This window comes from Silene latifolia, chromosome 10, assembly GCF_048544455.1.
Source record: "Silene latifolia isolate original U9 population chromosome 10, ASM4854445v1, whole genome shotgun sequence".
NCBI classification, from domain to species: Eukaryota; Viridiplantae; Streptophyta; class Magnoliopsida; order Caryophyllales; family Caryophyllaceae; genus Silene; species Silene latifolia.
The window spans coordinates 138,759,564-138,831,652 of record NC_133535.1 but is presented as its reverse complement, the minus strand read 5'-3'; the positions used below and the strand labels follow the sequence as shown (position 1 = coordinate 138,831,652).

Below are 72,089 nucleotides of genomic sequence, written 5' to 3'. Positions count from 1 at the left end.
TCCCAGCCGGCCAGCCGGCAGCCGGCCAGCCGGCTGGGAGTGCAAATATATACAACTAAGGCTGAAACCAAGCAAAGAGGTATTCCCAGCCGGTGGCCCGGCAGCCGGCCAGACGGCTGGGAGTTCCCCCAAATGCCAAAAGTCAAGATTCAAGTCAAGAGTGCCCCAGCCGATCAGTGACTGGCAGCCGGTTGCCCGGCCGTGCATACCTGATGACTTTTCAAAATTAATTCAACTTCCAGGAACCTCTCAGCCGGTCATAGGACCGGCGGCCGGTTGACCGGCCGGGAGTGCAAAGTCGTGTTTTAAAGCCCATTTCGAATCCTACCCTAATCTTGGTGGAAACTATATATACCCCCTCCCTTAACCATTTGTACACACTCTCCGAGATAAATTTGCATCTTTGTTGTTTGATTGTTGTTGTTTTCACCATTGTTCATCTTTTCATTGTTCATCTTTTCTTTGATTCTCTTTCCTTTGTTCATCTTTTGGTATTTACACCCAAAGATTCAATCTTTGAGTGGATAGTGTTAAAGATTGTGTCTTTTAGTTTGTTCATCCTTGTTATTAGACTAAACCATCTTTCTTCATAATTATTGTTGGATTGTTGCATGTTTAGAAGTAGAATTCATCCTCTCACCATGTTTATGCTTAAAGACTCCATCTTTATTTTTTATTTTGCCTTTAGAAACATGATTAGTGAGTAGTCTCCTTCTAGGACTCGGTTTGACCCGATATGGGTAATTTCACTAATTAATTATCATTAAGGCTAATTTGTGGGGAAAATTGGTGAGGGTAGTTTAGAGGAATTAGCATGCTTAAGGTTTGGTTTTCGGGTAGTGTCGACTTTTGACCCTTGTCCACCAACGAGAGTTAGTTAGGTTGTTAGTTGGATATTTGGGAACCGACCCTTATCACCGACTAAGGTTGAGACCGAAAGGGAGAACCGAGGGAGGGTGCCTCTAGATTAGTGTTTGAAATCGACCCTCGAGAGAGGGAGTGGGATGACCCGGATTACGATGAGGGTTTAATGACCTTGACCATTTACTTGACCTCCTTGGGAAAATGCATGTTTTTGAGGTTGTCGGGTTTTGAGTTAGGGATACCGGCTTTCGGACCGGAGAGGGGGGTTAGTCGGGATAACTAGTGTCCTATTGCGAACCCGAGAGGGAGGTTCTAGGCGAATTAGAGCCATCTCCCCGTTACCTTTCTACCCCTTTTAGTTAGCCGAGACGATTAGTATGTGGAATTACTTATATTCGTGGGAGAACCGAGTTCTAGTCCTTCTCTTTATTTGATCTATCCTTTATCTTTTAGCTTGTTCTTATCTTGTCTAGTTTATAGCCTTTAAATTTGTTAGTTTAGTGCTAGTTCGTTACCACCCTCTTTGTTTTTTATCGACTTAGCTAAGCTCGTGAATTAGAACGATTAGTACTCCACCTACTCCTTGTGGGATCGACCCTCTAAAGTGTACAACGATAAAATCGTGCACTTGCGAGGTATTACTTGATACCATCAATGGTGAACAATAAGGTTAGGCGCAGCTCTGAGAATCAATTGGTCTATTCTTTGCAATCTTTGGAGGCCAAATTGAAGCATGTTCAGGAAGACATGATCAACATTCAAGCAACTTTGGGGGAAATTGCCCAGAAACAACAGCAAGATCAAATTGATTGGCAATCGGCATTGAAGGTGCAAGGGCAAGGGTTGGATCAATAAAATGTTCAAATGGAGGACATGCTGTGTCAATTGCATCAATTTGTGGCGAATAATCAGGGTAATAGTAATCACAGAGGAATTCTTAATGGAGGTATTCAAATAAACCCTAACCCTAATTCCAATTTTGCTCGTTTTTCAAAAATTGAATTTCCTATGTTTTAAGGGGATGATATTCAGGGGTGGTTGTATAAAGTAGAACAATTCTTTGAAGTTGATGCAACCTCTGAAAACATTAGAGTTAAATTGGTATCCATTCATTTAGAGGGTAAAGCTTTGTTGTGGCATCAGTCTTTAATAAAAACAAGACCCAGTGGTGACTGGCCTACTTGGTCAGATTATAAGGTTGCAATGTTATTTAGGTTTTGGCACATCCCCTTATGATGATCCCATTGCTGAAATCATGAACTTAAGGCAAAAAGGTTCAGTAGAAAATTATCAGGATCAATTTGACAGCATCCTAAATAGAACTGTCTTAACTGAAAAACAGGCAATCAGTTGTTTTCTTAAGGATCTTGATGCTGACATATAGAGCACTGTGAGAATGTTCAAACCCCAATCTCTAGCAGAAGCATATTCTTTGGCCAGATTACAAGAAAACACATTGGCTTCAATTCATAAGAGAAATCATTCCAACTCACATAATAGACCAATTCTTGAAAAACCTAATTTTAAACCTTTTGTTTCCTTTCAGCCAAAACAGAATTCTCCATCTTTTACACCAAAGAAATTTTCAAATACACAACATTCCAATAATTCCACAAAAAATGCTTTTCAAAAAATTAAGTCAGTAGCGTTGAGTGAAAAAGAGGTGCAGGAAAGGAGAGCAAAAAACTTGTGTTTTACTTGTAATGAAACTTGGGCACCCAATCATAAATCATTGCACAATTACATAGTATCCAGGTTCTAACCTTGGAAGCGGATGAGGGGGATAGTCCTGACTCTGGAGAGGGGTCAGTTGAAGGACTTGAGCAGTCTGTACAGTCTGTTCAGTATTGGCAAGAAGACACTATTCCACCCTTAATTTCACTTAATGCTATCCATGGGAATGCCAGTTATCAGACAATGAGAGTAACTGGTAAGGTGAAGGGAAACCCTATTCACATTCTGATAGATTCTGGAAGCACTCATAACTTCCTAGACACAGGGTCAAATTAAAAGCACTTGTCCTTTTATGGTGACTGTAGCAAATGGGGAGACTATAATTTCTAAATCTGTGTGTCAAGGGTTTAAATGGCATCTTCAGGGGCATGAATTTGCTACTGATGTTAAGTTAGTACCATTGGGAGGCTGTGAAATGGTGCTAGGTATTCAGTGGCTGGAGTCCTTGGGACCAGTTCTTTGGGACTTCAAACAACTCAGAATGGAGTTTACTGTTCAGAGAAAGAAACATGTGTTGAGGGGCTGTCAGAGTGGAACATTGCATTGGGTGTCTGCCAAGCAAATGCAGGCCTCTTTAGCAAAACAGCCACCTGGAGCTCAGTTATTTGCCATGAGAGCTTATCCCTTACTTGAGTGCACCAACATGGAAGGGTCATATGTTAACCCCAGCATTCAGGGTCTTCTTCAGGAGTTTGAGGATATCTTTAAGGAACCAACCACCTTACCCCCACATAGGGTATAGATGATGGAATCTATAGATTCCATAATCTATACCCTTCCACAATTACCGTTCTTTTTCTAATGATGTATTGTAATTCAACTGGGAAACCAATTATACGTTATATTCATTAAAGATTAATGATCAATTATTGCTTCATCAATGATTTTTTGTTACTTGTACCTTGTTAGTTTAGGGTTAAGATTACTTTTTTCCAGATTTGGGGGTTTCTTATTGTGTATGGTGCTTTTATGGACATCAATGGAGGAGTGGTGCGGCTGATGGTGGTACGACAGAAAGGGCCGGCGGGACTATTGGTGGTAGAGAAGGAAACAGACGGCGTAAACGGCATAGTGGTGGGCCGATGATGGTGGTATTAGATGGGTGAAAGGTTTGAGGGTGGTCGCCGGTGCGAGGAGAAGCTGGTGGGGGTGTGGTCGCTGGTGATAATCGTTGGTGGGGAGGGCTGGTAGGAGGTGGATGTGGTTGAAGCTCCGATGCTCTTCTTCTATGCAAATTTTCTAGGTAGTACATGATTTTTGGAAATGGGAGGGGTAAAATGGTCAAATATGTACTGCGATGAGTAAAATGTGTACTGCGAAAATCAACACCCTTAATGTATTATTTTATTTTTTAAATGTATTTGATATCAATAATTAAATAAATAAAGGTAAAATTTGAATTTGAGTATATCTTATTTTCATTTAGCACTCAAATAATCTTTCTAATCAATTTTTTTGGGTATTGCTTTTTCACATACACAATTTACTCTTTCACATACGCATTTTACAATTATATCCCTCTCATTTTTTCAATCCATTTTCTCTCGTGTTTCTTTTGTTCCTATTTGTGCAGAATTCATTAATGAAGAATAGACTACACTACCTCCCACACCAACCTTTGAATGCTTAATTTCCATAATTCCTTTCGTTAATTCAATTGTTGAGACTAGTATATTTGTGGGTTGCGGTATGTGCAGATGAACTTTAATCGAAATAATTTATGTTGTTCATGATTCTATACATAATGATTTTGTTTTATTTTGAAAATTTGGTGTGCCAATTACTTGATTATTCTCCTGAATAATTGATTAATTATTGAATAAAACTTGTGCAGGTGAGCATTGAGACCTATTGTTCAATCCATTCATGGAGCAGTGATGATTTCGCAGCAACTACACCCTTTCTTAAATCAATATCCCAATTGAAAATTAACCCTAATAAAGAAAAATGATTAGATCAATTTAATCCACTAAAAATTATGGCCATTTGTTGATAGAACGATTTAACTAGTTGTTCTATATAAGAGTTAAGATTCATAATTGAAGAAAATGGGAGGAATTTGATTAGGTTTTAGGAGAAATTGAAAAGAGGAAATTTAGGTTATTTAATTTAGGGGAGGGTAATATTTGGAAATCTTATGAAAAAATGTATGTGAAAAAGTAAAATGCGTATGTGAAAAAGCAATACCGATTTTTTTTAGTCTTTCGACATCTCATTCCTCGTTCATAGATATCCCACACATTTAGACGTGTCCGCCTGTGTCGATATCCGACACATTGTCGGATATGGAACAACTAATTAAAAGGAGCGTCCATGCTACCTAATGTCACACCATCGCATAATGAAATTTAGATACACGTGTTTCACAATCGTAAGTCCTCTTACAAGTGGTCAACATTGCGGGTCATATTAATCCGTCTCTTTTTATAACCCACCAAATGTAAACGAACGGGTCATAATAATCCGCCTACGTTATTCTAATAGAAAAATTTCCGCCAAAATTAATTACTTTAGGATAACAATTAAATTCGGGGATGTAGCAAATTACCCCCATAACTTATGTATGTTGTGCAATTCAACCCTCTAAGTTTCACTTGTAGCAAATTACCCCCATAAGTTTTCAAAAATGTGCAATTAAGCCCAAATCAATTTTTCTACCGTTTTTTTTAACTAAAACATATTATTTTCTATTATAAAAATCATTTTAAATATATCTACTAAAAACTAAATACAAAATTTACATATTCAACAAAAAATATGAACCAAATTTAAGATAAAAAAAAATTGGACATTGTAACTTGACTAAAAAATAAAAATTCTCATATTATGAATATTTTTTCACCAAAATACAAAAAAAAAAAAAAAGAAAAAAAAATTGAACATGCTTTCTAATAATTAGAAATTTTAGGATTAATATTTGATCAATAATTTTGACTTTTAGTAATAGTAAATATATTTAATTTAGTAAATTTCATTAATTTCATTATTAAAAATAAAATATGTAGTGAATTGCACATTAAGAAAAACTTATGGGACCTATTTGCTACATTTATAAATTAAGGGGTTTATTTGCACATACTCCATAGTATCAAACTTATGGGGATGATTTGCTATATTTCCCCAATTATATTATCTCTCAACCCCAAAATGAAAGCTAACAATTATATTACCATCTCCGCCACTACGAGTAGCCCAATATAACTTTTCATTAACAATCATAGCTGCTCTGCAAAAAATGCCAGCATCATGATCAAAATCAAATTTCCGCCACTTATTATTTTTCCTAAGAGAGAAGATACAAACAGTATAAGTTTTAAAATTTCCCTGAAACACTGTTGACAAAACTTGAACATATTTGTAGTCATCAACAGAGGATGTATTTCCAAATCCCGGAGTCGCAGAAACTTTACCGCGGTTCCATATAATGAAGTATTCAGCAGAAGCAGAGGTTGAACAAATCAACCCATTGAAGCAACCTGTAAGTACAAGTAAATCTTTTCCGACCCCAAACTCAACGTCGAGCTTAACTAAATTATCCTCAAAACTGCCAGCAATTGTATCATCATCATCATCGTCATAAGAGAAAAGGTAACAATTCTTATAGCCCATGATAAACAAGGTGATAACTGATAACAACGGAAGGGTGAGAAAAGAGGAATTTGATAAGGTGGGCATTGACAAAAGCGGAAGAAAGAAAAAAGAGTAAAATACCATTGTTTAGAAACTGACTTAAATCGAAGAATGGATTCGACATGCAATCTTGTAAGTATTTCCTGAATGATAAAATCTTCAGACAGGCAGGTTTGTTGCAGAATCACATGTTTCTTTTTAGCATTATGTGGTTCTTTCTCCCCCATTTTCTCCAATCTTCACTGTAAATTGTGAGAGTAGGGAGTGATTGAGGTTGAAACAGGATTTGTTCATCTAAACTTAAGATTTGTGTGGGTAAGTAGGCTAACTAATTTGGATCCTCTTCTTTCCCTCTTCTTTTGGCTCGAATTTTAAGCACCTTTTATTGTTACGTTATGATGTAAGGGAAATAAAAAGAGAAATATACTACGGAGTACTTCGTATAAGATTGTCGTGTTATGTTAGGTTAGTTTGGACACTACTTGACCCGTCTTAAATTTAAGACGGATATACCCTCTTTTTATTTCCCTCATTTGAAGCATTTTGTCAAGGACCTTGTGTGCAAATGGTAATCTAACCTTCCCCAATCAAACTGTGCTAAGCTTGATATAGAATTTCATTAGCCAAACCCAAATTTTGTTGTGAACTATTGTTTAGAATGACATGACAGAGATATCGACTACTGAAGAAAGTTTAGTAATAGTAATTACCCTCCCCATTTATATTTGGTGTTATAAAACAAATCACTTTCAAGGGTCTACGAGATCATATTAGAGACAAATAAGCAAGCCAGCAAAGAGACAAGCATAGCACATACTGAGCAAAGGGGGCCAGCCATTCGTTGAATTCCTCCATCGTCTTTTTGATGATCTTTGCTGACTGCTATAGATTCCATCATTGATGTGCTTATCCAAATTCCGAGCCTCCTAATCAACGAAAGACATACACCCGCAAAGGCCAAAATCTTACTGATCTGGGTGCACCCATATGAAGACAGATTAATGAAGTCTAACAAGCCAAATAAACACCAATTCGTGTGCACTACCATCTGATAAAAAGCTTATTTTGCACGATAATTGAAGGATTAAACAGGTTTAATTACTAGAAACATGGTGCATGTAAATGAAGAAAATTGAACCAAATGCAAGGAACTACTTTGAACAAGTACAACACATTCACATAGAATACTATAAGCGACTTAGTTTTTATACATCATCATACAATGCCTTCCAACATGCCAAGGAGCAAGGGAATGTTGTATTGCATCTATGCTTCCGAAGGTTCCTCAATAGGAATCGGTGAAACTAGGCTTGGAACATATCTTGCCATCTTGAAAAAATGATCGAACCGCAAAAGCATTGTGTATTGCATAGGTTTCGTGCGTGTATCAACTATCCCCAACGTTCTAATTTTGAAATCCCATGGCTCATCATTGAATGGCCCCGTCACAAAAAACTTGCCAGTTCTCGTAAAACCGATCATTTCAGATTTCGTGTCTAATCTCAACCCTTTTGGCACACCAATAGATTTTACTATGGAAGGAGGTTTTAATATATGCATTGACTTGTCACCTGTAAATGTCTTATCGCAGTTGCACTTGCTCAAACACCCTCCCATGACTCCTAAGTCATCAAACCGGTCCAAGTTGAAGTTTACGATGTCAAACCTTTCAACCGCTAGATCAAAGCTAACAACTAACTTACCATCTCCGCCACTACGAGCACTCCAATACAATTTTTCATTAATCAGCACTGCTCGTCCGTAAGGAGCGATATGATCAAAATCAAAATCAAAATCAATTTTTCTCCACTTATTTTCCTTGAGAGAGAAGATATGAACAATATTACACGTACCATCATAGTCACCTCCCCCAATATCCCAAAGCACCGTCAAAATTCGAACATATTTGTAGTCGTCAATAGAGGACACATATCCAAATCCAGGAGCTACAAAAAAGCAGTGTTCATTATTAAAATGCTCTAAATACCCATATGATGCATATTTGCACAGCTTACGAGTAGCCGGGTTCCATATAATGAAGTATTCGTTAGAAGCTGGGTTTAAATTGAACATACTGCCTAAAGAAATCAACCCATTGCAAGACCCTGTAAGTTCGAGATCATCTTCCTGGATGTCAAAGTCGAAATCAAGCTTAACCAAATTATCTTTAAAATTACCAGAATTCTGATCATCATCATCATCATCATCATCATAAGAAAATAGGTAACAATTCTTAAGATCCATTATAAACAAAGTGTTAACAGGAGCAGAAGGGTGAGACCAGGGAGATTTCAAAAGGTGGGCATTAGCGAAATCGGAAGAAGAAAGACTAGAATACCATTTTTTGGAAACTGACTTAAATCGAATAACGGATTTGATGGACAATCTTGTAAGTATTTCTTGAAATATCAGATCATCAAAGAGATAACTTTGTTGCTCAACAACTTGTTTCTTGTTAACAATATTTGGGTGATTGTCTCCCATTTTCTGAAACATTCAATTGATAACAACTGTAAGATTACTATAATTGTTAACTAAAATGATGAAGATTTAAGAAACACAAAATTAAAGATCTGAATTAAACTTTTAACTAAAAACAAAATGTATAAGAAGGGGTAAAAACCTGGTGTTTGGTTTTGGAGTGAAGAAGTAAGAACAATGGTGTAGGACTGTAGGGGTGTAGCTGCATGTTGCTTATGTGAGTTATGTGGGTGTGTTTTGATACACGTGTTGAGATGTGCAAGTGGCCATGCTATTTTTCTGGGGTATTGCTCTTTCAAATACGGGTTTTACTCTTTCATATACGCATTTTTTGATTTTACCCTTTTATTTTTTAATCTATCTTGCCTTCTCTTCCTTTTGTCCCCGAATTGATAATTCACCAATTCATGGCGGATCTTGAACATTTTTTCAAGGTGGGCCAATTTAAATATGAAAAAGTTATAGAGTGCCATTTTGAAAAATAGAAAAAACTACCGTATATTTGTAACTTTATCTAATACTTGCTCACTTTATTTCACTTTTAGATGTTTGTTCCAAATTATGCTTACATATTATAAAAAAAAGGTAAGAAGAAGATGTTAATAAACGGGGTCCAAGGAGGGAAATAATATGATTAAAAGAACTTTTATAGTTATATGATTAAAAGAACTTTTATAATTATAGAAAAACGGTAATTATGATCTGCTTTTTTAAAATTATTAACTAAAAAGATATTTTAATTTTAGTTTCATAAGCAAAGAACATTAAAACCGAAACTTAAAGTCGATTTATTTACCGTTGTTTAAAATGCTTCTAAAAAAAGGTAGATAATGGAATGGAACAAACAACATATCTACATGTTAATAATAACATACTCACATTTTCACAAATTTTAAAAGGGATCAAATAAATATGAGTATTTGATTATAAAAAAGGAAAAATAATAAAATGAACTAAGAAAAAAAATGACTTAAAACAAATAATTCACCCAAAGAATATATAAAAGCTACTCCTACTAAATAAAGAAGTTGATAATGAGGTGGGCCAAGAAACTAAAAGTGTTATGGCCCAAGAAACTAAAAGTGTTAGTATTACAAACTTGTAATACTCCGTAGAACTTAGATCTTTCTCCGTAGCCCATACTTAAACTACTCGCAATTTGGTCCGTATGAAGCAAAGGGCTAATTAGCACACTTGGGCATCTTCTTCAGCCAGGGTGGGCCGGGCCCAGGGCCAGCCAAGGGAAGATCCGCCCCTGTTTACCATCATCATTTCATGAAGATCATCAACTGTTTCAATGAGGTTAGGAATTCATTGACAATGATTCCATCGTCCAACTATACATAAAAGTTCAAACCCGTTAAAAGGGCTATGACATTACCAAGATTCACCATTGACGGAACATGTTAATTCAATGGGGTTAATGATTACGATGATGATATTTTGTTAAATATGAAATGGGAAAAAAACGTCATATCTCAAATATAAGACTAGCAATTCTTGTATTATCATTCGAATGAATGCATGATTATACTCTCCACAAGAGAGTCTTGCATAATTATGTTCTTTTATATGTAGTTTGTTGATAAATCAAAGTAAATTACTCATTTTGTATGAAAATTAAGAGTGATAATTGAATAATTTCGGGGAAAATTTGATTAGGTTTCAAGAGATAGAGAGGAGAGAAAATTTGATTAATTGGTTAAGGAAAAAGGGTAATGTTTGGAAACTGAGTAAAAGTGGTACATGAAAGAGCAATTACGTTTTTCTGGTGTCACACTTAAGTAGCATCAAAACGGACACGGATACATAACACGGCATGCCATAAATTTAGAATGCGGATATGTTATTTAAATTTAATAAAATATATATTTTATTGTTATAATTAATGTACCATCTTATTTTTGTGAATGTATTTGATACTCCCTAACCCGGTCATTTGTTGTTCTTTTCATATTGAGGTGTCTCAGTGAGTTGTTATCCTTTCTATTTTAAGAATGAACTTGATGAATAATTTGATCACTCACATTCAATATGTTCCACTTGCCATTAAGTAATTGGACCATTTCTTTTTCCTTGGTTTTTGTGTCAAAACCAAAGGACAACAATTGACCAAGGACAGAGGGAGTATTAATTTAAATAATTAAAGGTAAAAATTGACTTTAACTATATCTTGTTCTCATTTACACTCAAATAATCCGTCTAATCAATGTTTTTCAGTCCTTCGACATCTCATTCTTCATTTATAGATATCCAACACATTTAGGCGTATCCACGTATATCCATGAGTGTCGATTTCCGACACATTATCGGATACAGAACGACTACTTAAAAGGAGTGTCCATGCTACCCAATGTCACACTATCACATAATGAAATTTATATACACGTGTTCCACAAGCGTAAGTTCTCTTACAAGTGGTCAACATTGCGGGTAGACCTCGGAAAACGGGTCAACGGGTCAGGTTCGGGTTGGGGCAATTTGGGCCGGGTCAGTTCGGGTTTCTCATTGATTTCGGGTTAATTCGGATTGGGACGGGTCGTTTCGGGTCTATTTCGGGTTTGTTGGTCAGGTTGTTTTGGATCAGGTTATTTTCGGGTCAATGAATAATAAAGAAATAGTCATAAGTATTTTCGGTTCAATTAGAGTTATATTTTGTCGGGTCATTTTCGGGCTTGGTGATTTCGGATCGGGTCATTTTCGGGTCGGGTCAAGAAGCTCGGGTCATGTTCGGATCGGGTCAGGTCAATTCGGGTCACTTCGGGTCTCGGGTCATTCTTTTCGGCTCGGGTCAATCGGGTCGGGTTGATTTTGCCAGGTCTAATTGCGTTTTATAACCCACCAAATGTACACGAACTAGTCATAATAATCCGCCTACGTTTTTCTAATAGAACAATTTACGCCAAAATTAATTACTTTAGGATAAAAAGATTGACGCCAAACTGTACCGTAAATTCGTAAATAATTATGTAAGCATATACTCTGTATTTTCCGAACTTACATTATATTATATGGAACTCACTCATCCGTGCTGGCTTGGGATTCGTGGTCGGATTAAGGTCAGGTCTGGCTCCCCTACTGGTGCGTGCTTCACAGGCAACGAACTCAATACTGGACATATTGAAGAGTTTAATAACCTCATAGGATGCAGAAGACATTTGAGAGCATTGAGCTTGAATGTCGTTTTTGTGTTTGTTTTTCATTAATTGTGTGTAAAGATACAACAGAGAAGTTTTGCATAAGTATATGCAATGTTGGTTATTGACCAACAGACAAAGAAAAAGTTCCTGCCAAGTACTTACTAGCCTTACTCTATATTTGACTCTAGTTTGTACTATGTAAGAACAAAATCTGACCCTACTCAGATTTTGCTTAGGATCCTTTTCTCCTTTGTTTTAAATGGACATAAGCTCTATTATTAGATGTTATTTTAGTATGTAAGTTGTTTGTGCTTGGACTCGCTTGTGAATTGGACTTGGACTGTTTATCCTCCTCTTTACACTCCCCCTCAAGATGAGAGTGAAGTTTTGATGTAACTCCCATCTTGGACAGTAAGTGATTTTGCTGGGAGATGGAGCATGACTTGGTGAAGACGTCAGCAACTTGGTCCTTGGTATTGACATAGGAGGTGGTGAGTAGGCCTTGTTGTATCTTTTCTCTGATAAAGTGATAGTCCACTTTAATGTGTTTAGTGCGTTCATGGTACACTGGATTAGTAGCAATTGCCAGAGCTGCTTGATTGTCACATTTGAGATGTGCTGGACCTATATGTTTAAGTCCCAGGTCTTGAAGCAGCTGGAATAACCAAGTCACCTCACAGGTAGTCATTGCCATAGCTCTGTATTCAGCTTCTGCTGATGACCTTGAGACCACAGATTGTTTATTTGACTTCCATGAAATATGAGAGTTACCAAGAAGGATGCAGTAGCCTGTGGTTGACCTTCTGCTGTAGGGACAGGATGCCCAATCGGAGTCATAGTAGGCAGTCAATTGAGCTGTTGAGTGGCTGGCAAACAAGATCCCCTGACCAGGTGCAGATTTAAGGTATCTGAGGACCCTCCTAGCTGCCTACATATGGTCAGATGTGGGAGCTTGAAGAAATTTACTCAACAGTTGGACTGAGAAGGCGATGTCTGGTCTGGATATGGTCAAGTAAATCAGCTTTCCCACCAGTTGTCGATAAATATAAGGTTGAGGAAGGGGAGTCCCTTTTCTTGGTTCAAGTTTGATAATGGGATTGACTGGTATTTGTAGAGTCCTTGATTTATCCATGCTAAATGTTTTGAGGAGATCAAGGGTATATTTTTGTTGAGAGATGAAAATCCCTGCATGGCTTCGTGTCACCTCCAATCCCAGAAAGTAGGTCAATTCTCCAAGGTCCTTCATGTGAAATGAAGAGTTAAGGTGTGCTTTAAGGTCCTGTATTTCAGATGAACTGTCACCAGCATTAACCATATCATCCACGTAGATCAACACAACCGTAGTGCTGCCATTTTGTTGTTTAACAAACAGAGAGTGATCTGCATTGGACTGCCTGAACCCACAGAGAAGTAAGGCTTGAGACAATTTTGAAAACCATTATCTAGGTGCCTGTTTCAACCCATAGAGAGATTTGAGTAACTTGCACACCTTGCCATCAACATTCTTATCCTCCTCCTTTGGACCAGGAAGTAAAATTCCATCAGAGTAACCCTGTGGGAGCTTCATGTACACATCTTCCAGAAGGTCACCATGAAGGAATGCATTGGCTACATCCATTTGACATGTTTCCCAATTGTTAATGGATATAATAGCAAGGAGAGCTCTTACTGTTGACATTTTGGCAACTGGTGCAAATGTCTCATCATAGTCTATTCCATGCTTTTGCCTAAATCCTTGCACAACTAATCTGGCTTTATGTCTCTCAACTGACCCATCTGGATTGAACTTGGTTTTATATATCCACTTACAGCCTATGGCCTTCCTTCCCTTGGGGAGAGTAGTTAGTTTCCAAGTATTGTTGTCATGTAAGGCTTTCAGCTCAAGGTTCATGGCTTGGATCCATTTTGAGTCTTTAATGGCTTCTTGAAAAGATATTGGGTCAGTAGTCTCAGTGATAAGACTTATGTGGCCAGCAAATGGTCTGTCTAAATGTAGCTGGACAACATTGGCTACAGTTGAAGGAGCCATGGTTGGGTTTATGACTATATATGAAGTCCTTAACCCATCTTTGGTGCACTCCGTTCTCTTCTTGGCATATCCGAAGTGACAGTGACCTCAGTGTCAAGACTATTGTCCTGATGTTGTTCTTCACGGGTGGTGAGTTGTGTTTGCGCTGCAGTGATGGATGTATCAGGTTCCTTAGGAAGGTCTTCTGCATGAGCATTTGCTTCAATAAAGGCAGTGGTATCTCCCATTAGAGGGGAAGGTTCCTGATATCTCCCTGAATGAAGGGAAGGAATATGTTGAGCAAAAATTTTAATCTTGCAAGGGAACACCCTTTCAAAGAATTTTACATCTCTAGATACAAAGACAGTCTTCTTCACTATAGCATACACCGTATATCCCTTTTGAGACAGAGGATATCCAATGAAAATGCATGGAATGCCCCTAGGTTAAAACTTGTCTTTATCTCTACTAGGGTTGTAGACTATGGCCAAGCAGCCAAACACCTTTATCTTCTCATAGCTGGGAGGTTTGTTGAACAGTGCTTCATAGCATATCAGGTACGTATAATAAAACCATACCGAATAATTTTGCTCAGCCCTAGTTCATTGTTTATCCTTCATCACGACGGAACATATCTTGCAATAATAACCGACTCTTCAAATCACAGAAGTACAAATACAGCATCAATTATGTACCTGTGTGGCTGTGTCAACCCAACATACGACTCTTGTAATCCCTAAGCTGATTAAAGGACCACGCCAATGAATAATAATTCTCCAAGTATATTTGACAATGACGTTATATGTTCCTCACCCCTAAAATCACTCTTGTCCTCAATAGTGTAGACGGAAGACAAAATTGAAACATTATCTACCAGAATTCAGATCATATGACAGACAAATATAAAAGAGAAATTAATAAACAACACATAGAAATAACAAATGGATTTTTAATTAGGTTGAAAAACCTACTCCACCTTGTGGTGCTGTAAATATTGAAAAAAAAAAAACAGTACTCTGCTTCATTGGCTAACCATAAGAACGAAAACAATGGGGAACAAAATAACCAACAACGAAATATATTCTGCCGCCCAGTAAATAAGAGCATTATTTTCTCTAAGGTATGTTTTGAATTTTGATGGCAAAGTGTATTTCGGTATGGAACGCAAAAACTTATATGCCATGATCGTAGTTGCACAACGAAAAGTAAAAGGCATATAAACACGATGTGTCTATGTTTATGTCGTAAAATCACGATGTTTCTATGCCTTAAAGAACTCTGTCGTACAAATATGACTATCACTCAAAAGACGTACTGAGCAAGGAATAAAAACTACGCATAACATTATCTCAAAGGACATCATGAATCATGAGTTACACAATTCTGATGGTCTGAGAATACCGAGACTCTTATTATCAGCTCCAACATTGCATAATCACAACAGAACTGAATGTTAACGTCTTAACGATGTACTGCAACTATTTCTAATTCAAGCAAATTAGAACTGAAACTAACACATACGAGTATAAGACAAAAATGCTCATGGAATGCACTTTATTAAAAACATAAAAAGCTCATAGCTCACCTGAGAATATAGATATTAAAGGCCCAAATTTCCACCACAGAGTTCGTCGTTATCATTGAAAAATTTGAACAATCAATCAGTCTTAAGAAGTACGGGCAAATAAGCAATCAAGCAACGAGTTAATCATAGTACATACTGCACTTTCAGACTGTCTTGAATCTCTATGCATCTAACAGAAATAAAGACGAAACTGTAGAAGATGGTGCATGGGAAAAAAAAGACACAAACTAGAGCAAAACATTCCAAACAAACAGACATTCATGATTCATGTGCAAAATCATCTGGCAATTAGCATATTTTGTTGGTCTGATAAATTAACTGTTAATCTGCCTTACTACAGACTTGGTGAAAGTAACTATAGAAGATGAACGACTACTCTAACAAGTACAAGACAGATGGTTAAGATACTACACATAATTTAGATTTTCACTTTTTCAGAAAACATACAAAATCTTCACACAGGTTAATGAACAATGTAGTGCATCTATGGCGTTGACAGCTCCTCAATGGGTAATGGTGAAACTAGGCTTGGACAATATCTTGCAATATCAATCAAACTGACTTATTTTAACTAACTGTGTTGACAGTTAATCGGGCCTGCTAGAGACTTGGTGAAGGTAACTGTAGAAGATGGAATCAAACCTAAACTACTACTCTAAGCAGTTAACACAGTTAGTTAAAATACTCCACGCAATTTAGTTTTTCAGAACACCATACAATGTCTTCAGACAGGCCAACGAGCAAAGGAAGAACGTAGTGCATCTATGACCACGACAGCTTCTCAAAGGGAAAAGGTGAAACTAGGCTTGGAACATATCTTGTAATATCAATCATCTCATTGAACCTCAAAAGCGTTGTGTATTGCATAGGTTTAGTACCTGTATCAACTACCCCCAGCATTCTAGTATCGAAATCAGTCACCCTATTAGTGATTGCCCCTGTCACAAAAAACTTGCCAGTCCTCGTAAACCTGGTCATTTGAGAGGTCATGCCTAAGCTCAACCCCTTTGGAAAACCAATCGATTTCACCATCACCCCGGAAGATTAATATATGTGCATTAACTTGTTATCTTTATTTGCGAAATCAGAGTCGCACCTGCTCAAACACCCTCCCATGACTCCTAACCAGTCCATGCGCTCCAACTTAATTACGTCAAACCTCTCAACCCCTAAATCAAAGCTAATAATAATATTTATATGACCAGGAGAAAGAACAAAAGCAGGCCAATATAACCTTTCATTTGTAAGCATTACGTGTCCGGTAATAAGGAAATCATGACCATAATCAAAATCAGATCTTGTCCACTTATCTATAAAATACTATTAAAAGCCTAAACTAAAATGGCTCATAAAGTCCACGTCAACAAAGCCACGTGTTATTGTAAAAAGCCACGTCAGATAATTACTATGCCACATTTGATTTGCTAATGACACGTTTGCAATCAAAATGCCAACACATAAACTTTTATCAATTTTATAACTTTGTCTTTAATCAAATACCAAATGTTCCCGTGCTCCTATTTCCTTCCTCCCCAAAACCGATATAAAATTGATAAACAAGGATGACACACGCATATTCCGGTCACCGCCGATCGTCGGTCTCGCCTACCAACGGGTTACTCCAGCTTCCCACCACCATGTTGAATTCGTATTATGCCGTTCAATGTTACCGTATAACGCCGGCCGACCGTCAGTTCGTCATACGGCTGCCGGAAACCTCAAATGGTCCGTTATCTGTGTTTGTAATCGCTCCTCAAAGGGTCGCCCATCATATATACCTACTTTAACAAGGGTTTAGGAGATAGTTGTTTAACCGCGGGAAAAAAAGAATAAAAAAAATAATATTCCGTATTAACTAACCCTTCGTATTACTATAGTCATAATGTCAGATGTTGTGGAACAACAGAAACTCAAGAGTCCGCTCTCTTCATCTCCCTATTGACATTAGATACTCAATTAATATTTTGTCAGTTACATAAAATAAGTGAGTATTTATGCAGATTTTGACCACTCTTCGTTTTGATCTCCAATCTCCATTTAGTTTCTAAAACAAGCCCTCATTCAGGTAAAACTCTTTGTACAACAATTTCATTTCTACTGTAATTTTACGAAGTAGTTTGAAGGTGACTTTGCTCGACAAAAGTACACAATGTCAGAAATTTGGTATTTATAAGTTAAAGTAATACCGTATATTTCTTTATTAAGAGGCTTCTCTTTATTTTTATATTGTTTGAATTGCTGTTTAGAAGTTGATGTATGGAAGGTGCTCAATGAAATTTCCCAAAGGAAACTAAAGTACAAGGTGATTTCTAATTTTCTAATATCTATATGAAATTATGCTTCTTATATTTTTGTGACTTGGTTGTAGTTTCTTTTTATTGATATTGTATAGCTTATGATGAGTATATGATGAGTTATCCTTAAACCTATAATGACTTAATGAGTATTTGGAGTGTTCAGTGGAACAAATATTGCGGATTTGATCGTTTGGTTGATTTTATTTTTTCAGTGACGGGGTCCTCTACAATTGAAGTGAGCAAGAGAATAGTTCGAAATAAAGGAACTTCCTTCAATAACGTTGATAGAGGTGACGTCAACAGTCACGTATAGGCATCTCTCCTACTAGAGTCTAGAGGTGTTGTACTTACTGTCCTTTAACCTATTTTATGCTTCATATGATTTCACTTATTTTGTAGATTTTTAAAATGCAAATTTATATCCATGGCCAAGAATAAGACTTAGATCCCACTGATTTATTTATGTAGTGTCGTGAAATTTTCTTCATTTTCTTTTCTGTTTCAACTCCACCATTATAGTTAAGGTAGTGTGTAATAATAATAAAAAAAAAATATAACTATCTCTAGTGAAGTGTCATGAATTTTTGTTTGAGTGTGTTTTAGTAAAATTCTTAACTTGAATGTCGTACTTTAATGTTCATCATTCGTGCAGAAGGATTCACAAATGGAGATCGACATCAACAACAATGTAGTTGGCTTCGTGCAGAAGGGCTCATAATTGGAGATTTACATTAACGACCATGGAGCTTCCTTCGTTATTCGATAGTTTAGTAGCTGAATGCATTTTGCCAATTGGCTTGGTCATTATATTAATAGGTTTTAGGATCTCAAAAAAAAATACATATTAATAGGTTTTGACTTTTGAGTGCCAACCAGTAAAAAGACCTCTTTGGTTAGGCCACACTTACTCCGTATTATTAATTATGTTAAGGAGTATGTAATACAAAATTATTCCAGTAAGTGGATTATACATCTGATGTAGTACATCTGATGGTATAGTTTTTGAGCATTAACATAAAGTTTTTGAGTTTTAATATTAAGATTTTGAGTTTTATCATAAAGTTTTTGAGTTCATTTAAACATTAATCTCAAAAAGTTATAACTCAAAAGAATTACATATGAGCTCAGAAAATTTTGATTTTTGAAGTCATAAAACTAAAATGTAATTTATAAACTCTATAAAACTCAAAAAAAGACACAAAAACTCATAAATTCATTAAGTGTGAGGTAGTACATCCGGTGTACAATTCTTTTTCTAAAATTATTAAGTGCTCTTGTAGATTTCTCATATTTTTTGTTTCATGGTGGCTTATTCTCTTATTCAATGTCAATAGAACGTGCAAACTAAAGTATATGAAATTCCATAATAAATTGTGGTCAAAGCCCAAACAAATGTTTACTTATGAATTAATATAAATTGGACATCATAAACGATCCCGTGAATTTCACGGGCTCCAAAACTAATTTTACCTCAAAGAGAAGATATGAACAATACAATTAGTATCCCCATTTCCCATACTCCGTTTCAAAATTCGGATAAATTTATAGTCATCAACAAAGGATGCATACCAAAATCCACAAATTACGTGACGGACTTTAGTTTCATCATTAATACGCTTAATGTAGACATCTGTTTCATATTTGTGCATTTTACGTGTAGCCGGGTTCCATAAAATGAAGTACTTATCCGAAACTGGGGTTAAACAAATCAACCCACTGCAAGATCCTGTAAGTTCAAGATCATCTTTCTCGAATCCCAACTCGAGGTCAATTTTAACCAAATTATCTTCAAAATTACCATAGTTTAGAAACCGACTTAAATCGAAGAATTGATTTAATGGGTAATCTTGTAAGAATTTCTTGAATAATTAGATCATCATAGAGGTAGCTTTGTTGCTCAACAACTTGTTTTTTTTTTTTTTTTTTTTTTTTTTTTTTCAGAATTTAAGCCTTCGTCTCCCATTTTGAAGATCTTCAATCGTAATGTAATAAAGGGGAATTTCGAAGAAATAAAAGCTGGAGACAGTTGGCAACCAGCTGGAAAACCCGAATTCTAACAGATTCAGTTAGAGAAATTTGGCGGGAAAAACAGTGAAGCAAAGTCTTTAAATAGGTTGTTAGAGGTTGTTAGATTTATTCCTCATCAATTGTAAACATTTCTCCATTGTTGTCAGAATCGCGATTCGATCCAACGGTTCTATGACTTTACGATCCAAAAATACTTGACCGATCCTGGATCCTACGATTTTATCATGGTTGTAGAATCTTACGATCCTATTAATTTGAAAATTTTTAGAGATGGGATCATAACACGATCCTACGATTTTACGATCCGATTCCTAACAAAAATATTAATATATATTTTTATATAATGACACCGTAAAACCTAAATTTCGTATAAGTTGTAGAAATATGTTTTTACAATGATACCAAAATCATTAATTACCAATATTTTATGAATAAATATTATTAAATAAGTGTTTTGATCTTCAATTATATGTTTTTATCAAATAAAAAATTATATTTAGTAAGTTCCTAGAATCTTGCGATTCTACGATCCGATTCTACCGATTCGATCCTACCATCCCCATCGATTCAAAGTAAAATCCCGATCCTAACAACATTGCATTTCTCTCTAGTTTTCTCTTTCTAAACCTTACTCAAATTCTCTGTAATTTCTGTAATCGTGTAATCATTCGATTATCAGGAATAATAACAACAATTCGATTCTCTTCCATTTCAAGAATCTTATAGTTGTTTCCAGTTTTCCTCGAATTAATTCGGAATTCATATCAATTTGCACTACAAGAAAAACTAAAACAGGCGACCGAAATTTGGCGACTGATATTGGTAGTTGCCAAATTGGCGACTGATTCACAAATTAGCGACTGAAATCAGTCGCTAATTTGGCGACTGATTTTTTTAAAAGGGGAATCTAATTTGGCGACCGATAATCAGATTTGGCGACTGATTTCAAAGTAGTCGCCAAATTGGCGACTGAATTTCAGTCGCCAAATGGCTTTTCGGTCGCCAAAATTTTTTATAGAAAAACGGACACTCCTCTCTCCTGCTTTACTCTTTCGAAACAAAAAAAAAAAGAGAGGAAGCAGCAACGGGCGATTAAGGCGACGACAACAACCACACAACCACACAACCACACCACCACATCCACCACCGTGGCCACCGTTCTCATTGCCTCCATCACTCTCTTTAATTAGGTTAGTTTTTTTTGTTTAATTTCAGTTTAATTAGTTTAATTTATTAGATTAATTTGTAGTTAGTTTGATTAATTTGTGGTTAGTTTGTTAGATTTATTTGTAGTTAGTATGTTAGATTAATTTGTAGTTAGATTTAGTTTAATTTGTGTTTGAATTAAAAGGGAATGATTAAGGGGGTTTGTGTTTAGGTTTAGGGTTATGGGTGGGGGTTTGGTCGGCGGTGGGTGGCGGTGGTCGTGGGTGGCGGTGGTCCGTGGGTGGCGGTGGTCTGTGGGTGCGGTGGGCCTTGGTGAAACCGTCTCATTATTATTATTATTAGTATTAGTATTAGTATTATTATTAGTATTAGTATTATTATTATTATTGTTATTATTATTATTATTATTATTATTATTATTATTATTATTATTATTATTATTATTATTATTATTATTATTATTATTATTATTATTATTATTATTATTATTATTATTATTATTATTATTATTATTATTATTATTATTATTATTATTATTATTATTATTATTATTATTACTAATTAAACCGTCTTATTATTATTAATAATATTAAGCTAAGTGAAACCGTCTTTTGCATTAATGGAATTAGCTAAGTGGAACCGTCTTTTGGATTAAGAGAAATTATCTATTAGCTAAGTAGAACCTTCTTTAGGACTTGATTTTGATAAATTTAGTTTGATAATTCATGTTATTGATGAATTGAGGTAGAATAATTCAAGGTAGTCGCCAAAATGGCGACTGAATTGCAGTCGCCAAATCCCAATTCAGTCGCCAAATTACATCAGCCAAACTGGCTACGTCACCCAAAAAAGGCGACTGAATTGGCATTTGGCGACTGCTATTCAGTCGCCAATTTGGCGACTACCTTTAATCAGTCGCCAATTTGGCGACTACCCTATCAGTCGCCATTTTTGGCATTTGGCGACTGATTTGGCAGTCGCCAAATTTGGCGACCGACTTTAGTCGCCAAAGCTAGAAAAGGCGACTAAGGTCCGCGACTGACGTTTGGCGACTGATTTCAGTCGCCAAATTGATTTTGGCGACTGATTTCAGTCGCCAAAATCAGTCGCCTGTTTTAATTCTTTTTGTAGTGTTGCGTCATAATTCTAGTACATTGCAAGTGGTATCAAACTTCCTTCATGGGTAAAGCTTTCATACTGCAACAATGGTCAACAACAAGGTTAGGCGCAGCTCTGAGAATCAATTGGTCGATTCTTTGCAATCTTTGGAGGCCAAATTGAAGCATGTTCAGGAAGACATGATCAACATTCAAGCAACTTTGGGGGAAATTGCCCAGAAACAACAGCAAGATCGAATTGATTGGCAATCGGCATTGAAGGTGCAAGGGCAGGGGTTGGATCAATCAAATGCTCGAATGGAGGACATGTTGCGTCAATTGCATCAATTGGTGGCGAATAATCAGGGTAATAGTAATCACAGAGGAATTCTTAATGGAGGTATTCAAATAAACCCTAACCCTAATTCCAATTTTGCTCGTTTTTCCAAAATTGAATTTCCTATGTTTTAAGGGGATGATATTCAGGGGTAGTTGTATAAAGTAGAACAATTCTTTGAAGTTGATGCAACCTCTAAAAACATTAGAGTTAAATTGGTATCCATTCATTTAGAGGGTAAAGCTTTGTTGTGGCATCAGTCTTTAATGAAAACAAGACCCATTGGTGACTGGCCTACTTGGTCAGATTATAAGGTTGCAATGTTATTTAGGTTTTGGCACATCCCCTTATGATGATCCCACTGCTGAAATCATGAACTTAAGGCAAAAAGGTTTAGTAGAAAATTATCAGGATCAATTTGACAGCATCCTAAATAGAACTGTCTTAACTGAAAAACAGGCAATCAGTTGTTTTCTTAAGGATCTTGATGCTGACATATAGAGCACTGTGAGAATGTTCAAACCCCAATCTCTAGCAGAAGCATATTCTTTGGCCAGATTACAGGAAAACACATTGGCTTCAATTCATAAGAGAAATCATTCCAACTCACATAATTCACATAATAGACCAATTCTTGAAAAACCTAATTTTAAACCTTTTGTTTCCTTTCAGCTAAAACAGAATTCTCCATCTTTTACACCAAAGAATTTTTCAAATACACAACATTCCAATAATTCCACAAAAAATGCTTTTCAAAAAATTAAGTCAGTAGCGTTGAGTGAAAAAGAGGTGCAGGAAAGGAGAGCAAAAAACTTGTGTTTTACTTGTAATGAAACTTGGGCACCCAATCATAAATCATTGCACAATTACATAGTATCCAGGTTCTGACCTTGGAAGCGGATGAGGGGGATAGTCCTGACTCTGGAGAGGGGTCAGTTGAAGGACTTGAGCAGTCTGTACAGTCTGTTCAGTATTGGCAAGAAGACACTATTCCACCCTTAATTTCACTTAATGCTATCCATGGGAATGCCAGTTATCAGACTATGAGAGTAACTGGTAAGGTGAAAGGAAACCCTATTCACATTCTGATAGATTCTGGAAGCACTCATAACTTCCTAAACACAGGGTCAAATTAAAAGCACTTGTCTTTTTATGGTGACTGTAGCAAATGGGGAGACTATAATTTCTAAATCTATGTGTCAAGGGTTTAAATGGCATCTTCAGGGGCATGAATTTGCTACTGATGTTAAGTTAGTACCATTGGGAGGCTGTGAAATGGTGCTAGGTATTCAGTGGCTGGAGTCCTTGGGACCAGTTCTTTGGGACTTCAAACAACTCAGAATGGAGTTTACTGTTCAGAGAAAGAAACATGTGTTGAGGGGCTGTCAGAGTGGAACATTGCATTGGGTGTCTGCCAAGCAAATGCAGGCCTCTTTAGCAAAACAACCACCTGGAGCTCAGTTATTTGCCATGAGAGCTTATCCCTTACTTGAGTGCACCAACATGGAAGGGTCATATGTTGACCCCAGCATTCAGGGTCTTCTTCAGGAGTTTGAGGATATCTTTAAGGAACCAACCACCTTACCCCCACATAGGGTATAGATGATGGAATCTATAGATTCCATAATCTATACCCTTCCACAATTACCGTTCTTTTTCTAATGATTTATTGTAATTCAACTTGGAAACCAATTATACGTTATATTCATTAAAGATTAATGATCAATTATTGCTTCATCAATGATTTTTTGTTACTTGTGCCTTGTTAGTTTAGAGTTAAGATTACTTTTTTCCAGATTTGGGAGTTTCTTATTGTGTATGGTGCTTTTATGGACATCAATGGAGGAGTGGCGCGGCTAATGGTGGTACGACAGAAAGGGGCGGCGGGACTAGTGGTGATAGAGAAGGAAACAGACGGCGTAAACGGCGTAGTGGTGGGCCGATGATGGTGGTATTAGATGGGTGAAAGGTTTGAGGGTGGTCGCCGGTGCGAGGAGAAGCTGGTGGGGGTGTGGTCGCTGGTGATAATCGTTGGTGGGGAGGGCTGGTAGGAGGTGGATTTGGTTGAAGCTCCGATGCTCTTTTTCTAAGCAAATTTTCTATGTAGTACATGATTTTTGGAAATGGGAGGGGTAAAATGGTCAAATATGTACTGCGATGAGTAAAATGTGTACTGCGAAAATCAACACCCTTAATGTATTATTTTATTTTTTAAATGTATTTGATATCAATAATTAAATAAATAAAGGTAAAATTTGACTTTGACTATATCTTATTTTCATTTAGCACTCAAATAATCTTTCTAATCAATTTTTTTTAGTCTTTCGACATCTCATTCCTCGTTCATAGATATCCCACACATTTAGACGTGTCCGCCTGTGTCGATATCCGACACATTGTCGGATATGGAACAACTAATTAAAAGGAGCGTCCATGCTACCTAATGTCACACCATTGCATAATGAAATTTAGATACACGTGTTTCATAATCGTAAGTCCTCTTACAAGTGGTCAACATTGCGGGTCATATTAATCCGTCTCTTTTTATAACCTAACAAATGTAAACGAACGGGTCATAATAATCCGCCTACGTTATTCTAATAGAAAAATTTCCGCCAAAATTAATTACTTTAGGATAACAATTAAATTCGGGGATGTAGCAAATTACCCCTATAACTTATGTATGTTGTGCAATTCAACCCCCTAAGTTTCACTTGTAGCAAATTACCCCCATAAGTTTTCAAAAATGTGCAATTAAGCCCAAATCAATTTTTCTACCATTTTTTTTAACTAAAACATATTATTTTCTATTATAAAAATCATTTTAAATATATCTACTAAAAATTAAATACAAAATTTACATATTCAACAAAAAATATGAACCAAATTTAAGATAAAAAAAAATTGGACATTGTAACTTGACTAAAAAATAAAAATTCTCATATTATGAATATTTTTTCACCAAAATACAAAAAAAAAAAAAAAAAAAAAAAAATTGAACATGCTATCTAATAATTAGAAATTTTAGGATTAATATTTGATCAATAATTTTGACTTTTAGTAATAGTAAATATATTTAATTTAGTAAATTTCATTAATTTCATTATTAAAAATAAAATATGTAGTGAATTGCACATTAAGAAAAACTTATGGAACCTATTTGCTACATTTATAAATTAAGGGGTTTATTTGCACATACTCCGTAGTATCAAACTTATGAGGATGATTTGCTATATTTCCCCAATTATATTATCTCTCAACCCCAAAATGAAAGCTAACAATTATATTACCATCTCCGCCACTACGAGTAGCCCAATATAACTTTTCATTAACAATCATAGTTGCTTCGCAAAAAATGTAACACCCCATACTCCAAGTGCCTTACCAGGACCACTCAGGTATAAGGATACTACCATCTCGGTTGTCCGAGGCAATGAATATCATAAGACAATAAAGAAACATATTTTAAAAGTAATTATAGTTTAAGTGATTACATGTTCAAAACCAAAACTGACAAAAGGAAATACAAGTTCTCAAAACTATCTACTATCAAATACTATCAAGCGTCGACACGGCGGAAGACTTCTAAATTGCAACGTGGTGACTCATCCCGGCCTATCCCATACGCGTCATATCATACCGCTCAATAACTGTTCACCACCCCCGAATGGATCACCACAGTTTTCAAAACATTTAAACGGAGTCAGTACTAATCACACAACTCAATATATCAACAATAAGATAAACAGACAGCTTAACCGTCACACACACACACACACAATCACGCCGATCCCAACAATCTCAATCACCGATCGTCCACCTTGGACCACCGCCGATGGGGGACCGCACTGCCGTACCCACCAAATCCCCGCTCCTCATAATGAGCGATAACCTTGTCCATTAATGTGCACATCCCTTCTGTGGCGGGTTCCATAGAGAGCGAAACTAGGGCGTGAAGCCACTCCCGCAAGTGACCCCACTCGGCCCGAGGCCACGCCTCGCGAACCATAGACAACGATCACAACCACAATCACAATACAATTACTATATCAACCAACCAAACACAACACATCAACCAATATCCCATTATGGGACTAATGCGAGTAGGAAATCCTACCCGGAACAAAGAACACAATCGACGGTCTCAACAAACAGTATCACAAATCCTTTTCTACGAATCCTCCTCCTAACATATAATCACATAATTACTAACAATCACAAAACTAACACAAAACCCCCAATCCCAAAATTAGGGTTTAACGAAACTTGACGAAATACTATAAAATTGGTATGTAGATCTTACCCTCGACGCAAGGATCACAAAGGTATAAAGAACGATGGAATCCGACCTCTCAAGCTCCGGGATTTGTCAACAACACGGATGAATGCGAAGAACGTAACTTGAATCTCCTTTTTAATGTTATTAGGTTTGTAAAAGTGTATTATGAAAGTGACGGAAAGATTTATATATTAATCCGTGTTATTAACAAAACCCGTCGAATTATCACCCGCTAACCGAGCTACTCGATCGAGTAGCTAAAGTACTCGATCGAGTGCCCCCTTACTCGATCGAGTATCCTAGTTACTCGATCGAGTACCCAACAGGTCAGAAACTATTTTAAAACGCAACTCACCCTTACTCGACAGAGTAAGGCCTACTCGATAGAGTAACCAAAGACTCATAAATACGGAGTATTACAGTCTTCCCTCCTTAAAAAGAACTTCGTCCCCGAAGTTCAACCCATACATAAAAAACAAACATACTAACTCGGTCAAGACGCAACAAAGCTACTAAGAACTCAAAACAAAACCCCAACTTACCGAACATGAAACCATGAACTCTTAGTACCAACTCTACCAACTATTCCTACCTCCACACCTCGCTCACGATGTCGTATCAACTACATCATAAACTCTCCCGACACTAACTCCATACATAACCAACTACATAAACATCAAACGGAATGTTACATTCTACCACCCTTAAAAGGAACTTCGTCCTCGAAGTTTACTCACACTCATAACCTCATCATCCAACTGTCAACACTATCGAAGTATTCTCGCATTCCTAACCTTGAACTACTACAAGCACGTCCATGACCTTTTAACACTATCAACCACAACATATACAAATCCATACCTTATGCTACACCAACACTCTACTTCCAAATATACTACCATATGTACAACCATCAAAATCTCTTTTATCGCGTCCTACTCCTCTTAAGATAAATGTTACGTCCTCGTAACTCACTAATACTAAATCCTAGATATATCTTTTCATTATCCTTATCACCACCGCATGTCAAAGATAACCACCTATAACCTAAACACTCGCCATGCACATATCCAAGGCTCTCTTACTTAAACATTTTTCATACCTCAACTCATGCGGCACACCACCTAACTTATACCATAAAACTCGTAGCAAAATCACCATACTAACTCTCCATTCTTACTGCAAAACAACATACCTCTCTATGTAAGGCACCTATCTCCCAAAAGCATAACTCACGATCTACACTCGTTACGTACACTCACACTAGATCCTCAAGTTCTTTTCTTTATTACCGCAAAACTCAAACAAAACTTAACATGACACTAATTCCCAACACCCTACACCCACTGTTCCAAAATCTGATTATGAACCACCTGCAGCGTCCAGATCAATACAACACATGTTCCACCAATCACTTACCATGACTATGTCTAAAGCCTCATCTTAAAACAAGATCAAAAGTACTGTAACAACTTCTGACAACTGTGTCCCATCAACATAATGTCACTATACCATGACAACAACGAAAACATATACAACTCTCTTTCATATCATACTCTACCCTCATACCAAAACTTAACTGGTAAGAAACATCAATAAACAAAACAACTGTCTATCTGTACAAACTGAAACTCACAGGAAGCAACATCAAACAAAACAACAATTTATGTGTAACTGGTATGTACTTTCGAAACTCGAATCATAATCATCCCGCCTACTCCACCACAACCGGTGACGACATCGCAACACCACCACCAACAGCCACACCGCAGTGCGAAAATACCCGCATCACAACACTAGGTACCGTGCCCGGATCATCACCCGAGGCACCACAACTACACCGATAGACATCACAACAGACACAATCCCATAAACACTGACCCAACATAACTTCTCGAACAAGAAAAACTTACTCAAATCCACTTTACTAAATCACAATGCAACATGTTATATGAATTAAACAGATAATAATCTCATGAACATCATCCTTACCATTTCACGGAATAAACAAGTATCATCCATACACATACAATTTTAACTATCCATGCCAGATCAATCACATTATTACCTTTTTGAACCTCATTCCATTAGTATACCGTACCCAACATAAATTACAAAACAATCATATAACAACTTTATAATTATCACACCATACCGCTTCTTGTGAGGTCAGAACCTCACACAAACATTTACACGTATCATAGACCCGTAATCACATCCACCTAGTCAATCCTGATCACGTAAGTTACCACTCAACAAAGGTTACCTGTCGCCCGAGCTTAACTCATATGCCCCTCATAACATATTCTCCCATTCGCATATCCATCACCCCCTGCCAAATGTAATCATACTATTAATACTCAACTACTAACAACCGCCTCATATAACCACATCTTACACTCTCTCACAACCATACATATCAACCTGGTCTCTAAAAAAAATCAACCGCTTCAGAATTGTTACCTTTCTAATATATCCTCACCCTTAACCATTAGTCACAAACCATAACACTACCACTGTCCGGACATCAAATCCTTACACTCATCTCTAAATATCACGATTTCTTTCCTATCTTTGGTTAACATCCCAAATAACGAACATCAAATCCATCAACAAAATTACTTCAACATTCTTCCCAATACCATTCTTAACTGTATCATCATCTAAATCTCCACCAAAATCTCATATCATGCAGATATTCTACCAACTTCTTACTTTCCTGAATTCCTCAAAACTCAAGACTAATCATGTTGTCCCGAAACTCCTCTATAACCATTAACTAACATCCTCATGATTGGTAGCACACATCTCGACAACTCCTTACCTCTATATCACACAACTCCGGTCAACATTTTCTTAGTTTTATTCCCCTCATTCTTTTTCTTTTACACTCTACAAAATCAATTAACCATTCAACTCCTTATCACTTCTACCTAACTCTTTAGTGTTCCGGTTACTTTCTCACTGCTCCAAAACTCACATCTAATTATTTCATATCGATATCATCTCACTCTTTCTTACCACAAATATTCTCTTATTATGTCATCAATCACCCTTGCCACTAATCCATCCATAGAATCAACGTTTACTGTTCAACAATTATATCTCTAGAAATCAAAATTCCTTTCATACCGCTAATTGCCCAAGGAAATCACACAGTAGTTTCATCTCTTAATAAACCAAATCTCCCAAACTCATTCACTGTCTACAAATCCACCTCGCGACATGTCTCCACAAAGTTCACTATATACTACTCTTCTCAACCTTTTTAAAACGAACTTTCACTATGTATATTCTTAACCCACACGACTCCTAACCATCCTCCTCCATGATTCTTTACACATCTCAAGATGCCACCATTTGCGTCCCTCATTTCAATCCTTTCATTCTCACGTTCCATAAACTCACATCATCCCTTGCCCCCATTTAATTACTTTTGCATTACTCAACGTACAAACATATCGCTCATCTCATCTCACAAAACATGCTCTATGTCTCAATAAACCATAACGATCATCCTTTTCTTTTTCCACTATCTATCACAACCACGTATAACTCATGTCCTCCCACCGAACTCATACTCACCACAGGTGCCACTCACTACACCACAAGATTGGGTAACTTACGCGTCAAGACCAACGTACATGTAAAACAATGCATAAAGAAGCAAAATAACAACTTTGAATTAAACATAATATGCAATGAATTCAAAAGATAAGCATATGACCCAAAATAGGGGTCACTAGATCGAGTACTGGACACTCGATCGAGTAAGTGACTTACTCGACCGAGTAGGTGAAGATCAGAAGCATGTAAAACAAATCACCAGGGCTACTCGATCGAGTAACTAACGTACTCGATCGAGTCCCCCCCTACTCGATCGAGTACCAAGGCTACTCGATCGAGTACCTACGCATTTCTCAGCACTGTCCAGTTTTCGTAAAACAATCATAACTCACTCATTTCTTGGTCGTTTTGGGCGTGTGACCTATCGTTAGAATCGTAAAAGGACAAGCTATCACCTCCAATTGGAATCACATTAAAATCATTTATGCATCTAAAGTTATAACAGTTTAAAGACAACCTCCCTATAATCGAAAACACAACTACTTGATTTTACTTCCCAACAACTTAAACGACAACATGGTAAAAAAAAAAACAACTCGATGCTCATAAAACCAGTATCCCTAACCACATGTTACTAACTTCAAAAGCCAAGTAACAAATAACTCGATGCACATATATCATTCAACTTACCAATCACATATTACCCACATGTTTTTATTATATAACTTTACGTAAACAAAAGGGTTCACAATTATATGACATCAAGTATCATATTCACATGTTACTAGCATAACAACCTTATAAAATCTCTTCCATCATACAACATGCGTTATAAAAAAAAAATATCATATTATCATGCAACAATTATCATCTTTTCCACCAATTATTCATGCTCTTACTCAAACTTTCAGCTATATAAACTCGTACAACACTACCAACAACATATATGTATACATAACTCTATGTATAACTCCAATCAAACAAATTTTCTTTCCGTATTTCTATAATGCCATATCGTAAAACAACTATCATATTTTCAATCAATAATACGAAATCACATCATCACCATCTTTTCTACACATTCCCCATTCTCAACATACATACATCCACTGATTCATGCCACACATCACTACATAGGTACACAATACACAGGGTAAACACATAGCGATCCCGACTCATATCCCATAGTGACCGGTTCAAAATTGTAGGGCGAGTTCGCGACTTTAAGACGTCTCCCAAGTCTTTGCATTAGCTCCTACAACTTTTACCCCGGTTTCATTTTAATTGACTCCCTATATTCATTAAATTCATTGGTTACAGGTTTCAGGATTGTCGCTCTGATACCATTTGTAACACCCCCATACTCCAAGTGCCTTACCAGGACCACTCAGGTATAAGGATACTACCATCTCGGTTGTCCGAGGCAATGAATATCATAAGACAATAAAGAAACGTATTTTAAAAGTAATTATAGTTTAAGTGATTACATGTTCAAAACCAAAACTGACAAAAGGAAATACAAGTTCTCAAAACTATCTACTATCAAATACTATCAAGCGTCAGACACAGCGGAAGACTTCTAAATTGCAACGTGGTGACTCATCCCAGCTATCCCATACGCGTCATATCATACCTGCTCAATAACTGTTCACCACCCCCGAATGGATCACCACAGTTTTCAAAACATTTAAACGGGGTCAGTACTAATCACACAACTCAATATATCAACAATAAGATAAACAGACAGCTTAACCGTCACACACACACACACAATCACGCCGATCCCAACAATCTCAATCACCGACTGTCCACTGGACCAGCTCTGCCAGTGGGGGACCGCAGCCGTACCCACCAAATCCCCGCTCCTCATAATGAGCGATAACCCTGTCCATTAATGTGCACATCCCTTCTGTGGCGGGTTCCAAAGAAGGCGAAACTAGGGCGTGAAGCCACTCCCGCAAGTGACCCCACTCAGCCGAGGCCACGCCTCGCGAACCATAGACAACGATCACAACCACAATCACAATACAATTACTATATCAACCAACCAAACACAACACATCAACCAATATCCCATTATGGGACTAATACTGAGTAGGAAATCCTACCTGGAACAGCAACACAATCAGACGGTCTCAACAGCTGTATCACAAATCCTTTTCTACGAATCCTCCTCCTAACATATAATCACATAATTACTAACAATCACAAAACTAACACAAAACCCCCAATCCCAAAATTAGGGTTTAACGAAACTTGACGAAATACTATAAAATTGGTATGTAGATCTTACCCTCGACGCAAGGATCACAAAGGTATAAAGAACGATGGAATCCGACCTCTCAAGCTCCGGGATTTGTCAACAACACGGATGAATGCGAAGAACGTAACTTGAATCTCCCTTTTAATGTTATTAGGTTTGTAAAAGTGTATTATGAAAGTGACGGAAAGATTTATATATTAATCCGTGTTATTAACAAAACCCGTCGAATTATCACCCGCTAACCGAGCTACTCGATCGAGTAGCTAAGGTACTCGATCGAGTGCCCCCTTACTCGATCGAGTATCCTAGTTACTCGATCGAGTACCCAACAGGTCAGAAACTATTTTAAAACGCAACTCACCCTTACTCGACAGAGTAAGGCCTACTCGATAGAGTAACCAAAGACTCATAAATACGGAGTATTACAAAAAATGCCAGCATCATGATCAAAATCAAATTTCCGCCACTTATTATTTTTCCTAAGAGAGAAGATACAAAAAGATAAGTTTTAAAATTTCCCTGAAACATCGTTGACAAAACTTGAACATATTTGTAGTCATCAACAGAGGATGTATTTCCAAATCCCAGTCGCGAAACTTTATCGCGGTTCCATATAATGAAGTATTCAACGAAGGCGAGAGGTTGAACAAATCAACCCATTGAAGCAACCTGTAAGTACAAGTAAATCTTTTCCGACCCCAAACTCAACGTCGAGCTTAACTAAATTATCCTCAAAACTACCAGCAATTGTATCATCATCATCGTCATAAGAGAAAAGGTAACAATTCTTATAGCCCATGATAAACAAGGTGATAACTGATAACAGCGGAAGGGTGAGAAAAGAGGAATTTGATAAGGTGGGCATTGACAAAAGCGGAAGAAAGAAAAAAGAGTAAAATACCATTGTTTAGAAACTGACTTAAATCGAAGAATGGATTCGACATGCAATCTTGTAAGTATTTCCTGAATGATAAAATCTTCAGACAGCAGGTTTGTTGCGTAATCACATGTTTCTTTTTAGCATTATGTGGTTCTTTCTCCCCCATTTTCTCCAATCTTCACTGTAAATTGTGAGAGTAGGGAGTGATTGAGGTTGAAACAGGATTTGTTCATCTAAACTTAAGATTTGTGTGGGTAAGTAGGCTAACTAATTTGGATCCTCTTCTTTCCCTCTTCTTTTGGCTCGAATTTTAAGCACCTTTTATTGTTACGTTATGATGTAAGGGAAATAAAAAGAGAAATATACTACGGAGTACTTCGTATAAGATTGTCGTGTTATGTTAGGTTAGTTTGGACACTACTTGACCCGTCTTAAATTTAAGACGGATATACCCTCTTTTTATTTCCCTCATTTGAAGCATTTTGTCAAGGACCTTGTGTGCAAATGGTAATCTAACCTTCCCCAATCAAACTGTGCTAAGCTTGATATAGAATTTCATTAGCCAAACCCAAATTTTGTTGTGAACTATTGTTTAGAATGACATGACAGAGATATCGACTACTGAAGAAAGTTTAGTAATAGTAATTACCCTCCCCATTTATATTTGGTGTTATAAAACAAATCACTTTCAAGGGTCTACGAGATCATATTAGAGACAAATAAGCAAGCCAGCAAAGAGACAAGCATAGCACATACTGAGCAAAGGGGGCCAGCCATTCGTTGAATTCCTCCATCGTCTTTTTGATGATCTTTGCTGACTGCTATAGATTCCATCATTGATGTGCTTATCCAAATTCCGAGCCTCCTAATCAACGAAAGACATACACCCGCAAAGGCCAAAATCTTACTGATCTGGGTGCACCCATATGAAGACAGATTAATGAAGTCTAACAAGCCAAATAAACACCAATTCGTGTGCACTACCATCTGATAAAAAGCTTATTTTGCACGATAATTGAAGGATTAAACAGGTTTAATTACTAGAAACATGGTGCATGTAAATGAAGAAAATTGAACCAAATGCAAGGAACTACTTTGAACAAGTACAACACATTCACATAGAATACTATAAGCGACTTAGTTTTTATACATCATCATACAATGCCTTCCAACATGCCAAGGAGCAAGGGAATGTTGTATTGCATCTATGCTTCCGAAGGTTCCTCAATAGGAATCGGTGAAACTAGGCTTGGAACATATCTTGCCATCTTGAAAAAATGATCGAACCGCAAAAGCATTGTGTATTGCATAGGTTTCGTGCGTGTATCAACTATCCCCAACGTTCTAATTTTGAAATCCCATGGCTCATCATTGAATGGCCCCGTCACAAAAAACTTGCCAGTTCTCGTAAAACCGATCATTTCAGATTTCGTGTCTAATCTCAACCCTTTTGGCACACCAATAGATTTTACTATGGAAGGAGGTTTTAATATATGCATTGACTTGTCACCTGTAAATGTCTTATCGCAGTTGCACTTGCTCAAACACCCTCCCATGACTCCTAAGTCATCAAACCGGTCCAAGTTGAAGTTTACGATGTCAAACCTTTCAACCGCTAGATCAAAGCTAACAACTAACTTACCATCTCCGCCACTACGAGCACTCCAATACAATTTTTCATTAATCAGCACTGCTCGTCCGTAAGGAGCGATATGATCAAAATCAAAATCAAAATCAATTTTTCTCCACTTATTTTCCTTGAGAGAGAAGATATGAACAATATTACACGTACCATCATAGTCACCTCCCCCAATATCCCAAAGCACCGTCAAAATTCGAACATATTTGTAGTCGTCAATAGAGGACACATATCCAAATCCAGGAGCTACAAAAAAGCAGTGTTCATTATTAAAATGCTCTAAATACCCATATGATGCATATTTGCACAGCTTACGAGTAGCCGGGTTCCATATAATGAAGTATTCGTTAGAAGCTGGGTTTAAATTGAACATACTGCCTAAAGAAATCAACCCATTGCAAGACCCTGTAAGTTCGAGATCATCTTCCTGGATGTCAAAGTCGAAATCAAGCTTAACCAAATTATCTTTAAAATTACCAGAATTCTGATCATCATCATCATCATCATCATCATAAGAAAATAGGTAACAATTCTTAAGATCCATTATAAACAAAGTGTTAACAGGAGCAGAAGGGTGAGACCAGGGAGATTTCAAAAGGTGGGCATTAGCGAAATCGGAAGAAGAAAGACTAGAATACCATTTTTTGGAAACTGACTTAAATCGAATAACGGATTTGATGGACAATCTTGTAAGTATTTCTTGAAATATCAGATCATCAAAGAGATAACTTTGTTGCTCAACAACTTGTTTCTTGTTAACAATATTTGGGTGATTGTCTCCCATTTTCTGAAACATTCAATTGATAACAACTGTAAGATTACTATAATTGTTAACTAAAATGATGAAGATTTAAGAAACACAAAATTAAAGATCTGAATTAAACTTTTAACTAAAAACAAAATGTATAAGAAGGGGTAAAAACCTGGTGTTTGGTTTTGGAGTGAAGAAGTAAGAACAATGGTGTAGGACTGTAGGGGTGTAGCTGCATGTTGCTTATGTGAGTTATGTGGGTGTGTTTTGATACACGTGTTGAGATGTGCAAGTGGCCATGCTATTTTTCTGGGGTATTGCTCTTTCAAATACGGGTTTTACTCTTTCATATACGCATTTTTTGATTTTACCCTTTTATTTTTTAATCTATCTTGCCTTCTCTTCCTTTTGTCCCCGAATTGATAATTCACCAATTCATGGCGGATCTTGAACATTTTTTCAAGGTGGGCCAATTTAAATATGAAAAAGTTATAGAGTGCCATTTTGAAAAATAGAAAAAACTACCGTATATTTGTAACTTTATCTAATACTTGCTCACTTTATTTCACTTTTAGATGTTTGTTCCAAATTATGCTTACATATTATAAAAAAAAGGTAAGAAGAAGATGTTAATAAACGGGGTCCAAGGAGGGAAATAATATGATTAAAAGAACTTTTATAGTTATATGATTAAAAGAACTTTTATAATTATAGAAAAACGGTAATTCGCAGTCTGTTTTTTAAAATTATTAACTAAAAAGATATTTTAATTTTAGTTTCATAAGCAAAGAACATTAAAACCGAAACTTAAAGTCGATTTATTTACCGTTGTTTAAAATGCTTCTAAAAAAAGGTAGATAATGGAATGGAACAAACAACATATCTACATGTTAATAATAACATACTCACATTTTCACAAATTTTAAAAGGGATCAAATAAATATGAGTATTTGATTATAAAAAAGGAAAAATAATAAAATGAACTAAGAAAAAAAATGACTTAAAACAAATAATTCACCCAAAGAATATATAAAAGCTACTCCTACTAAATAAAGAAGTTGATAATGAGGTGGGCCAAGAAACTAAAAGTGTTATGGCCCAAGAAACTAAAAGTGTTAGTATTACAAACTTGTAATACTCCGTAGAACTTAGATACTCCGTAGCCCATACTTAAACTACTCGCAATTTGGTCCGTATGAAGCAAAGGGCTAATTAGCACACTTGGGCATCTTCTTCAGCCAGGGTGGGCCGGGCCCAGGGCCAGCCAAGGGAAGATCCGCCCCTGTTTACCATCATCATTTCATGAAGATCATCAACTGTTTCAATGAGGTTAGGAATTCATTGACAATGATTCCATCGTCCAACTATACATAAAAGTTCAAACCCGTTAAAAGGGCTATGACATTACCAAGATTCACCATTGACGGAACATGTTAATTCAATGGGGTTAATGATTACGATGATGATATTTTGTTAAATATGAAATGGGAAAAAAACGTCATATCTCAAATATAAGACTAGCAATTCTTGTATTATCATTCGAATGAATGCATGATTATACTCTCCACAAGAGAGTCTTGCATAATTATGTTCTTTTATATGTAGTTTGTTGATAAATCAAAGTAAATTACTCATTTTGTATGAAAATTAAGAGTGATAATTGAATAATTTCGGGGAAAATTTGATTAGGTTTCAAGAGATAGAGAGGAGAGAAAATTTGATTAATTGGTTAAGGAAAAAGGGTAATGTTTGGAAACTGAGTAAAAGTGGTACATGAAAGAGCAATTACGTTTTTCTGGTGTCACACTTAAGTAGCATCAAAACGGACACGGATACATAACACGGCATGCCATAAATTTAGAATGCGGATATGTTATTTAAATTTAATAAAATATATATTTTATTGTTATAATTAATGTACCATCTTATTTTTGTGAATGTATTTGATACTCCCCCTGACCCGGTCATTTGTTGTTCTTTTCATATTGAGGTGTCTCAGTGAGTTGTTATCCTTTCTATTTTAAGAATGAACTTGATGAATAATTTGATCACTCACATTCAATATGTTCCACTTGCCATTAAGTAATTGGACCATTTCTTTTTCCTTGGTTTTTGTGTCAAAACCAAAGGACAACAATTGACCGGGACAGAGGGAGTATTAATTTAAATAATTAAAGGTAAAAATTGACTTTAACTATATCTTGTTCTCATTTACACTCAAATAATCCGTCTAATCAATGTTTTTCAGTCCTTCGACATCTCATTCTTCATTTATAGATATCCAACACATTTAGGCGTATCCACGTATATCCGGCGAGTGTCGATTTCCGACACATTATCGGATACAGAACGACTACTTAAAAGGAGTGTCCATGCTACCCAATGTCACACTATCACATAATGAAATTTATATACACGTGTTCCACAAGCGTAAGTTCTCTTACAAGTGGTCAACATTGCGGGTAGACCTCGGAAAACGGGTCAACGGGTCAGGTTCGGGTTGGGGCAATTTGGGCCGGGTCAGTTCGGGTTTCTCATTGATTTCGGGTTAATTCGGATTGGGACGGGTCGTTTCGGGTCTATTTCGGGTTTGTTGGTCAGGTTGTTTTGGATCAGGTTATTTTCGGGTCAATGAATAATAAAGAAATAGTCATAAGTATTTTCGGTTCAATTAGAGTTATATTTTGTCGGGTCATTTTCGGGCTTGGTGATTTCGGATCGGGTCATTTTCGGGTCGGGTCAAGAAGCTCGGGTCATGTTCGGATCGGGTCAGGTCAATTCGGGTCACTTCGGGTCTCGGGTCATTCTTTTCGGCTCGGGTCAATCGGGTCGGGTTGATTTTGCCAGGTCTAATTGCGTTTTATAACCCACCAAATGTACACGAACTAGTCATAATAATCCGCCTACGTTTTTCTAATAGAACAATTTACGCCAAAATTAATTACTTTAGGATAAAAAGATTGACGCCAAATGTATCAGTAAATTCGTAAATAATTATGTAAGCATATACTCTGTATTTTCCGAACTTACATTATATTATATGGAACTCACTCATCCGTGCTGGCTTGGGATTCGTGGTCGGATTAAGGTCAGGTCTGGCTCCCCTACTGGTGCGTGCTTCACAGGCAACGAACTCAATACTGGACATATTGAAGAGTTTAATAACCTCATAGGATGCAGAAGACATTTGAGAGCATTGAGCTTGAATGTCGTTTTTGTGTTTGTTTTTCATTAATTGTGTGTAAAGATACAACAGAGAAGTTTTGCATAAGTATATGCAATGTTGGTTATTGACCAACAGACAAAGAAAAAGTTCCTGCCAAGTACTTACTAGCCTTACTCTATATTTGACTCTAGTTTGTACTATGTAAGAACAAAATCTGACCCTACTCAGATTTTGCTTAGGATCCTTTTCTCCTTTGTTTTAAATGGACATAAGCTCTATTATTAGATGTTATTTTAGTATGTAAGTTGTTTGTGCTTGGACTCGCTTGTGAATTGGACTTGGACTGTTTATCCTCCTCTTTACACTCCCCCTCAAGATGAGAGTGAAGTTTTGATGTAACTCCCATCTTGGACAGTAAGTGATTTTGCTGGGAGATGGAGCATGACTTGGTGAAGACGTCAGCAACTTGGTCCTTGGTATTGACATAGGAGGTGGTGAGTAGGCCTTGTTGTATCTTTTCTCTGATAAAGTGATAGTCCACTTTAATGTGTTTAGTGCGTTCATGGTACACTGGATTAGTAGCAATTGCCAGAGCTGCTTGATTGTCACATTTGAGATGTGCTGGACCTATATGTTTAAGTCCCAGGTCTTGAAGCAGCTGGAATAACCAAGTCACCTCACAGGTAGTCATTGCCATAGCTCTGTATTCAGCTTCTGCTTGATGACCTTGAGACCACAGATTGTTTATTTGACTTCCATGAAATATGAGAGTTACCAAGAAGGATGCAGTAGCCTGTGGTTGACCTTCTGCTGTAGGGACAGGATGCCCAATCGGAGTCATAGTAGGCAGTCAATTGAGCTGTTGAGTGGCTGGCAAACAAGATCCCCTGACCAGGTGCAGATTTAAGGTATCTGAGGACCCTCCTAGCTGCCTACATATGGTCAGATGTGGGAGCTTGAAGAAATTTACTCAACAGTTGGACTGAGAAGGCGATGTCTGGTCTGGATATGGTCAAGTAAATCAGCTTTCCCACCAGTTGTCGATAAATATAAGGTTGAGGAAGGGGAGTCCCTTTTCTTGGTTCAAGTTTGATAATGGGATTGACTGGTATTTGTAGAGTCCTTGATTTATCCATGCTAAATGTTTTGAGGAGATCAAGGGTATATTTTTGTTGAGAGATGAAAATCCCTGCATGGCTTCGTGTCACCTCCAATCCCAGAAAGTAGGTCAATTCTCCAAGGTCCTTCATGTGAAATGAAGAGTTAAGGTGTGCTTTAAGGTCCTGTATTTCAGATGAACTGTCACCAGCATTAACCATATCATCCACGTAGATCAACACAACCGTAGTGCTGCCATTTTGTTGTTTAACAAACAGAGAGTGATCTGCATTGGACTGCCTGAACCCACAGAGAAGTAAGGCTTGAGACAATTTTGAAAACCATTATCTAGGTGCCTGTTTCAACCCATAGAGAGATTTGAGTAACTTGCACACCTTGCCATCAACATTCTTATCCTCCTCCTTTGGACCAGGAAGTAAAATTCCATCAGAGTAACCCTGTGGGAGCTTCATGTACACATCTTCCAGAAGGTCACCATGAAGGAATGCATTGGCTACATCCATTTGACATGTTTCCCAATTGTTAATGGATATAATAGCAAGGAGAGCTCTTACTGTTGACATTTTGGCAACTGGTGCAAATGTCTCATCATAGTCTATTCCATGCTTTTGCCTAAATCCTTGCACAACTAATCTGGCTTTATGTCTCTCAACTGACCCATCTGGATTGAACTTGGTTTTATATATCCACTTACAGCCTATGGCCTTCCTTCCCTTGGGGAGAGTAGTTAGTTTCCAAGTATTGTTGTCATGTAAGGCTTTCAGCTCAAGGTTCATGGCTTGGATCCATTTTGAGTCTTTAATGGCTTCTTGAAAAGATATTGGGTCAGTAGTCTCAGTGATAAGACTTATGTGGCCAGCAAATGGTCTGTCTAAATGTAGCTGGACAACATTGGCTACAGTTGAAGGAGCCATGGTTGGGTTTATGACTATATATGAAGTCCTTAACCCATGCTGGTGCACTCCGTTCTCTTCTTGGCATATCTGAAGTGACAGTGACCTCAGTGTCAAGACTATTGTCCTGATGTTGTTCTTCACGGGTGGTGAGTTGTGTTTGCGCTGCAGTGATGGATGTATCAGGTTCCTTAGGAAGGTCTTCTGCATGAGCATTTGCTTCAATAAAGGCAGTGGTATCTCCCATTAGAGGGGAAGGTTCCTGATATCTCCCTGAATGAAGGGAAGGAATATGTTGAGCAAAAATTTTAATCTTGCAAGGGAACACCCTTTCAAAGAATTTTACATCTCTAGATACAAAGACAGTCTTCTTCACTATAGCATACACCGTATATCCCTTTTGAGACAGAGGATATCCAATGAAAATGCATGGAATGCCCCTAGGTTAAAACTTGTCTTTATCTCTACTAGGGTTGTAGACTATGGCCAAGCAGCCAAACACCTTTATCTTCTCATAGCTGGGAGGTTTGTTGAACAGTGCTTCATAGCATATCAGGTACGTATAATAAAACCATACCGAATAATTTTGCTCAGCCCTAGTTCATTGTTTATCCTTCATCACGACGGAACATATCTTGCAATAATAACCGACTCTTCAAATCACAGAAGTACAAATACAAAGATCAATTATGTACCTGTGTGGCTGTGTCAACCCAACATACGACTCTTGTAATCCCTAAGCTGATTAAAGGACCACGCCAATGAATAATAATTCTCCAAGTATATTTGACAATGACGTTATATGTTCCTCACCCCTAAAATCACTCTTGTCCTCAATAGTGTAGACGGAAGACAAAATTGAAACATTATCTACCAGAATTCAGATCATATGACAGACAAATATAAAAGAGAAATTAATAAACAACACATAGAAATAACAAATGGATTTTTAATTAGGTTGAAAAACCTACTCCACCTTGTGGTGCTGTAAATATTGAAAAAAAAAAAACAGTACTCTGCTTCATTGGCTAACCATAAGAACGAAAACAATGGGGAACAAAATAACCAACAACGAAATATATTCTGCCGCCCAGTAAATAAGAGCATTATTTTCTCTAAGGTATGTTTTGAATTTTGATGGCAAAGTGTATTTCGGTATGGAACGCAAAAACTTATATGCCATGATCGTAGTTGCACAACGAAAAGTAAAAGGCATATAAACACGATGTGTCTATGTTTATGTCGTAAAATCACGATGTTTCTATGCCTTAAAGAACTCTGTCGTACAAATATGACTATCACTCAAAAGACGTACTGAGCAAGGAATAAAAACTACGCATAACATTATCTCAAAGGACATCATGAATCATGAGTTACACAATTCTGATGGTCTGAGAATACTGAGACTCTTATTATCAGCTCCAACATTGCATAATCACAACAGAACTGAATGTTAACGTCTTAACGATGTACTGCAACTATTTCTAATTCAAGCAAATTAGAACTGAAACTAACACATACGAGTATAAGACAAAAATGCTCATGGAATGCACTTTATTAAAAACATAAAAAGCTCATAGCTCACCTGAGAATATAGATATTAAAGGCCCAAATTTCCACCACAGAGTTCGTCGTTATCATTGAAAAATTTGAACAATCAATCAGTCTTAAGAAGTACGGGCAAATAAGCAATCAAGCAACGAGTTAATCATAGTACATACTGCACTTTCAGACTGTCTTGAATCTCTATGCATCTAACAGAAATAAAGACGAAACTGTAGAAGATGGTGCATGGGAAAAAAAGACACAAACTAGAGCAAAACATTCCAAACAAACAGACATTCATGATTCATGTGCAAAATCATCTGGCAATTAGCATATTTTGTTGGTCTGATAAATTAACTGTTAATCTGCCTTACTACAGACTTGGTGAAAGTAACTATAGAAGATGAACGACTACTCTAACAAGTACAAGACAGATGGTTAAGATACTACACATAATTTAGATTTTCACTTTTTCAGAAAACATACAAAATCTTCACACAGGTTAATGAACAATGTAGTGCATCTATGGCGTTGACAGCTCCTCAATGGGTAATGGTGAAACTAGGCTTGGACAATATCTTGCAATATCAATCAAACTGACTTATTTTAACTAACTGTGTTGACAGTTAATCGGGCCTGCTAGAGACTTGGTGAAGGTAACTGTAGAAGATGGAATCAAACCTAAACTACTACTCTAAGCAGTTAACACAGTTAGTTAAAATACTCCACGCAATTTAGTTTTTCAGAACACCATACAATGTCTTCAGACAGGCCAACGAGCAAAGGAAGAACGTAGTGCATCTATGACCACGACAGCTTCTCAAAGGGAAAAGGTGAAACTAGGCTTGGAACATATCTTGTAATATCAATCATCTCATTGAACCTCAAAAGCGTTGTGTATTGCATAGGTTTAGTACCTGTATCAACTACCCCCAGCATTCTAGTATCGAAATCAGTCACCCTATTAGTGATTGCCCCTGTCACAAAAACTTGCAGTCCTCGTAAACCTGGTCATTTGAGAGGTCATGCCTAAGCTCAACCCCTTTGGAAAACCAATCGATTTCACCATCACCCCGGAAGATTAATATATGTGCATTAACTTGTTATCTTTATTTGCGAAATCAGAGTCGCACCTGCTCAAACACCCTCCCATGACTCCTAACCAGTCCATGCGCTCCAACTTAATTACGTCAAACCTCTCAACCCCTAAATCAAAGCTAATAATAATATTTATATGACCAGGAGAAAGAACAAAAGCAGGCCAATATAACCTTTCATTTGTAAGCATTACGTGTCCGGTAATAAGGAAATCATGACCATAATCAAAATCAGATCTTGTCCACTTATCTATAAAATACTATTAAAAGCCTAAACTAAAATGGCTCATAAAGTCCACGTCAACAAAGCCACGTGTTATTGTAAAAAGCCACGTCAGATAATTACTATGCCACATTTGATTTGCTAATGACACGTTTGCAATCAAAATGCCAACACATAAACTTTTATCAATTTTATAACTTTGTCTTTAATCAAATACCAAATGTTCCCGTGCTCCTATTTCCTTCCTCCCCAAAACCGATATAAAATTGATAAACAAGGATGACACACGCATATTCCGGTCACCGCCGATCGTCGGTCTCGCCTACCAACGGGTTACTCCAGCTTCCCACCACCATGTTGAATTCGTATTATGCCGTTCAATGTTACCGTATAACGCCGCCGACCGTCGATTCATCATACGGCTGCCGGAAACCTCAAATGGTCCGTTATCCGTGTTTGTAATCGCTCCTCAAAGGGTCGCCCATCATATATACCTACTTTAACAAGGGTTTAGGAGATAGTTGTTTAACCGCGGGAAAAAAAGAATAAAAAAAATAATATTCCGTATTAACTAACCCTTCGTATTACTATAGTCATAATGTCAGATGTTGTGGAACAACAGAAACTCAAGAGTCCGCTCTCTTCATCTCCCTATTGACATTAGATACTCAATTAATATTTTGTCAGTTACATAAAATAAGTGAGTATTTATGCAGATTTTGACCACTCTTCGTTTTGATCTCCAATCTCCATTTAGTTTCTAAAACAAGCCCTCATTCAGGTAAAACTCTTTGTACAACAATTTCATTTCTACTGTAATTTTACGAAGTAGTTTGAAGGTGACTTTGCTCGACAAAAGTACACAATGTCAGAAATTTGGTATTTATAAGTTAAAGTAATACCGTATATTTCTTTATTAAGAGGCTTCTCTTTATTTTTATATTGTTTGAATTGCTGTTTAGAAGTTGATGTATGGAAGGTGCTCAATGAAATTTCCCAAAGGAAACTAAAGTACAAGGTGATTTCTAATTTTCTAATATCTATATGAAATTATGCTTCTTATATTTTTGTGACTTGGTTGTAGTTTCTTTTTATTGATATTGTATAGCTTATGATGAGTATATGATGAGTTATCCTTAAACCTATAATGACTTAATGAGTATTTGGAGTGTTGATGGAACAAATATCATGATTTGATCGTTTGGTTGATTTTATTTTTTCAAAGTGACGGGGTCCTCTACAATTGAAGTGAGCAAGAGAATAGTTCGAAATAAAGGAACTTCCTTCAATAACATTGATAGAGGTGACGTCAACAGTCACGTATAGGCATCTCTCCTACTAGAGTCTAGAGGTGTTGTACTTACTGTCCTTTAACCTATTTTATGCTTCATATGATTTCACTTATTTTGTAGATTTTTAAAATGCAAATTTATATCCATGGCCAAGAATAAGACTTAGATCCCACTGATTTATTTATGTAGTGTCGTGAAATTTTCTTCATTTTCTTTTCTGTTTCAACTCCACCATTATAGTTAAGGTAGTGTGTAATAATAATAAAAAAAAAATATAACTATCTCTAGTGAAGTGTCATGAATTTTTGTTTGAGTGTGTTTTAGTAAAATTCTTAACTTGAATGTCGTACTTTAATGTTCATCATTCGTGCAGAAGGATTCACAAATGGAGATCGACATCAACAACAATGTAGTTGGCTTCGTGCAGAAGGGCTCATAATTGGAGATTTACATTAACGACCATGGAGCTTCCTTCGTTATTCGATAGTTTAGTAGCTGAATGCATTTTGCCAATTGGCTTGGTCATTATATTAATAGGTTTTAGGATCTCAAAAAAAAATACATATTAATAGGTTTTGACTTTTGAGTGCCAACCAAGATAAAAAGACCTCTTTGGTTAGGCCACACTTACTCCGTATTATTAATTATGTTAAGGAGTATGTAATACAAAATTATTCCAGTAAGTGGATTATACATCTGATGTAGTACATCTGATGGTATAGTTTTTGAGCATTAACATAAAGTTTTTGAGTTTTAATATTAAGATTTTGAGTTTTATCATAAAGTTTTTGAGTTCATTTAAACATTAATCTCAAAAAGTTATAACTCAAAAGAATTACATATGAGCTCAGAAAATTTTGATTTTTGAAGTCATAAAACTAAAATGTAATTTATAAACTCTATAAAACTCAAAAAAAGACACAAAAACTCATAAATTCATTAAGTGTGAGGTAGTACATCCGGTGTACAATTCTTTTTCTAAAATTATTAAGTGCTCTTGTAGATTTCTCATATTTTTTGTTTCATGGTGGCTTATTCTCTTATTCAATGTCAATAGAACGTGCAAACTAAAGTATATGAAATTCCATAATAAATTGTGGTCAAAGCCCAAACAAATGTTTACTTATGAATTAATATAAATTGGACATCATAAACGATCCCGTGAATTTCACGGGCTCCAAAACTAATTTTACCTCAAAGAGAAGATATGAACAATACAATTAGTATCCCCATTTCCCATACTCCGTTTCAAAATTCGGATAAATTTATAGTCATCAACAAAGGATGCATACCAAAATCCACAAATTACGTGACGGACTTTAGTTTCATCATTAATACGCTTAATGTAGACATCTGTTTCATATTTGTGCATTTTACGTGTAGCCGGGTTCCATAAAATGAAGTACTTATCCGAAACTGGGGTTAAACAAATCAACCCACTGCAAGATCCTGTAAGTTCAAGATCATCTTTCTCGAATCCCAACTCGAGGTCAATTTTAACCAAATTATCTTCAAAATTACCATAGTTTAGAAACCGACTTAAATCGAAGAATTGATTTAATGGGTAATCTTGTAAGAATTTCTTGAATAATTAGATCATCATAGAGGTAGCTTTGTTGCTCAACAACTTGTTTTTTTTTTTTTTTTTTTTTTTTTTCAGAATTTAAGCCTTCGTCTCCCATTTTCGAAGATCTTCAACTGTAATGTAATAAAGGGGAATTTCGAAGAAATAAAAGCTGGAGACAGTTGGCAACCAGCTGGAAAACCCGAATTCTAACAGATTCAGTTAGAGAAATTTGGCGGGAAAAACAGTGAAGCAAAGTCTTTAAATAGGTTGTTAGAGGTTGTTAGATTTATTCCTCATCAATTGTAAACATTTCTCCATTGTTGTCAGAATCGCGATTCGATCCAACGGTTCTATGACTTTACGATCCAAAAATACTTGACCGATCCTGGATCCTACGATTTTATCATGGTTGTAGAATCTTACGATCCTATTAATTTGAAAATTTTTAGAGATGGGATCATAACACGATCCTACGATTTTACGATCCGATTCCTAACAAAAATATTAATATATATTTTTATATAATGACACCGTAAAACCTAAATTTCGTATAAGTTGTAGAAATATGTTTTTACAATGATACCAAAATCATTAATTACCAATATTTTATGAATAAATATTATTAAATAAGTGTTTTGATCTTCAATTATATGTTTTTATCAAATAAAAAATTATATTTAGTAAGTTCCTAGAATCTTGCGATTCTACGATCCGATTCTACCGATTCGATCCTACCATCCCCATCGATTCAAAGTAAAATCCCGATCCTAACAACATTGCATTTCTCTCTAGTTTTCTCTTTCTAAACCTTACTCAAATTCTCTCGTAATTTTTTGTAATCGTGTAATCATTCGATTATCAGAATAATAACAACAATTCGATTCTCTTCCATTTCAAGAATCTTATAGTTGTTTCCAGTTTTCCTCGAATTAATTCGGAATTCATATCAATTTGCACTACAAGAAAAACTAAAACAGGCGACCGAAATTTGGCGACTGATATTGGTAGTTGCCAAATTGGCGACTGATTCACAAATTAGCGACTGAAATCGATCGCTAATTTGCGATCGATTTTTTAAAAGGGGAATCTAATTTGGCGACCGATAATCGATTTTGACGATTTCAAATTTCAAAGTAGTCGCCAAATTGGCGATCAATTTCATCGCCAAATGGCTTTTCGGTCGCCAAAATTTTTATAGAAAAACGGACACTCTCTCTCTCCGCTTTACTCTTTGAAACAAAAAAAAAAAGAGAAGCAAAAGAACGGGCGATTAAGGCGACGACAACAACCACACAACCACACAACCACACCACCACATCCACCACCGTGGCCACCGTTCTCATTGCCTCCATCACTCTCTTTAATTAGGTTAGTTTTTTTTGTTTAATTTCAGTTTAATTAGTTTAATTTATTAGATTAATTTGTAGTTAGTTTGATTAATTTGTGGTTAGTTTGTTAGATTTATTTGTAGTTAGTATGTTAGATTAATTTGTAGTTAGATTTAGTTTAATTTGTGTTTGAATTAAAAGGGAATGATTAAGGGGGTTTGTGTTTAGGTTTAGGGTTATGGGTGGGGGTTTGGTCGGCGGTGGGTGGCGGTGGTCGTGGGTGGCGGTGGTCCGTGGGTGGCGGTGGTCTGTGGGTGCGGTGGGCCTTGGTGAAACCGTCTCATTATTATTATTATTAGTATTAGTATTAGTATTATTATTAGTATTAGTATTATTATTATTATTGTTATTATTATTATTATTATTATTATTATTATTATTATTATTATTATTATTATTATTATTATTATTATTATTATTATTATTATTATTATTATTATTATTATTATTATTATTATTATTATTATTATTATTATTATTATTATTATTATTATTATTATTATTATTATTACTAATTAAACCGTCTTATTATTATTAATAATATTAAGCTAAGTGAAACCGTCTTTTGCATTAATGGAATTAGCTAAGTGGAACCGTCTTTTGGATTAAGAGAAATTATCTATTAGCTAAGTAGAACCTTCTTTAGGACTTGATTTTGATAAATTTAGTTTGATAATTCATGTTATTGATGAATTGAGGTAGAATAATTCAAGGTAGTCGCCAAAATGGCGGATCGAATTCGATCGCCAAATCCCAATTCAGTCGCCAAATTACATCAGCCAAACTGGCTACGTCACCCAAAAAAGGCGACTGAATTGGCATTTGGCGACTGCTATTCAGTCGCCAATTTGGCGACTACCTTTAATCAGTCGCCAATTTGGCGACTACCCTATCAGTCGCCATTTTTGGCATTTGGCGACTGATTTGGCAGTCGCCAAATTTGGCGACCGACTTTAGTCGCCAAAGCTAGAAAAGGCGACTAAGGTCCGCGACGCGTTTGATCGATTTGATCGCCAAATTGATTTTGGCGATCGATTTGATCGCCAAAATCATCGCTGTTTTAATTCTTTTTGTAGTGTTGCGTCATAATTCTAGTACATTGCAAGTGGTATCAAACTTCCTTCATGGGTAAAGCTTTCATAATCGCAACAATGGTCAACAACAAGGTTAGGCGCGACTCTCGAGAATCAATTGGTCGATTCTTTGCAATCTTTGGAGGCCAAATTGAAGCATGTTCAGGAAGACATGATCAACATTCAAGCAACTTTGGGGAAATTGCCCGGAAAACAACAAACAAGATCGAATTGATTGGCAATCGGCATTGAAGGTGCAAAGGGCGGGGTTGGATCAATCAAATGCTCGAATGGAGGACATGTTGCGTCAATTGCATCAATTGGTGGCGAATAATCAGGGTAATAGTAATCACAGAGGAATTCTTAATGGAGGTATTCAAATAAACCCTAACCCTAATTCCAATTTTGCTCGTTTTTCCAAAATTGAATTTCCTATGTTTTAAGGGGATGATATTCAGGGGTAGTTGTATAAAGTAGAACAATTCTTTGAAGTTGATGCAACCTCTAAAAACATTAGAGTTAAATTGGTATCCATTCATTTAGAGGGTAAAGCTTTGTTGTGGCATCAGTCTTTAATGAAAACAAGACCCATTGGTGACTGGCCTACTTGGTCAGATTATAAGGTTGCAATGTTATTTAGGTTTTGGCACATCCCCTTATGATGATCCCATCTTTGAAATCATGAACTTAAGGCAAAAAGGTTTAGTAGAAAATTATCAGGATCAATTTGACAAACATCCTAAATAGAACTGTCTTAATCGAAAAACAGCAATCAGTTGTTTTCTTAAGGATCTTGATCTTTGACATATAGAAACCTTTGTGAGAATGTTCAAACCCCAATCTCTAGCAGAAGCATATTCTTTGGCCAGATTACAGGAAAACACATTGGCTTCAATTCATAAGAGAAATCATTCCAACTCACATAATTCACATAATAGACCAATTCTTGAAAAACCTAATTTTAAACCTTTTGTTTCCTTTCAGCTAAAACAGAATTCTCCATCTTTTACACCAAAGAATTTTTCAAATACACAACATTCCAATAATTCCACAAAAAATGCTTTTCAAAAAATTAAGTCAGTAGCGTTGAGTGAAAAAGAGGTGCAGGAAAGGAGAGCAAAAAACTTGTGTTTTACTTGTAATGAAACTTGGGCACCCAATCATAAATCATTGCACAATTACATAGTATCCGGTTCGACCTTGGAAGCGGATGAGGGGGATAGTCCCGACTCGGAGAGGGGTCGGTTGAAGGACTTGAGCGATCATGCGATAGTCTGTTCAGTATTGGCAAGAAGACACTATTCCACCCTTAATTTCACTTAATGCTATCCATGGGAATGCCGTTATCGACTATGAGAGTAATCGGTAAGGTGAAAGGAAACCCTATTCACATTCTGATAGATTCTGGAAGCACTCATAACTTCCTAAACACAGGGTCAAATTAAAAGCACTTGTCTTTTTATGGTGACTGTAGCAAATGGGGAGACTATAATTTCTAAATCTATGTGTCAAGGGTTTAAATGGCATCTTCAGGGGCATGAATTTGCTGCGATGTTAAGTTAGTACCATTGGGAGGCTGTGAAATGGTGCTAGGTATTCAGTGGCTGGAGTCCTTGGGACCAGTTCTTTGGGACTTCAAACAACTCAGAATGGAGTTTACTGTTCAGAGAAAGAAACATGTGTTGAGGGGCTGTCAGAGTGGAACATTGCATTGGGTGTCTGCCAAGCAAATGCAGGCCTCTTTAGCAAAACAACCACCTGGAGCTCAGTTATTTGCCATGAGAGCTTATCCCTTACTTGAGTGCACCAACATGGAAGGGTCATATGTTATTGACATTCGGGTCTTCTTCGGGAGTTTGAGGATATCTTTAAGGAACCAACCACCTTACCCCCACATAGGGTATAGATGATGGAATCTATAGATTCCATAATCTATACCCTTCCACAATTACCGTTCTTTTTCTAATGATTTATTGTAATTCAACTTGGAAACCAATTATACGTTATATTCATTAAAGATTAATGATCAATTATTGCTTCATCAATGATTTTTTGTTACTTGTGCCTTGTTAGTTTAGAGTTAAGATTACTTTTTTCCAGATTTGGGAGTTTCTTATTGTGTATGGTGCTTTTATGGACATCAATGGAGGAGTGGCGCGGCTAATGGTGGTACGACAGAAAGGGGCGGCGGGACTAGTGGTGATAGAGAAGGAAACAGACGGCGTAAACGGCGTAGTGGTGGGCCGATGATGGTGGTATTAGATGGGTGAAAGGTTTGAGGGTGGTCGCCGGTGCGAGGAGAAGCTGGTGGGGGTGTGGTCGCTGGTGATAATCGTTGGTGGGGAGGGCTGGTAGGAGGTGGATTTGGTTGAAGCTCCGATGCTCTTTTTCTAAGCAAATTTTCTATGTAGTACATGATTTTTGGAAATGGGAGGGGTAAAATGGTCAAATATGTACTGCGATGAGTAAAATGTGTACTGCGAAAATCAACACCCTTAATGTATTATTTTATTTTTTAAATGTATTTGATATCAATAATTAAATAAATAAAGGTAAAATTTGACTTTGACTATATCTTATTTTCATTTAGCACTCAAATAATCTTTCTAATCAATTTTTTTTAGTCTTTCGACATCTCATTCCTCGTTCATAGATATCCCACACATTTAGACGTGTCCACTTTGTGTCGATATCCGACACATTGTCGGATATGGAACAACTAATTAAAAGGAGCGTCCATGCTACCTAATGTCACACCATTGCATAATGAAATTTAGATACACGTGTTTCATAATCGTAAGTCCTCTTACAAGTGGTCAACATTGCGGGTCATATTAATCCGTCTCTTTTTATAACCTAACAAATGTAAACGAACGGGTCATAATAATCCGCCTACGTTATTCTAATAGAAAAATTTCCGCCAAAATTAATTACTTTAGGATAACAATTAAATTCGGGGATGTAGCAAATTACCCCTATAACTTATGTATGTTGTGCAATTCAACCCCCTAAGTTTCACTTGTAGCAAATTACCCCCATAAGTTTTCAAAAATGTGCAATTAAGCCCAAATCAATTTTTCTACCATTTTTTTTAACTAAAACATATTATTTTCTATTATAAAAATCATTTTAAATATATCTACTAAAAATTAAATACAAAATTTACATATTCAACAAAAAATATGAACCAAATTTAAGATAAAAAAAAAATTGGACATTGTAACTTGACTAAAAAATAAAAATTCTCATATTATGAATATTTTTTCACCAAAATACAAAAAAAAAAGAAAAAAAAAATTGAACATGCTATCTAATAATTAGAAATTTTAGGATTAATATTTGATCAATAATTTTGACTTTTAGTAATAGTAAATATATTTAATTTAGTAAATTTCATTAATTTCATTATTAAAAATAAAATATGTAGTGAATTGCACATTAAGAAAAACTTATGGAACCTATTTGCTACATTTATAAATTAAGGGGTTTATTTGCACATACTCCGTAGTATCAAACTTATGAGGATGATTTGCTATATTTCCCCAATTATATTATCTCTCAACCCCAAAATGAAAGCTAACAATTATATTACCATCTCCGCCACTACGAGTAGCCCAATATAACTTTTCATTAACAATCATAGGTACTCGCTTCAAAAAAATGTAACACCCCATACTCCAAGTGCCTTACCAGGACCACTCAGGTATAAGGATACTACCATCTCGGTTGTCCGAGGCAATGAATATCATAAGACAATAAAGAAACATATTTTAAAAGTAATTATAGTTTAAGTGATTACATGTTCAAAACCAAAACTGACAAAAGGAAATACAAGTTCTCAAAACTATCTACTATCAAATACTATCAAGCGTCAGACACAGCGGAAGACTTCTAAATTGCAACGTGGTGACTCATCCCAGCTATCCCATACGCGTCATATCATACCTGCTCAATAACTGTTCACCACCCCCGAATGGATCACCACAGTTTTCAAAACATTTAAACGGAGTCAGTACTAATCACACAACTCAATATATCAACAATAAGATAAATGCAAATGATACTTAACCGTCACACACACACACACACACAATCACGCCGATCCCAACAATCTCAATCACCGACTGTCCACTGGACCAGCCCTGCCAGTGGGGGACCGCAGCCGTACCCACCAAATCCCCGCTCCTCATAATGAGCGATAACCTTGTCCATTAATGTGCACATCCCTTTCGTGGCGGGTTCCCATGAAGGCGAAACTAGGGCGTGAAGCCACTCCCGCAAGTGACCCCACTCGGCCCGAGGCCACGCCTCGCGAACCATAGACAACGATCACAACCACAATCACAATACAATTACTATATCAACCAACCAAACACAACACATCAACCAATATCCCATTATGGGACTAATACCGAGTAGGAAATCCCCGGAACAAGAACACAATCGACGGTCTCAACAAATTTGTATCACAAATCCTTTTCTACGAATCCTCCTCCTAACATATAATCACATAATTACTAACAATCACAAAACTAACACAAAACCCCCAATCCCAAAATTAGGGTTTAACGAAACTTGACGAAATACTATAAAATTGGTATGTAGATCTTACCCTCGACGCAAGGATCACAAAGGTATAAAGAACGATGGAATCCGACCTCTCAAGCTCCGGAATTTGTCAACAACACGGATGAATGCGAAGAACGTAACTTGAATCTCCTTTTTAATGTTATTAGGTTTGTAAAAGTGTATTATGAAAGTGACGGAAAGATTTATATATTAATCCGTGTTATTAACAAAACCCGTCGAATTATCACCCGCTAACCGAGCTACTCGATCGAGTAGCTAAAGTACTCGATCGAGTGCCCCCTTACTCGATCGAGTATCCTAGTTACTCGATCGAGTACCCAACAGTCAGAAACTATTTTAAAACGCAACTCACCCTTACTCGACAGAGTAAGGCCTACTCGATAGAGTAACCAAAGACTCATAAATACGGAGTATTACAGTCTTCCCTCCTTAAAAGAACTTCGTCCCCGAAGTTCAACCCATACATAAAAAACAAACATACTAACTCGGTCAAGACGCAACAAAGCTACTAAGAACTCAAAACAAAACCCCAACTTACCGAACATGAAACCATGAACTCTTAGTACCAACTCTACCAACTATTCCTACCTCCACACCTCGCTCACGATGTCGTATCAACTACATCATAAACTCTCCTGACACTAACTCCATACATAACCAACTACATAAACATCAAACGGAATGTTACATTCTACCACCCTTAAAAGGAACTTCGTCCTCGAAGTTTACTCACACTCATAACCTCATCATCCAATTGTCAACACTATCGAAGTATTCTCGCATTCCTAACCTTGAACTACTACAAGCACGTCCATGACCTTTTAACACTATCAACCACAACATATACAAATCCATACCTTATGCTACACCAACACTCTACTTCCAAATATACTACCATATGTACAACCATCAAAATCTCTTTTATCGCGTCCTACTCCTCTTAAGATAAATGTTACGTCCTCGTAACTCACTAATACTAAATCCTAGATATATCTTTTCATTATCCTTATCACCACCGCATGTCAAAGATAACCACCTATAACCTAAACACTCGCCATGCACATATCCAAGGCTCTCTTACTTAAACATTTTTCATACCTCAACTCATGCGGCACACCACCTAACTTATACCATAAAACTCGTAGCAAAATCACCATACTAACTCTCCATTCTTACTGCAAAACAACATACCTCTCTATGTAAGGCACCTATCTCCCAAAAGCATAACTCACGATCTACACTCGTTACGTACACTCACACTAGATCCTCAAGTTCTTTTCTTTATTACCGCAAAACTCAAACAAAACTTAACATGACACTAATTCCCAACACCCTACACCCACTGTTCCAAAATCTGATTATGAACCACCTGCAGCGTCCAGATCAATACAACACATGTTCCACCAATCACTTACCATGACTATGTCTAAAGCCTCATCTTAAAACAAGATCAAAAAATCAGAACAACTTCCGACAACCGTGTCCCATCAACATAATGTCACTATACCATGACAACAACGAAAACATATACAACTCTCTTTCATATCATACTCTACCCTCATACCAAAACTTAACTGGTAAGAAACATCAATAAACAAAACAACTGTCTATCTGTACAAACTGAAACTCACAGGAAGCAACATCAAACAAAACAACAATTTATGTGTAATGGTATGTACTTTGAAACTCGAATCATAATCATCCCGCCTACTCCACCACAACCGGTGACGACATCGCAACACCACCACCAATGACCACACCGCAGTGCGAAAATACCCGCATCACAACACTAGGTACCGTGCCCGGATCATCACCCGAGGCACCACAACTACACCGATAGACATCACAACAGACACAATCCCATAAACACTGACCCAACATAACTTCTCGAACAAGAAAAACTTACTCAAATCCACTTTACTAAATCACAATGCAACATGTTATATGAATTAAACAGATAATAATCTCATGAACATCATCCTTACCATTTCACGGAATAAACAAGTATCATCCATACACATACAATTTTAACTATCCATGCCAGATCAATCACATTATTACCTTTTTGAACCTCATTCCATTAGTATACCGTACCCAACATAAATTACAAAACAATCATATAACAACTTTATAATTATCACACCATACCGCTTCTTGTGAGGTCAGAACCTCACACAAACATTTACACGTATCATAGACCCGTAATCACATCCACCTAGTCAATCCTGATCACGTAAGTTACCACTCAACAAAGGTTACCTGTCGCCCGAGCTTAACTCATATGCCCCTCATAACATATTCTCCCATTCGCATATCCATCACCCCCTGCCAAATGTAATCATACTATTAATACTCAACTACTAACAACCGCCTCATATAACCACATCTTACACTCTCTCACAACCATACATATCAACCTGGTCTCTAAAAAAAATCAACCGCTTCAGAATTGTTACCTTTCTAATATATCCTCACCCTTAACCATTAGTCACAAACCATAACACTACCACTGTCCGGACATCAAATCCTTACACTCATCTCTAAATATCACGATTTCTTTCCTATCTTTGGTTAACATCCCAAATAACGAACATCAAATCCATCAACAAAATTACTTCAACATTCTTCCCAATACCATTCTTAACTGTATCATCATCTAAATCTCCACCAAAATCTCATATCATGCAGATATTCTACCAACTTCTTACTTTCTTGAATTCCTCAAAACTCAAGACTAATCATGTTGTCCCGAAACTCCTCTATAACCATTAACTAACATCCTCATGATTGGTAGCACACATCTCGACAACTCCTTACCTCTATATCACACAACTCCGGTCAACATTTTCTTAGTTTTATTCCCCTCATTCTTTTTCTTTTACACTCTACAAAATCAATTAACCATTCAACTCCTTATCACTTCTACCTAACTCTTTAGTGTTAGGATTTACTTTCTCACTTTGCTCCAAAACTCACATCTAATTATTTCATATCGATATCATCTCACTCTTTCTTACCACAAATATTCTCTTATTATGTCATCAATCACCCTTGCCACTAATCCATCCATAGAATCAACGTTTACTGTTCAACAATTATATCTCTAGAAATCAAAATTCCTTTCATACCGCTAATTGCCCAAGGAAATCACACAGTAGTTTCATCTCTTAATAAACCAAATCTCCCAAACTCATTCACTTTCTACAAATCCACCTCGCGACATGTCTCCACAAAGTTCACTATATACTACTCTTCTCAACCTTTTTAAAACGAACTTTCACTATGTATATTCTTAACCCACACGACTCCTAACCATCCTCCTCCATGATTCTTTACACATCTCAAGATGCCACCATTTGCGTCCCTCATTTCAATCCTTTCATTCTCACGTTCCATAAACTCACATCATCCCTTGCCCCCATTTAATTACTTTTGCATTACTCAACGTACAAACATATCGCTCATCTCATCTCACAAAACATGCTCTATGTCTCAATAAACCATAACGATCATCCTTTTCTTTTTCCACTATCTATCACAACCACGTATAACTCATGTCCTCCCACCGAACTCATACTCACCACAGGTGCCACTCACTACACCACAAGATTGGGTAACTTACGCGTCAAGACCAACGTACATGTAAAACAATGCATAAAGAAGCAAAATAACAACTTTGAATTAAACATAATATGCAATGAATTCAAAAGATAAGCATATGACCCAAAATAGGGGTCACTAGATCGAAATCTTGGACACTCGATCGAGTAAGTGACTTACTCGACCGAGTAGGTGAAGATCAGAAGCATGTAAAACAAATCACCAGGGCTACTCGATCGAGTAACTAACGTACTCGATCGAGTCCCCCATACTCGATCGAGTACCAAGGCTACTCGATCGAGTACCTACGCATTTCTCAAAGACTTTGTCCAGTTTTTCGTAAAACAATCATAACTCACTCATTTCTTGGTCGTTTTGGGCGTGTGACCTATCGTTAGAATCGTAAAAGGACAAGCTATCACCTCCAATTGGAATCACATTAAAATCATTTATGCATCTAAAGTTATAACAGTTTAAAGACAACCTCCCTATAATCGAAAACACAACTACTTGATTTTACTTCCCAACAACTTAAACGACAACATGGTAAAAAAAAAAACAACTCGATGCTCATAAAACCAGTATCCCTAACCACATGTTACTAACTTCAAAAGCCAAGTAACAAATAACTCGATGCACATATATCATTCAACTTACCAATCACATATTACCCACATGTTTTTATTATATAACTTTACGTAAACAAAAGGGTTCACAATTATATGACATCAAGTATCATATTCACATGTTACTAGCATAACAACCTTATAAAATCTCTTCCATCATACAACATGCGTTATAAAAAAAAAAAATATCATATTATCATGCAACAATTATCATCTTTTCCACCAATTATTCATGCTCTTACTCAAACTTTCAGCTATATAAACTCGTACAACACTACCAACAACATATATGTATACATAACTCTATGTATAACTCCAATCAAACAAATTTTCTTTCCGTATTTCTATAATGCCATATCGTAAAACAACTATCATATTTTCAATCAATAATACGAAATCACATCATCACCATCTTTTCTACACATTCCCCATTCTCAACATACATACATCCACTGATTCATGCCACACATCACTACATAGGTACACAATACACAGGGTAAACACATAGCGATCCCGACTCATATCCCATAGTGACCGGTTCAAAATTGTAGGGCGAGTTCGCGACTTTAAGACGTCTCCCAAGTCTTTGCATTAGCTCCTACAACTTTTACCCCGGTTTCATTTTAATTGACTCCCTATATTCATTAAATTCATTGGTTACAGGTTTCAGGATTGTCGCTCTGATACCATTTGTAACACCCCCATACTCCAAGTGCCTTACCAGGACCACTCAGGTATAAGGATACTACCATCTCGGTTGTCCGAGGCAATGAATATCATAAGACAATAAAGAAACGTATTTTAAAAGTAATTATAGTTTAAGTGATTACATGTTCAAAACCAAAACTGACAAAAGGAAATACAAGTTCTCAAAACTATCTACTATCAAATACTATCAAGCGTCGGACACGGCGGAAGACTTCTAAATTGCAACGTGGTGACTCATCCCAGCTATCCCATACGCGTCATATCATACCGCTCAATAACTGTTCACCACCCCGAATGGATCACCACGTTTTCAAAACATTTAAACGGGTCGTACTAATCACACAACTCAATATATCAACAATAAGATAAAAGCAGAAACTTAACCGTCACACACACACACACAATCACGCCGATCCCAACAATCTCAATCACCGATCGTCCCTTTGGACCGGCGCGCGATGGGGGACCGCAGCCTGCACCCACCAAATCCCCGCTCCTCATAATGAGCGATAACCCTGTCCATTAATGTGCACATCCCTTCTGTGGCGGGTTCCAAAGAAGGCGAAACTAGGGCGTGAAGCCACTCCCGCAAGTGACCCCACTCAGCCGAGGCCACGCCTCGCGAACCATAGACAACGATCACAACCACAATCACAATACAATTACTATATCAACCAACCAAACACAACACATCAACCAATATCCCATTATGGGACTAATACTGAGTAGGAAATCCTACCTGGAACAGCAACACAATCAGACGGTCTCAACAGCTGTATCACAAATCCTTTTCTACGAATCCTCCTCCTAACATATAATCACATAATTACTAACAATCACAAAACTAACACAAAACCCCCAATCCCAAAATTAGGGTTTAACGAAACTTGACGAAATACTATAAAATTGGTATGTAGATCTTACCCTCGACGCAAGGATCACAAAGGTATAAAGAACGATGGAATCCGACCTCTCAAGCTCCGGGATTTGTCAACAACACGGATGAATGCGAAGAACGTAACTTGAATCTCCCTTTTAATGTTATTAGGTTTGTAAAAGTGTATTATGAAAGTGACGGAAAGATTTATATATTAATCCGTGTTATTAACAAAACCCGTCGAATTATCACCCGCTAACCGAGCTACTCGATCGAGTAGCTAAGGTACTCGATCGAGTGCCCCCTTACTCGATCGAGTATCCTAGTTACTCGATCGAGTACCCAACAGGTCAGAAACTATTTTAAAACGCAACTCACCCTTACTCGACAGAGTAAGGCCTACTCGATAGAGTAACCAAAGACTCATAAATACGGAGTATTACAAAAAATGCCAGCATCATGATCAAAATCAAATTTCCGCCACTTATTATTTTTCCTAAGAGAGAAGATACAAACAGTATAAGTTTTAAAATTTCCCTGAAACACTGTTGACAAAACTTGAACATATTTGTAGTCATCAACAGAGGATGTATTTCCAAATCCCAGAGTCGCAGAAACTTTATCGCGGTTCCATATAATGAAGTATTCAGCAGAAGCAGAGGTTGAACAAATCAACCCATTGAAGCAACCTGTAAGTACAAGTAAATCTTTTCCGACCCCAAACTCAACGTCGAGCTTAACTAAATTATCCTCAAAACTACCAGCAATTGTATCATCATCATCGTCATAAGAGAAAAGGTAACAATTCTTATAGCCCATGATAAACAAGGTGATAACTGATAACAGCGGAAGGGTGAGAAAAGAGGAATTTGATAAGGTGGGCATTGACAAAAGCGGAAGAAAGAAAAAAGAGTAAAATACCATTGTTTAGAAACTGACTTAAATCGAAGAATGGATTCGACATGCAATCTTGTAAGTATTTCCTGAATGATAAAATCTTGAGACAGGCGAGGTTTGTTGAGAATCACATGTTTCTTTTTAGCATTATGTGGTTCTTTCTCCCCCATTTTCTCCAATCTTCTTGTAAATTGTGAGAGTAGGGAGTGATTGAGGTTGAAACAGGATTTGTTCATCTAAACTTAAGATTTGTGTGGGTAAGTAGGCTAACTAATTTGGATCCTCTTCTTTCCCTCTTCTTTTGGCTCGAATTTTAAGCACCTTTTATTGTTACGTTATGATGTAAGGAAATAAAAGAGAAATATACTACGGAGTACTTCGTATAAGATTGTCGTGTTATGTTAGGTTAGTTTGGACTACTCTTGACCCGTCTTAAATTTAAGACGGATATACCCTCTTTTTATTTCCCTCATTTGAAGCATTTTGTCAAGGACCTTGTGTGCAAATGGTAATCTAACCTTCCCCAATCAAACTGTGCTAAGCTTGATATAGAATTTCATTAGCCAAACCCAAATTTTGTTGTGAACTATTGTTTAGAATGACATGACAGAGATATCGACTACTGAAGAAAGTTTAGTAATAGTAATTACCCTCCCCATTTATATTTGGTGTTATAAAACAAATCACTTTCAAGGGTCTACGAGATCATATTAGAGACAAATAAGCAAGCCAGCAAAGAGACAAGCATAGCACATACTGAGCAAAGGGGGCCAGCCATTCGTTGAATTCCTCCATCGTCTTTTTGATGATCTTTGCTGACTGCTATAGATTCCATCATTGATGTGCTTATCCAAATTCCGAGCCTCCTAATCAACGAAAGACATACACCCGCAAAGGCCAAAATCTTACTGATCTGGGTGCACCCATATGAAGACAGATTAATGAAGTCTAACAAGCCAAATAAACACCAATTCGTGTGCACTACCATCTGATAAAAAGCTTATTTTGCACGATAATTGAAGGATTAAACAGGTTTAATTACTAGAAACATGGTGCATGTAAATGAAGAAAATTGAACCAAATGCAAGGAACTACTTTGAACAAGTACAACACATTCACATAGAATACTATAAGCGACTTAGTTTTTATACATCATCATACAATGCCTTCCAACATGCCAAGGAGCAAGGGAATGTTGTATTGCATCTATGCTTCCGAAGGTTCCTCAATAGGAATCGGTGAAACTAGGCTTGGAACATATCTTGCCATCTTGAAAAAATGATCGAACCGCAAAAGCATTGTGTATTGCATAGGTTTCGTGCGTGTATCAACTATCCCCAACGTTCTAATTTTGAAATCCCATGGCTCATCATTGAATGGCCCCGTCACAAAAAACTTGCCAGTTCTCGTAAAACCGATCATTTCAGATTTCGTGTCTAATCTCAACCCTTTTGGCACACCAATAGATTTTACTATGGAAGGAGGTTTTAATATATGCATTGACTTGTCACCTGTAAATGTCTTATCGCAGTTGCACTTGCTCAAACACCCTCCCATGACTCCTAAGTCATCAAACCGGTCCAAGTTGAAGTTAATAATGTCAAACCTTTCAAGCCCTAGATCAAAGCTAACAACTAACTTACTATCTCCGCCACTACGAGCACCCCAATACAATTTTTCATTAATCAGCACGGCTCGTCCATAAGGAACGATATGATCATGATCAAAATCAAAATCAATTTTTCTCCACTTATTTTCCTTGAGAGAGAAGATATGAACAATATTACTCGTACCATCATAGTCACCTCCCTCAATCTCCCAAAGCACCGTCAAAATTCGAACATATTTATAGTCGTCAATAGAGGATACATATCCAAATCCAGGAGCTACAAAAAAGTAGTGTTCATTATTAAAATGCTCTAAATACCCATATGATGCATATTTGCACAGCTTACGAGTAGCCGGGTTCCATATAATGAAGTATTCGTTAGAAGCTGGGTTTGAATTGGACATACTGCCCAAAGAAATCAACCCATTGCAAGATCCTGTAAGTTCGAGATAATCTTCCTGGATGTCAAAGTCCAAATCAAGCTTAACCAAATTATCTTTAAAATTACCAGAAATCTGATCATTATCATCATCATAAGAAAATAGGTAACAATTCTTAAGATCCATGATAAACAAGGTGTTAACAGGAGCAGAAGGGTGAGACAAGGGAGATTTCAAAAGGTGGGCATTAGTGAAATCGGAAGAAGAAAGAGTAGAGTACCATTGTTTGGAAACGGACTTAAATCGAAGAACGGATTCGACGGGCAATCTTGTAAGTATCTCTTCAAAAATCAGATCATCAGAAAGGTAACTTTGTTGCTCAACAACTTGTTTCTTCTTAGCAATATTTGGGTCATTGTCTCCCATTTTCTCAAAAATTAAACTAATAGCAACTGTAAGATTATTAAAATTGTTAACTAAAATGAGTAAGAAATACAAAATTAAAGATCTGAATTAAACAAACAATTCACTGAAAAAACCTGGTGTTTGGTTTGGAGTGACTGAGTGAAGAACAAAGGTGTAGGCGTGTAGCTGCCTGTTGCTTTTACGTGTTGAGGTGGGCAAGTGGCCATACTATTTTTCTCGTGTCAGACACTCCTAGTCTCTATTTTATACGTGTTGGTTTGGCCATACTATTTTTCTCGTATCACATAGTGAAATTTAGATACACGTGTTGGCCAACTTTGCGCAATTAGTAAATTGTACCGTAAATTCATACTCCCACCTAATCTCTATTTTATGAATAATTACGAGTTAAATAAGGAATTGTGGGGTTAAAATATTAAGAAAAATAATAAAATATGAATAAAGAGTTGGGTGGGATTTGACGATATGAGAGAGAAATGAATAAAATAAGATTAAAAATTTCCAAAATAAGAAAAGGGAAAAAGCCTGAATAATCCGTTTTAGGAAATAGGGAAGAAAATAGTGAATAGGACAGAGTAAATAATTATGTAAACATATTCCGTACTTTTCGAACTTACATTATATTATATTGAACTTACCCGTCTATGATCAAAGCCGAATATGCTAAAATAAACCAGTAATTATACTTAAATCACCAACATAAATTCTCATTGAAGACGACACTATTCGTCACAGGCTGAAGACAGATAGTGCCCTCTCACAATATGCAAGTGGCACTATTCATGAAGTGCTCTATTTCTCCCCACTTGCCCTCCCACTTGTAGGGGTGTTCATTGGTCCGGGACCGGACCGGACCGGACCAAACTCTCTGGACCGAAGACCAAATAAGGGTTAAGAGGTGGACCGAAGACCGGACCATATTAATATTGGTCCGGTCCGGTCTGAACCACAAAAACACGTGGACCGGACCGGACCAGCCCAAATGGACCAAAGTGGACCAAATATTATTGTCATTGACATGTTTTACCATATAAAAATAGAACTCGAGAAATTCGTAATGATCAAAATAAACAACATTATTTTCTTACGAAATTTAACTACATAATTACACATCTTATAATACGTGTAAACAAAGTAGAAAATAAAATCAATAATATTACAAATTTAAAAATTCTTTTATTACATAACTTCGGTCCATGGTCCGGTCCGCGGTCCATTCGGGTTGGTCCAGGACCGGACTGAAGACCAAAGTAGAGTAAATAGGTGGACCGTGGACCGGACCAAACAAAATTCGGTCCGGTCTGGTCCGGACCAAATGGTCCGGTCCGGTCTGGTCTTTGGTCCGGACCACTAAATGAACAGCCCTACCCACTTGCCTTATTATGAGAGGGGCACTATCCGTCACAAGCTTAAGCTTGTGATGGACACTAAACTTGTGACGGTCTGACGGATAGTGTCTGTCACAAGCAAGACGTTAAGCTTGTGACGGACACTAAGCTTGTGACAGTCTGACAGATAGTGTCCGTCACAAGCAAAACGTTTTGTTCCTCATAAGTCATTACACCAAAACCAAACTAATTTATATTATAAAATATAAATAGACTACTGAATTGCCGAAGCAAAGTGGGTATGTAAGAGCTTACTAACAAACATAGATTAATGTATAACTCATTTTGCATGTTCCGATGGGTTAGTATACTCCTACCTAAGTGGGTGCTATCGAAGACACACAGTTTGATGAACTGTAGTAGCAGATTTAATGTATCCAATTTACAGCAATCAGAAATTGGTGAGATCACACTTCACAAACGTAGCTCATTATAAAAAAAATTCCGTTTATTCCAAAGTTATAGCAGAGTACATTAACTATTAAGTAGTTCGTTGTTTACTTCATGAATCCGGATCAATCTGTGCTGCAAATATTGAAAAAAACAGTACTCTGCTTCATAGGCTAACCATAAGAACAGAAACAATTGGAACAAAAACGCGCACAACGAAATATATTCTGCCACCCAGTAAATAAGAGCATTATTTTCTCTAAGGTATGTTTTGATGGCAAAGTGTATTTCGGTATGGCGTCAAGCTCACCCTTAAAGCAAAGGTAAGAAGCAGCAAATACACTCCAAAGTCCGACCGACACCAACTGTAAGAAAATAAAGCACAACACAAAATCACTTGAATACTACATACCATTTGGTTCATCGCAACAATGTCGAAAGACAACTCCTCTACTAAAAAAGGCCAACATTGGATTAATCATAGCACAATGCTCATGAAATGGACTTTATTAAAAACATAAAAAGCTCATAGCTCACCTGAGAATATAGACATTAAAGGCCCAAATTTCCACCATAGAGTTCGTCGTTATCGTTGAAGCATTTGAAGCGATGACTGGCAGCCATAAAAGAGCAAACCTGAAACCTCAAAAAAACCTCTTTACTTGCACCTATCATGACCTGATCCCGAATGTATAGGCCATCTAGTGCGCACCTGATTTTGCAATCATTCACTGCTTACGCGTAAAAGTAACATCCCAGTCCATTTGGGGCAGGAACAGAACCTCATCCAACGGAAAAAGCTGGTGCAATTTCCATGGCGAGAACAGTTCTCATGCGAAAATCTGCTTGACGCATTTTTTCAAGACCTTATGTGCAAAAGATAATTGAAACTCAATTAAGTTTTGCTTAGTTTGAGATAGAATTTTATCAACCACCAAACTTAAAATTTACATCCGAAATTTGGTTGAGATTGACAAGGCAGAGCTCTCAGCTAGTCCTAGGTGACAATGTAGTATCAGAGAGTAAGACACCAGAGGTAAAGCCTCTTTACTTCAAAAAAAAAAACATGTATAGTGAAATATCCTCATTTTTATTCGGCGTTATCAGTACAGCACTACAGCAAACAAGTCACTTCCCAAACTCGAAGAGATTAGATTAAACCACACAGCATTGAACAATCAATCAGTCTTACGAACAGGCAAATAAGCAATCAAGCAAAGAGTTAATCATAGTACATACTGCACTTTCAGACTGTCTTGAATCTCTATGCATCTAACAAAAATAGAGGCAAAACTCTAGAAGATGGTGCATGGGAAAACACAAAGACATAAACTAGAGCAAAACATTCCAACCAAACAGACGTTCATGATTCATGTGCAAAATTATCTGACAATAAGCATATTTTGTTGGTCTGATAAATTAACGGTTAATCTGCCTTACTACGGACATGGTGAAAGTAACAACTATAAAAGATGAACGACTACTCTAACAAGTATAAGACAGTTGGTTAAGATACTACACGCAATTTAGATTTTCACTTTTTCAGAACATACAAAATCTTCACACAGGTCAATGAACAATGTAGTGCATCTATGGCGTTGACAGCTTCTCAAAGGGAAAAGGTGAAACTAAGCTTGGAACATATCTTGTAATATCAATCATCTCATCGAACCTCAAAAGCACTGTGTATTGCATAGGTTTAGTACCTGTATCGACTACCCCCAGCATTCTAGTACCGAAATCACTCACCCTATCATTGAATGCCCCTGTCACAAAAAACTTGCCAGTCCTCGTAAACCCGGTCATTTGAGAGGTCATGCCTAAGCCCAACCCCTTTGGAAAACCAATTGATTTCCCTATCACCCCGTGAGATTCATATATGTGCATTAACTTGTCATCTTTATTTGAGAAATCAGAGCCGCACCTGCTCAAACACCCTCCCATGACTCCTAACCATTCCTTAGACTCCAACTTAATTACGTCAAACCTCTCAACCTCTAAATCGAAGCTAAGAATAATAGTTCTATGACCAGGAGAAAGAACAGAAGCAGGCCAATATAACCTTTCATTTGTAAACCTTGCGGGTCCAGTTACAAGGAAATCATGACCATAATCAAAATCAGATCTTGTCCACTTATTTTCCCTCAAAGAGAAGATATGAACAATACAATTAGTATCCCCATTAAACAAACACCGTTTCAAAATTTGGATAAATTTATAGTCATCAACAAAGGATGCATACCAAAATCCACAAAATACGTGACGGAGCTCATTAGTTTTATCAGCAATACGCTTAACGTAGACATCTGTTTCATATTTGTGCATTTTACGCGTAGCCGGGTTCCATAAAATGAAGTACTTATCCGAAACTGGGGTTAAACAAACCAACCCGTTGCAGGATCCTGTCAGTTCAAGTTCATCTTTCTCGAATCCCAACTCGAGGTCAATTTTAACCAAATTATCTTCAAAATTACCAGAAATTTGATCATCATTGTAAGAGAATAGGTATAAATTCTTACCAGATTTGATAAACAAGGTGTTAACAGGAGCGGAAGGGTAAGCAAACGGGGATTTGATAAGATGGGTCTTGGCGAAATCGGAAGAAGATAGAGTAGAATACCATTGTTTAGAAACCGACTTAAATCGAAGAATTGATTTAATTGGTAATCTTGTAAGAATTTCTTGAATAATTAGATCATCAAAGAGGTAACTTTGTTGCTCAACAACTTGTTTCTTGTTAACAATATTTGAGCGTTCGTCTCCCATTTTCGACGATCTTCAACTGTAAATTGTGAAGTGATAAAACAGTGAAATGGAGATAGAATAGGGTTTGTTCATTCAAAGTAAAAAAAAATTGGGAATATTTTCCCCTCGCTGGTCCTTACAAGTCCTCGGCTCCTCGCTAGTCCTCACAAGTCACCACCCAAAAGTAGACATGTGAAATTCCGGCCGACCCGAAAATTTGACTTGACCCGTTTTTTCAGATTTAAGACCCGGAAATTTTAATCCGACGACCTGTTTAACCTGAATCCGAACCGTTATTTTAGGGCCGAGCCCGACGCAAACGGATCGACTCGTTGGGTCAAAGGTAAATCACGAATTATATTAAAAAATATTAATATTTATATATTATATTTGAAAAAATAGTTAAAATTTTGTTTTTTATTACTTAAAATTACAAACACAATTAAAAAGTCAATTTTAAATAACTTTTATAATATTTACTAATAAAATAATTACTAAAAAATATTATTTTAATAATTATGTCAATATAATTAATGTAAATATTGAATATGATTAAAATATTAATTTTAAATATGTTTTACATTTTTAAAAAAATATTTTTTATTTAAAAAATCGTTAAAAAAGGCGTTATAAATTATTTCTTGACCCAGAATCTGACCCGTCCGACCCGTTCGATATGTCTACTCACAAGTTAGTGAGTCACCAAACTCACAAGAGTCACAACTAGTATTTGCAAAAGTAACATGATTTGATAAGCTTGACTCAACGTTCAAAATGATTTGAAAGGGATCTTAATCTATATATCTATATATAAAAGAGAGTTTTTTCGAGCGATCTGAGAGCATCCACATCATCAAAAATCAATTTAGAAAAGTATAATTTTTGATGTAAAAAATAAAGTGGAAAATCTTTTAATTATTATAATATGTATATTTCCTAAATTATATTCAAGTGATATTTCCAATTTTTATATCAAACTTTTACATTTCATTTGGCAAAAAAATATCGATAAAAAAATTATGAAAATAATATAATTAGCTTTGTGTTAAAAAATGCTATCATTAGAGTATAAATTTTATATTATTTGCACAATTAAAGATGGTGTACTTCTTAATACGTAAAATTGTGTACTTTTTAGTATGTTTTGTCCCACATTGGAAAATAAGTAGGTGTGGTGAAGATACTACATATAAATAGTAGAATTGTCCCACATCGAAAGATTAGTATAAGGTGATGTGATCCTATGATTATAAAAAGGATGCATATTTGGAACTTATGTATCCACCCAAAATTTGTTGAGTCTCATAAATATTGTTTTAAAGAGACTAAAGGTTTTACTAATGGTAGTCTCCTGACACAATACAAAACTAAAGATTTTACTAATGGTTGTCTTCTGAATGCAGTAATAGAGCATTAATGAGTCGTTATATGTACGAAGTAGAGATCCATATCTAATGATCGAGACTAAGTGGTTTTACCTTCAAAGAAAAATAATATGTATACAATAGTGGTTTTTTAAGAAGAGACATGTATTTCTTGGTATGTTATATCTTTCACATTGAAAAATAATATAGGCATTATGAACATACTACGTCTAAATAATTAAATTATGTATCTCACATTGAAATAATAGTATACGGTAGGGTGATGATTCTATAAATATAAATAGGAGATATCCTTGAAACTTAGGCATTAATCCAAAATTTTTTGATATAAAAGATATAGACTTTTTGGTATGTTATATGTCCCACATTGAAAAATAATGTAGGTGTTGTGAATATATTATGTATAAATAATAGAAATGTCCCATATATATACATTTTCTATATTATATTAAAGTGATTTTTATAATTTTGATATAAAAACTTTATATTTCATTTGAAAAAAAAGTATAGTATGAAAATTAAATAATTAGATTGGGCAAAAAAATGCTATCATTAGAGTGTATATTGTATTGTATTGTATTTTTCATTATTAAATCGGGTTGATGTGAAAGTAGGTGCAAAAAAAAACAATGGTGTACTTAGTATGTTATTTGTCCTACATTGAAAAGTAACGTAAGTGTGGTGAATATACTATGTATAAATATTAGAATTGTCCCACATCGGAAGATTACCATAAGACATGGTGATCTTATGATTATAAATAGAAGTCATAACTCAAAATCTTTTGATTCCCTTAAGTATTATCAGAGATAACTCTTAAAAGAGTTTGTATTACTGTCTTTACAATAATGATTTCTAACCTAAGTTAATGTTTGGAAAATCTTTTAGTTTTTATAATATATACTATGTATTTCTTATTTTATATTCAAGTGATGTTTCTAATTTTTATATAAAAACTTTTAAATTTCATTTGACAAAATAATGTCGGTAAAAAAATTATGAAAATAATATTATTAGATTCATGGTAAGAAATGCTATCATTAGAGTATTATAGATTTCATGTAATTTGCACATATTAAAGATGGTGTATTTCATAGTATGTTATATCTCCCGCACTGAAAAATAATATAGGTGTGATAAATATACTACATATAAAAAATAGAATTTTCCAACATCGAAATATACCATAAAGTGGGTGATTCTATGAGCATCCTTGGAACTTAGGCATCAACCCAAAATCTTTTGAGTCGCTTAAGTATTGTCTTGGAGAAATTTCCAATATTATAAAGATATAGTTAATTAAATTTGCATTTAAAAGAGAGATATCCGTACCAATAAAACAATAAAGAGGATATTATTTTTTAATAGTTATTTTATTGTCACGCCATCAAACTTAACGTCCATTTAAGAGCCTTTACATTAGGGGGTACCATGGGCAAAAAAATGGAACCTCAAGGGTACCATAGGCAGATTTTTAAAAGTAGGGGTAACATGGAAAATCTAACAAAATTAAGGGGTACCACGGAAAATTTCCGTATCTCAATTATGTTAAATTTTTTTTGAAGAAAAACAAAGTACAAATATTAATGGAGAGTACTTGATCATATTATTAAATTTAAATATAACTATTAGATATAATGAGTAGCAATTGTCTGTATTCGGTATTCGAGATCTGGTTGGATGTCGAACTAAGTGCAAAAAAGATGGTGTAATTCTGAGTATGTTATTTGTCCCATATTGAAAAATAATGCAGGTTTGATAAATATATACTCCCTCCTATTCACCATTTTCTTCACCTTTCCTTTTTGCACAAGAAATAAGAAAATGAATTTGGACCACACAAAACACATTATCCAACATACAAATGAATTTGGACCACACAAATTAACCCAAAAAAGGAAATACGGAAGAAAACCTGAATAATCCGAATAAGGAAATAGGGAAGAAAATGGTGAATAGGAGGGAGTATTATGTATAAATACTAGAATTGTCCCGCATCAGAAAAAAAAATTCCAATTTTTGTGAATATATTACTTATAAATAGTAGAATTGTCCCACATTGTAAGATTAGTATAAGGTTGGGTGATTATATAATTATAAATAAGAGTTAACCCACGTATATATTAATCTTTTTTTTTTTGAAAGAGATATTTTAATAATATGTAAACAAATCATTAGACATATAATGTAAACATTAAACGCTTATAACGTTTTTTTTTTTTGCATTATAAATAAGCTAATTACCCCGTTGCAACGCACGGGCATTCAAACTAGTTATTAATAGACCAGACTTAAAAGTGATCCGAGATAATATTTAATAGACCAATACGACTTATTTAAGGGGATATTTAGACCCAAATAATTCAAAATGACCAATTCAAAATAATCTGACATTAAATAACTGGCCTAAAAATGACCCTATGTCAAACCTTGGACATTGGCCAAGGTAGGCATGCTAGGCACGTTACACCTTAAACCGGTATGTACGATGGGCTAAGTTTGACACACAAAAACAGGTCAGTGGCCGACTGGCCGGATCAAGTCGGGTTAGACTATTTGAAATAAAGTTTTATGACTTTTTTTTTTTTTTTTTTGGGCTAGACCAGGAAACGGGACCTTAAATTTGGCAGGTGTGAACCATTGCCTGAGAAAATTGGTCATGAGTCGGGCTAGCCCACTCAAACGGTCAAGTTAATTTATTTTTATTCAAATGAGCACACTATATCACAGATATCAATACTATATATTAAATCCAGAAACCAAGGGGCTTCAATGTAATTAAAGAAAGTTATACAAATTAATTATACTATATAGTTTTAAATCAATAGCACCGTGTGATGGACCTGATTAAGGGATCTCAATGCAAATATTATATAGTTTGGGTTAAAATTAAATTATATAGAAGCTTGGTAATTTTCCTAAACATGGTCAATTTCCTTATAATAAAATAATTAATTAAGATGGTCAATTTTCTTAAAATAAAATAATTAATTAAGATGGTTAATTTCAAGGAGACTAAAAGAAAGAAGATGCCTGATAATTTTCCTAAATATTTATAGAAGACTATAAATGGTCAATTTCCTTAAAATAAAATAATTAATTAGTATAAATATGCACACTTATGGTATTAATTATTATCATCATAAAATTACATATTAAATTTAGAATCTATACAATTTTATTAAACTTTATAGTTTATTAGATGTATAAAGATGTTAACTATTTAACATACAAAAATATAATAAGTAGATTATAAATAATTCAAGTTAGGTTCCACAATATATAATATTGAATAATTCTTTCGATTTGATTTAATGCATATATGTAATATATTAATATAGATATATAATTTTCTTAA

The 72,089-nt window shown here is 36.2% G+C and overlaps 4 protein-coding genes across 6 annotated transcripts; all 4 read right to left on the bottom strand.

Moving 5' to 3' along the window:
* Positions 1 to 7,277: 7,277 nt before the first annotated feature.
* LOC141606026 (F-box protein CPR1-like) lies at positions 7,278 to 8,955 on the bottom strand. The gene is made up of 2 exons (XM_074424992.1): positions 8,852 to 8,955; positions 7,278 to 8,715 (listed from the first exon to the last, which is right to left on the bottom strand). The coding sequence occupies exons 1-2, from the start codon at positions 8,915 to 8,917 to the stop codon at positions 7,495 to 7,497; spliced, it is 1,287 nt and encodes a 428-aa protein (XP_074281093.1). The 5' UTR covers positions 8,918 to 8,955; the 3' UTR covers positions 7,278 to 7,494.
* Positions 8,956 to 34,420: 25,465 nt separating this feature from the next.
* On the bottom strand, positions 34,421 to 36,059 carry LOC141606025 (F-box protein CPR1-like). Its single transcript, XM_074424991.1, has 2 exons — positions 35,920 to 36,059; positions 34,421 to 35,783 (listed from the first exon to the last, which is right to left on the bottom strand). Exons 1-2 carry the CDS (start codon positions 35,983 to 35,985, stop codon positions 34,563 to 34,565), a joined length of 1,287 nt encoding a protein of 428 aa, XP_074281092.1. The 5' UTR covers positions 35,986 to 36,059; the 3' UTR covers positions 34,421 to 34,562.
* Positions 36,060 to 61,397: 25,338 nt separating this feature from the next.
* LOC141606024 (F-box protein CPR1-like) lies at positions 61,398 to 67,477 on the bottom strand. 3 transcript variants are annotated; one of them, XM_074424987.1, is made up of 4 exons: positions 65,314 to 67,477; positions 65,139 to 65,237; positions 64,196 to 64,966; positions 61,398 to 63,640 (listed from the first exon to the last, which is right to left on the bottom strand). In XM_074424987.1, the coding sequence occupies exon 4, from the start codon at positions 62,821 to 62,823 to the stop codon at positions 61,615 to 61,617; it is 1,209 nt and encodes a 402-aa protein (XP_074281088.1). In that variant the 5' UTR covers positions 62,824 to 63,640; positions 64,196 to 64,966; positions 65,139 to 65,237; positions 65,314 to 67,477; the 3' UTR covers positions 61,398 to 61,614. The 3 variants fall into 3 exon arrangements, with proteins under 3 accessions (XP_074281088.1, XP_074281089.1, XP_074281091.1); XM_074424988.1 differs by lacking the exons at positions 64,196 to 64,966; positions 65,139 to 65,237; positions 65,314 to 67,477 and having other exon boundaries at positions 61,398 to 62,849; positions 62,937 to 63,041; XM_074424990.1 differs by lacking the exons at positions 64,196 to 64,966; positions 65,139 to 65,237; positions 65,314 to 67,477 and having other exon boundaries at positions 61,398 to 62,839; positions 62,937 to 63,036.
* On the bottom strand, positions 66,192 to 67,367 carry LOC141608347 (F-box/kelch-repeat protein At3g23880-like). The gene has a single exon (XM_074427711.1). It carries the CDS (start codon positions 67,365 to 67,367, stop codon positions 66,192 to 66,194), a length of 1,176 nt encoding a protein of 391 aa, XP_074283812.1.
* Positions 67,478 to 72,089: the final 4,612 nt, after the last annotated feature.

Coding starts and splice junctions, on each gene's coding strand:
- LOC141608347 (XM_074427711.1), bottom strand. CDS start 67,367: ATGGGAGACGAACGCTCAAATATTGTTAACAAGAAACAAGTTGTTGAG.
- LOC141606026 (XM_074424992.1), bottom strand. CDS start 8,917: ATGCAGCTACACCCCTACAGTCCTACACCATTGTTCTTACTTCTTCAC. Junction 8,716..8,851: donor ACTCCAAAACCAAACACCAG/GTTTTTACCCCT, acceptor TGAATGTTTCAG/AAAATGGGAGACAATCACCC.
- LOC141606024 (XM_074424987.1), bottom strand. CDS start 62,823: ATGGGAGACAATGACCCAAATATTGCTAAGAAGAAACAAGTTGTTGAG.
- LOC141606025 (XM_074424991.1), bottom strand. CDS start 35,985: ATGCAGCTACACCCCTACAGTCCTACACCATTGTTCTTACTTCTTCAC. Junction 35,784..35,919: donor ACTCCAAAACCAAACACCAG/GTTTTTACCCCT, acceptor TGAATGTTTCAG/AAAATGGGAGACAATCACCC.